Below are 72,089 nucleotides of genomic sequence, written 5' to 3'. Positions count from 1 at the left end.
ATGATATTGATGCTTGTAATCAGAAGTTTCCACAGAGAGATCAGAACAGGTCCTATTGATATTCTGCATTCAGATATATTCAACCACTTTTTTTACCCATATCTGCTGAGAAAGAAACCGAATTAATAATGAGGTGCTCTCTATGCTTTCCAGTAAGGAAAAAAAAAAAAAAAAACCCCAATTATTACACAAACTGAATGTGGGCACTTCAGAGGCTCAGATGGTTAAGGGTCTGACTCCTGATTTCTGCTCAGGTCATGATCTTATGGTCCTGAGATGGAGCCCCTCATAAGGCTTCACACTGGACATGGAGTGTCCTTAAGATTGTCTTTCTCCCTCTGCCAACCTCTGCCCCCTGTTCTCGGGCTCCCTCCATCAAAACAAACAAACAAATAAAATAAAAAAAAATACAAACAGCAACAAAAAACTCAATGGAAGTTCAGACCTTCACTGCAGAGCAACAAAAGTGCTTGTCATTTAGTTAAAAAAGAATCCTGGGGCGCCTGGGTGGCTCAGTGGGTTAAAGCCTCTGCCTTCGGCTCAGGTCATGATTCCAGGGTCTTGGGATCGAGCCCCGCATCGGGCTCTCTGCTCGGCGGGGAGCCTGCTTCCTCCTTTCTCTCTCTGCCTGCCTCTCTGCCTACTTGAAATCTCTGTCTGTCAAATAAATAAATAAAATCTTTAAAAAAAAAAGAATCCACATTTGCTGCTGGCAATTTTTTTCATTACCCCTCAGGAGCATGAGTCAGAGTTTCTGCAATCACCTCTCCTTTTTGTGAGTTATAATGTGGACAGTACATTTTGAAAGAGTGTATTGTTTTTATTATTCTTTGTCTACAGTAAAAATTTTACATACCATGTGATTAATACTTCTAGTAATTATTTATGTATGATTTTAGTGCACTATGCCTATGAAGGTCAATTTGATGGGCTATTTTAAGAAATATTAGTCATTTGACTAATATTTGACATTCTCATAAGATTTGAAAAATCTACTTGCTCTGATGTGTCTAGGGATAATTCAGTAGTTGGAGTGCATGCCACAGTAATTACAGTGATGGTAATGATAGCGACTAGGTTGTTGATATTGATTTCCCATTTCTTTTATTAAAGACACACACCTCTAGCAGGTAGGGAAGGGGAAATATTTTTAACACTTTTCAGGTGGGAAACACTGAGGTATAGGGGGTTGAAGTGCCACCGGCTGAGCCAGTGAGAGAGGACTGCGTGGGAGGCTAGGAAGGCATTAAAGCAGGTGTGCTGGGGTTTTAGAAAGCTAACAGGTGTAGCATGGAGAATGCAGTGGGGTAGGGATGGCAGTCTGGGGAACACTTGGGGAGATCCTGTGGTGGTCCAGCTGGAAGATGTCAGTGGCTTGGACAAGGATGGTGGTAGTAGAACAAATGACAAGACAAAAGAGGAACTATTAGGGGAAACAGGACTTGGTGACTGAGTGGAGGTAAGAGATGAGGGAGATAAAGGTGTTCAGGATGATGTCTCTTTCTGTCTGGGATAGTGGTAACATTTCCCAAGGGAAAGAATACGGAGGAATAGGTTTGGGAAATGGGGAGGAGGGGGGTGGAGGAAGGAAAGGTAACAAGTTCAGTTTTTTGCACACTGAGCCTCAGGTATGTGAAAGACATCCAAGTGCATGGATGCCCAGTAGGCCCTGGGGCTCAGGAAAGAGGGGTGAGTGGGAGGCAGTGATTTTGAAATCAAGGGCACAAAACTGTTCATTGAAGGCTTGGGTGTGAATGAAATGATCCTGGAGCCAGAACAAAGCTTAGCATAAAATTCCAGGATCATCAAGATTTAAAGTTGAATGCAAAGTACAGTTATAAATAGCAATTAAAGGGGCACCTGGGGGATCTCATTCAATTGAGCATCTGACTCTTGGTGTCAGCTCAGGTCTTGATTTCAGGGTTCTGAGTTCAAGCCTTGTACTGACTCCTCACTAGGAATGGAGCCTACCTAAAAAATAAAAAAGAAAAGAAATAGCAGCTAGAGTGGGAGTAGGAGAAGCAGGCATCCCATAAGTCAAGGCAAGAGCATATCTTGAGAATGAGGAAATGTGGACTTTATCAAGTTTTATCCAAGCTTAAGGGTATCTTCTCCTCTCAGAATATGGCAACAGATTTCTGAAGGCTACTGTCTCCTGTTTCGTAAGTACCATACCTGCCCAAAGACATTAGAAATACAGTTAAGATCTTGTCGACCAACTTCTCCAGGAAGCAGTCACCATTGCCTAAGGGTTTTCATGCATTTCTTATCTGTGAGCTGAAAGACGTAATCCAGTTTACCTTGTGACCCAGCTCACAGAAACATACATATATTTAACATACTGAAACAAAGGTTTCACAAGATTCTATTTAAACTGTAGACATGCCATCAGTTCAGTTATTTTCCACTCCGTCCACTTCACACCATTCCAGTCCTTTCCATTGAAAATAATGCTAGCTATGTCCGTCAATACTGATTTCATGGTCCAATGACAGGTCCTGACTTAGGGTCTGGAAAATACTGCCATCACCCATTTGATCCCCTCTCCTTCACCTTCCTCACTCCTGCCAGGGGCAGGGCAGCTGCCCATGACAGAGGTCAATGGAGGAGAAAATACACTTTACTGGATTCTGAACCACTTTCCAAAGCTTGTGCCAAAGCTTGTGTTTTCCATAGTGCACTAGATATTTTCTGCACTAAATTCTCTTGGCAGAGAATTTATTTGTCAGAATGTCATCTTTTACTTGGAAACAAACTTCACTCCAAAGTGTAAAATCATAATATGTAAGTTGCCCAAGGTTACCTGGCTAGGATGACAGCCTGGCAGGAAACCAAGGACTGTTTGGCTTTGGAGCTGAGCTTGGAGCCCTGTCAGCAGACACTACTCTGTATTTCTGTCCATCTTGGACGTGCATGAGCATGTCAGACCTCCGACATGGCGAATTTCTTAATTCATTTGGGAAGTTTTACCATATGAATTATTTGTTCTCACAGAGCAATTTTCATTTTCGTTTTCTTTTTTTTTTAAATATAAATTTTAGTTAACATACAATGCAATATGAGTTTCTGGCAGAATTCAGTGATTTATCACTTGCAACACCCAGAACTCATCACAGCAATTGCCCTCTGGATGTCTTTTTTGGAGAAGATATATCCATTTTTCTCTTCTGCCCATTTCTTAACTGGATTATTTGTTTTTGGGTGTTGAGTTTATAAGTACATTATGCATATAATATATAATACATATATATTCATTACATATATAATGAATATAAGTATATAAGTTCATTATAGATTTGGCTACTAACCCTTATCAGATATAATGTTTGCAAATATCATCCCCCATCTAGCCCATCTCCCACCAACCTCCCTCCACCCACCTTCAGTTTGTTCTTCTATGGTTAAGACTCTCCCATTGTTTTTTTTTCTTTCTTCTTTTTCCCTTTTCCCCCCTCCTATATGTTCATCTGTTTTCTCTCTTATATTCCGCATATGAGTGAGATTGTATGGTATTTCTTTTTCTCTCATTTAACTTAGCATATACATTGTAGCTCCATCCACATCATTGCAAGTGGCAAGATTTCATTCTTTCTTTGATGACTGAGTAATGTTCCATTGTATGTATATATGATATCTTCTTTTTCTGTTAATCAGATGATGGACATTTGGGCTCTGTCCACACTTTGATTATTGTTGATAATGCTGCTATAAACATTGGGGTGCATGTACCCTTTCAATACTGTATTTTTGTATCTTTTATGTAAATACCTAGTAGGCAACTGCTAGATCATAGGGTAGTTCTACTTTTAACTTTTTGGGGAACCTCTATACTATTTTCCCAACAACAGTGCATCCTCACTAACACCTGACAGATTTTAGCCATTCTGACAGGTGTGAAGTAGTAACTCACTGTGTGTTGATTTTTATTTCCTTGATGATTTTGATGTTGTTCATCTTTTCATGTGTCTGTTAGCCATCTTGTATGTCTTCTTTTTGTCTTTTTCCCATTTCTTGACTGGATTATTTGGTTTTGGTGGTTGAGTTTGATAAGTTCATTATAGATTTTGGATACTAACCCTTTATCAGATATACTGTTTGCAAATATCATATCCCATTCCATAGGATACCTTTTAGTTTTCTTGGTTTCCTTTGCTTTGCAGAAGCTTTTTATCTTGATGAAGTCCCAATAGTTCATTTTTGCTTTTGTTTTCTTTGTCTCTGGTGACATGTCTAGTAAGAAGTCACTACAGCAGAGCTCAAACAGCTTGCTGCACATGTTCTCTGGGATTTTGAAGTTTTCCCATCTCACATTCAGGTCTTTCTGTTTGAATTGATTTTTGTGTATCATCTAAGAAAGTGGTCCAGTTTCATTCTTTTGCATGTGGCTTCCCAGTTTTCCCACCACCATTTGTGGAAGAGACTTATTCCCATTGGATATTCTTTACTGTTTTGTCAAAGATTGGTTGACCAAATAATTATGGGTCCATTTCTGGCTTCTCTGTTCCATTCCATTGATCCATGTGTCTGTTTTTGGGCCAGTACCATACTGCCTTGATGACTACAGCTTTGTAATATAGCTCTTAATTCAGAATAGTGATACCTCCGGTTTTGTTTTTCTTTTTCAGGATTGCTTTGGTTATTCGGGGTCTTTTGTGGTTCCATACACATTTTAGGATTATTTGTTCTAGCTCTGTGAAAACTGTTGGTGGTATTTTGATAAGTATTGCATTAAATGTGTAGATTACTTTGGGTAGTATAGAGATTTGGACAAAGTTTTTTCTTCTGATCCATGAGCATAGAATGCTTTTCCATTTCCTTGTGCTCTCCTCAATTTCTTTCATAAGGGTCCTATAGTTTTCAGAGTACAGATCTATTACCTCTTCAGTTAGGTCTATTCCCAGACCTCTTTTATTGTTTTTGGTGCAGTTGAAAATGGGATTGATTTATTGATTTCTTTTGCTGCTTCTTCATTATTGGTGTAGAGAAATGCAACAGATTTCTGCACATTGATTTTATACCCTGTGACTATTGCTGCGTATTTGTTCTAGCAATAATTTTTTGGTGGATTCTTTTGGGTTTTCTACATAAAGTATCATGTTGTCTGCAAGTAGTGAAAATTTGACTTCTTCCTTGCTGATTCAAATGCATTTTATTTCCTTTTGTTGTCTGATTGCTAAGGTTAAGACATCCAGTACTATGTTAAATAGTAATTGTGAGAGTGGACATCCTTGTCTTGTTCCTGACTATAGGGAAAAGCTCTCAATTTTCCCCCCTTGTGAGTGATACTAGCTGTGGGTCTTTCATAGATGGCCTTTATGATGTTGAGGTGTGTTCCGTCAGTTCCTACTTTGTTGAGGGTTTTTGTCAAATACTTTTTCTGCATCTACTGACAAGATCATATGATTCTTATCCTTTCTTTTATTAATGTGGTGAATCACATTGATTTATTTACAGATATCGAACCACCCCCTGTAGCCCAGGAATAAATCTGTCCTGATTGTGGTGAATAATTCTCTTAATGTTCTGTGATGAATAATTCTCTTAATGTTCTCTTAATGTCCCTTCTCTTAATGTTCTAGTATTTTATTGAGAATTTTTGCATCCATGTTCGTCATGAGTATTAGCCTGCAATTCTCCTTTTTAGTAGGGTGTTTTCTGGTTTTGCAATCAAGGTAAGCCTGGCTTTCTAGAATGAATTTGGAAGTTTTCCTCCCATTTCTATTTTTTTTGGAACATTGTGAGAAGAATAGGCATTAACTCTTCTTTAAATGGCTGGTAGAATTCCCCCTGGGAAGTCATTTGGCTTTAGACTTTAGACTACTTTAGACTACTGGGAGATTTTTGATTACTGATTCAATTTCTTTGTTAGTTATGAGCCTCTTCAAATTTTCTATTTCTTCCTATTTCAGTTTGGTAGTTTGTACATTTCTAGGAATTCATTTCTTCCAGGCTGCCCAGTTTGTTGGCATATACTTTTTCATAGTATTCTCTTACAATTGTTTGTATTTCTGGGGTCTTGGTTGCGATCACTCCTCTTTCATTCATGATTTTATCTATTTGAGTCCTTTCTCTTTTCTTTCTGCTAAGTCTGGCTAGTGTTTTATCAATTATCTTAATTCTTTCAAAGAACAAACTCTGAGTTTTGCTAATCCTTTCTACAACCCTTTTTTGGTTTGTTTCTATAATATTTATTTCTCCTCTAATTTTAATTATTTTCCTTCTTCTGCTGGGCTAGGCTTTATTTGCTCTTCTTTTTCTAGCTTCTTTAGGTGTAGGTTAGGTTGTGTAGTAGAGACTTTTCTTGCTTCCTTAGGTAGACCATATTGTAATATACTTCCCTCTTAGGACGGCCTTTGTTGCAATCCAAAGGTTTTGGAATATTGTGTTTTCATTTTCATTTGTGTCCATGTATTTTTTTTTAAATTTCTTCCTTAATTTCCTAGTTAACCAATTCATTCTTTAGTAGGATGTTCTTTAACCTCCATTTACTTGAGGTCTTTCCAAATTTTTTCTTGTGGTTGACTTAAAGTTTCATAGTGTTGGGTCTGAACATGTACACAGTATGATCTTGATCTTCTTGTAACTGTTGAGGGCTGATTTGTGGCCCAGTATGTGACCTATGCTGGAGAATGTTCCATGTGCCCTCAAGCACATGTTCTGCTGCTTTAGGATGAAATATTCTGAATATCTTTTAAGTCCCTCCAGTCCAATGTGTCATTCAAAGCCATTGCTTCCTTGTTGATTTTCTGCTTAGCTGATTTGTCTGTTGCTGTAAGTAGGAAGTTAAAGTCCCCTACTATTATGGTATTATTATCAATGAGTTTCTTTACATTCATTATTAATTGATTTATGTATTTGGGTACTCCTGAGTTGGGGGCATAAATATTTATGATTATTATGTCTTCTTGATGGATAGACCCCTTAATGATGATATAATGTCCTTCCTCTCTTGTTATACTCTTTGTTTTAAACTCTAGTTTGTCTGATATAAGTATGGCTTCTCCAGCTTTCTTTCTTGAGAGATTGTTCTCCATTTCCTCACTTTCAGTCTGCAGGTGTTTTTGGTTGTAAAATGAATCTCTTGTAGGCAGCATATAGATTAATCATGAGTTTCTTTCTTTCTTTCTTTCTTTCTTTCTTTCTTTCTTTCTTTCATCCCTTCTGATACTCTATGTCTTTTTTTTGGAGCATTTTGTCCATTTACATTCAGAATGAGTGTTGAAAGATATGAATTTAGTGCCACCATGTTACCTGTAGAGTTGGTGTTTCTGGTGATGTTCTCTGGTCCTTTCTAGTCAGTTGCTTTTGGTCTTTTTTCTCCACTCAAAGAGTCCCCCTTAAAATTTCATGTAGAGCCAATTTAGTGCTTATGATCTCCCGTAGTTTTTGTTTGTCTGGGAAGCTCTTTATCTTTCTTTCTATTCTGAATGACAGTCTTGCTGGATAGAGTATTTGTGGCTGCATATTTTCCCCATTCAGCTCATTTAATATTTCCTGCCACTTTCTTCTGGACTGCCAAGTTCTGTGGACAGATCTTCTGTGAACCTGATCTGTCTCTCCTTTAAGTTAAGGATCACCCCCACCCCCTTTTTGCTTTCAGAATTCTTTCCTTGTCCATGTATTTTGTGAATTTGACTATGATATGATTTGGTGATGGTTGGTTTTTGTTGAGTTGTTGAAAATATATATGCAAAGTGTATATATATATACAGATATATATATAAATCAAAGTGTATATATGTGTATATATATATACACACATATACATATATATAAATTCAAAAATAATAAATAAAAAAAGAGTTGAAAAATTAAGAAAATATAGGAAAAATAATACTCAGAAGATGAAGAATAAAAGTAGAAAGGAAGCCAGATCCTATTTCCACTAGAGCTAAAACTTTGCAGCACTCTACGCTCAGTATAATTGGTGCCTGCAAAGAGTTTGTGCTGGTCTTCTGTAGAAGAGGCCTGCTGTGCTGATTCTCAGGTGGCTTTGCCCTAGTGGAAATGTGTCTTCAGTGTGCAGGGAGGTGGGGCTTGGTTAAGAGGCTCTGGCCTATGGGGCGCCTGGGTGGCTCAGCGGGTTAAAGCCTCTGCCTTCAGCTCAGGTCATGATCCCAGGGTCCTGGGATCGAGCCCCGCATCAGGCTCTCTGCTTAGCGCAGAACCTGCTTCCTCCTCTCTCTCTCTCTGCCTGCCTCTCTGCCTACTTGTAATCTCTATCTGTCAAATAAATAAATCTTAAAAAAAAAAAAAAAAAAAAGAGGCTCTGGCCTATATGAAAAGGCACAGTTTTGCTCCCTGAAGGCTTTTCAGCGCGGATGGGTGGGATGAGTATGGAGGCACCCTTCTCTGTAGTTCCAGAGCTGAAAGTTCATACCCCCCATTCTTCAGTGAGTCCTCACAGAAGAGTGATGAACTATCCCTGTTTTGTCCCTGGTTTCGTCTGAACACTCTGTTCTCCCTGCCTGTTTCCATTTCTTTTTTTAAAAAAAATATCTCAGGCAGGTGACCAAATTTCAAAACTCCAAATTTTAGGGACTTCTGTGGTGAGGACCCACACTGTTCCTCTGGGGAAAGGTCTTGCTGTGCTTTTGCCATTTCCCAGCTGGCCCTGGGAGCACAGTTCCTCATGACTGCACAGTGGTTTGCAGTTTGTGGCAAAACAGAGTAGAAATCTGGCACCAAGATGCACTGCTCTCAGCTGCCTTCCCCATGCCCATGCATGGAAGTGGAGCAGCGTGCTGGTACCACCTGTTCTTCTTACAACCCAGGGGATCCTCAGACCACATTGTCGTTCCTGGAACTCTGCCCTCTTTGTCACCTGAGCACCTTTAAATCAGGCATGTCACACCCCCTACCCCCATAGCAGACTTTTCAAAGTTCAGATTTTGCCCCTTGCTGCATATACTACTTTGTGGTAGCCTATGTAAGCAGGGCTTCCTACCTATGAGGCACCCACCGTATATCTCCCCCAAGGCAATTCTCCACATCTCCTACCTTCCAAAATGTGGTTGCCTTTATACTTGTAGACTTGTAGTTTTTATTCTCTCAGAGCTCTGACTGATTTCTTAGGTGTTCAGAATGATTTAATAAATATCTACCTGTGTTTGAGGATCAAAACAAGCTTATAGTCCTCCTATTTTCAGCCATGTTAACTCCTAAGACCCATTAGTTATATTTTTTGAGTGAAAATGGCAATCTATAAAAGAGTTCAATATGATTCCTCTTTTTGGAAAAAATATATAGTGAAGTAAGTCAAACAGAGAAAGTAAATTATGGTTTCACTTACTTGTGGAGCATAAGGAATAATGCGGAGAACATTAGGAGATGGAAAGTTGAATTACGGGAAATTGGGGGTGGAGATGAACCATGAGAGACTCTGGACTCTGAGAAACAAACTGAGGGTTTGACGGGGGTGTGTTGGGTGAGCCTGGTGGTGGGTATTAAGAAGGGCACATATTGAATGGAGCACTGGGTGTGGTACATAAATAATGAATCTTAGAACATTGAAAAAAAAGTAAAATTAAGATATCTAAAAAAACAAAAAAATAAAACAAAATAGAAGTATATATGTACATATATACTTGATAGTGGAAATTTCCACACCAATGTTTATCAACTGAGGCATTATTTTTTAAAAAGTCTTTATTTATTTAATAGAGAGTACAAGTGCCAGTGGAGGAGGGGCAGAGGAAGAGAGAGAGAGAGAATCCCAAGCAGAATCCACTCTGGGCCCAGCACAATGTAGGGCTTGATTTCATGACACTAAGACCATGACCTGAGCTGAAATCAGAGTCAGATGCTCAAGTATTGAGTCACCCAGGTGTCCTCAGCCTAGGCAGTATTGACATTATGGACAAGAGAACTGTTTGTTATGAGGGGCTACCCTGTGCATGCTAGGATGTCGAGTAGTATTCCTGGCCTCTCCCACCAACCCCCACACTAGCAGCACCTTTCCCCTGAGTCACGACAATCAAAAATGTCTCCAGCCATTGCCAGATGTCTGCTGGGGTAAAAAATCACTTCTTGTTGAGAAGCATTTCTCTCCCTAATATGTTTGCGGTGGTTAAACCTAGGAGAGGGTCCAGCAGGTGATTTTTATCCCCCTCCCCTTCACTTCTAGTTACTCTGCAATGAATATGTCTACATTTATCTCTTATACTGAAAAATAAGAGCAATTAAAATACCTACTACCATAGCAGTCTTGGGTAAAAGAACAAGAGGCATGTGCTTTTTTGCACAGTCTTTGAAAAAAAAAAAAAAGAAAAACACCAGTAGATAGAAGATTTATGAAAGATATTATGAAGGGAACCACAAAGAAAACAGGGAAAACCAGTTCTTCCAAGACAGGTTAGCAAAGATTCTTATCAAGATGTGAGGGCTGTAATGTGTGGGCCAGAAAGAATGTGATTTATGATTCAGGTTCACTCATCTGTGCAGATGGTGCCCTCTGTTTAATGTTCTCATCAGATTTACTCTGCTGGGCATACTTGCGCTCTGGGATGTACAAATAGTTTTTCTCTGTATCGATTTCCCAGGAGTTGGCTCAACGTGGGGCCTTGTAGGCTTGTAGGGGTCAGTATCCCTCTTCACGTCCCTCCTTCCCATGCACAAGATGTGACACTAGGCTTCACTCGCTTTGTAGTGGGTGTGTTTTCATTCACCCAATGTAGAATTCATGGGGTCCGGAAATAGGGTGACGACTTGATGCTTTCGTGAGGACACCCTACCTAATGTGGAAGAGGTAGAAGCAACACAGCTTTTGAAATGCTCAATACTCCTGCTATGCTTAGAATGACAAGAGATGTAAAAGCCACTCAGAATTACATTCCCTTTCCCAAAACCACTGGCGATTTCAGTTTGAAGGCATCAAGTAAGAAGCAAAGTATGATGGTACTTTCGTGTAAGAAAAACCAGGTGAGGCACAGGTGGGCTTTGAGTTGAAATAGTTGTGTCTAAAAGCCTTATCTTTCTGGTGTTAAGCACATGCTCTGGCCATTAATAGCAATAAACACATGGCACTGACTATGTGCCCGGCACCGTTCTAAGTGCCTTCTGTATTCCAACACTGTTCATGTCAAAACAGCCCTGAGGGAGCTGTCATCTGTATTTCATAGGTGAGGACACTAAGACACAGCAGGTGCTCAAGTAAATATTTTGTGACTGAAACAAGTAAGCCAAACTATCACCAATCACTTTGTTTTTTCTCTGCTCTTAATAACAACTCGTTCTTTCCCTCTCCTCAACTTCTTTCAAGTTAGTGTTATAAATTTGTTCTTCAAAACCAGCAGAGTTATGTGTACCAAAATTGAAGGGAACACTCTGGTTAATGCAATTATGGTCTAAATTAAATCATTAGATCAGAAATGGTTTGGACTTGTGGACACTCTCTAAAGACCACGACTCCAGAATCCATCTCTCCTACCAGGGGTGTCTGCCTGTGCCAAAATATAAATGAGGAAATACGGATGTTACCTATTTTCCTGCAAAAGCATCGAAGGATCATGAGTACACAATTAAAACAAGCATATATTAAGACCAAATACGATGATATTGCTGCTTCTGCAAGTCAAAAATGGTCACATACCAATAATTTTATGTGGTTCAACTTAGAGATTTTGTCATATATTAATGCAGTCACTAGAGTTGAACTTCCTAGGTGAATGGTGAAGGAGATGAGACTAGTTGCTGGAAATAACCTACGATGTGTTGTTTATGGTACACTTTAGTTCCTACAGTGAATTGTGGCAAATTTTCATACATTCTCCTGTACCTATTTGTTTCACTTCTTTCTTTTTTGTATCCTTGGTTATAGATTTAAAAATTCTGTAGGTGGGGCTATTCATTCAGACATATTCCAAGGGGTCTTTGAGCATTGCTCATTCAAATAGAATATTTAGTGTTATAATAGTAACATAGTGTTTCAGCAGATAAATGCATTCTAGTCTATTGATTATTCAAATATCTTTCTAAACCCACATACCCAGAAATAAATGTACTATTCTATCACAAAAGGTGGCATTTTCTTTCAGGCTAGCCCCCTACTAAACAAGCCTACTGTGTTGTTGAGAGGACATTTTCTGAGTACAAAACAAAAATGGCAATTTAGGTCAACACTCCAGAAGTTCTCATAAAGTATCAGTATGGCCACTTTAAGTAGCCCAAAGTGTGTAATATCAAGATTTGTTCTTGATTTATTCATTCTGAACTTGGATTATTGTGATTGAATTGTGGGTTGGGTTTAAATGTGACCAGATAACCACTAATTCAGTGGTATTTGTATGTTTTACATATCTCATCACTCTGAAAATAAACCAAATCCTAAAAAAAGGAGTATTTAAAAAATGAATGGTCTCCATGAAACATTTTTTACAGTGCTTTCACTTGCTAAATGCCCCCAAATAAATGTAGAAGTAGGCTTGTTTGAAAATAGTCAACCAAGAAGCCAAACACGCTCACCTGAGTAAATTCTTCATCCAATTTGGTAACACTTATTTTTAAATTTATTTTTTCAGTATTCCAAGATTTATTGTTCATGCACCACACCTAGTGCTACATGCCATACGTGCCCTCCAAACCTTTTTTTTTTTTAATATTTTATTTATTTATTTGACACAGAGAGAGAGAGATCACAAGTAGAGCAGCAGACAGAGAGAGAGGGGGAAGCAGGCTCCCTGTGGAGCAGAGAGCCTGATGCGGGACTCGATCCCAGGACCCTGAGACCATGACCCGAGCCGAAGGCAGCGGCTTAACCCACTGAGCCACCCAGGCGCCCCTTCCAAACCTTTTTGAATGCATACAACATCCTGGATCAGCCCCTGCTTTCCAGATGCCCACCTTCATCACGAGATACCCACATGCATGAACCAACACCCATTTGAGGTAGAATGAAACAAGCGCCTTGAGAATAGAGAAGAGGTAAGTAATTCTCACAGACACAGAAAATCAGAGTCAACTTCTTTCATCCCACATCCCTTATTGTTTGGTCACTCTTATGTTTGCACTCATGTGCCTTGTAACAGCAGGGGTGTGGCAAAGGGAAGTTCAGGTGTTAGTCCTCCATTTGCACATGTAATCCCCAGTCCTCCATAAATTTCAGGAGATAGGCTTTGTTTTCTTCTGATGACTCTTCTGGAGCCTGATCCTCATAGAGTCTACACAAGAGGCCTTCTTCTGTGAGCTCCTTGTACTCAGGCTGCTCACATCCCTTGGAGTCATGTTCAGAGCCAGAGAATGACGGTATGCACAGCCTGCCAGTCTGAGGGTCCCAGTTCACTAGTGTGGTGGATGCCTCTTCACCTGGCTCCTCTTCCGCATCCACATGCTTCTGCAACAGCTGGCCCAAGTCTCGCAGCTGAGGGGCATAGGAATACAGTGGTGTTGGGGAGCCCAGGTTTGTCAAAGCTGCCTGTTGCTCCAAGAATTGTCCTTGGAGGGATGCCTCCTCCTGCAGACTGAGCTCTTGATCTCCAGGCCCCACACAGATGTCAACAGTTCTTACAGCCTCTTCGTATCCAACGACAGCTTTATCTGTGGCCATTGTTCCACCCAGTGACCCTTGCTGGGTTAGGGACATACCCTTGGAGCTTTCCTCAAAGTCACAGAAAATGTGCATCCCATGTAAAGCATACTCTGAGTTCTTCACCTCCATTTCCTCCTGATGTGGCTCCTGGTCCTCAAGGGGCTCATTCAGGTCCCATACATCGTTGCTTTCCCCCCTTACACTTACATCCTTATGAGAAGTGTTAGAATCCTCCACAATATTGAGGGTGATAAAATTAAGCACAATTTTTTCAGCAGGTACAAAGAATCTTTTGTCAAATTCATTTCCATAAATCAAAATCTATAAAGAGAGAAGAGCATGGTTTTCACCTTTTCACTTGAGAGAGACATGAAAAACAGCTGTTAAGTAGAACTTACACTGTCATCACATAGTTCTAAAAACCTATTCTTACCAACTCATGGAAGTGACAGTTATTCTCGGGATAAACAGAAAGCCTCATTCACACGGAGGCAAGAGACCCGAGACACACACACTCACATAAAGGCTTATGGAAGTGACAGCGGTCCCTAGGGCGGTGGTAGGGGTATCCCGTCCAAGGATCAGGGTAGACTGCCCCCTCCTCTAACTGGCCCAGGGAATTCAGGGCGCTTATTTAATTTCTTGAGCCTCAGTTTTTAATTGTGTAAAATCAGAATTTCTGCCACGTGAGAAGTGGCAAGGGCTGAGGGAGAGAGTTTGGAAATCGCTTTGTTAATTACTGTTGACCATGTATTTGTCAACTAGCAGTGGTTTCCTGGACTCCCAGGCCTGGCTGGGATACACTCTGGACATGAAATGTGGATGGGCATGCAACCTGGGTGCAAAGAGGGAAGAAGGCTCCTTAGTAGGGATGGTTTCCCTCACTTCCCCCATAGTGGCGGGGAAGTAGGAGGAGGCGCCATTTCAACCTGTACCCTAAAGTGATTACCCCCATAGTTATCTAATCCCACTGTAATGGGGCCAAAAAGGGAAATCCATCTGCCTGTTTATGGCTGATAGAGAAGCTCTAAATCATGTCAGGAAAACTGGGTTGAGATTAAAATGGTGCTGGGGATATGGGGAAGGTGTCTTTTGTGATGCCCAGTCATGCCTTTTATTTGAATCCTCATTGTCCACCCCGTGATGTGAGTTCATTTAACATTAACATTCCTCAGCCTCATTCTTTTATAACATTTCAGTTTCAGAAAGTCACATATGCTTAATTCTCCTGTGAAAGTTTCTCCCAGGAATGTCTCCCTGTGCCATTAGGAACCTACCTCTAATGTCTAAAAGCAGGCAGAATAAGAGAAACATTTAAAACCGAACTAACAGGAATACCTTATGCATCATATATATGTGAATATATATTTTAATACTTTGCAAATAAATCACTCTTATTGTTAAAATATGCCCAGCCCTTCTAAACCCTCCAGAAGCGTATTTATTCCTTCTTAATATTTTCTTGCTCTCCTTGCTCTGAATGCTTGTCCTGGCCATTTTCTTCCTAAATGTACTCCCCATTCCATGACAGTCTCAAGCTCTACATCCCATTTTCCTCTTTCAGAGGCTTCCTTTCTTGCCCGGGCCAACTGGCACAGTCTTCTAGCTCCTTTTATTGCTTCTAGTCTTACTCCCTCCCGCAGTGTACTAGATCCACTATCTAACTGGATTTAAACACGATATTGACCTCGACACTGCCTATTCAAAACCCCATAGAGGTTTCTCCTAGCCAAGACAATATAAAACCCAAACTGCTTAGAATAACACCCGATTCTCCTGTTACCTGGCCCTCACACCTACTCTCTGGTCTTACTTCAGTAACTCTTCATCAGCAACCTGTGGTCCTACAATATCATGTGGTTTTCCAAACATCTACACACCTTGGCCCTTCTGGGTTTTCTGCCAGAAGTATGTGCTTTAACCCTTTCTTCCCTTTCCTAATCATGGCCAGATGTAAAACTTCTACTGGTCATCTATGCAGGGTTTCCATGCTCTCCCTGTAACTCTCTGTATGTCTACAGTCCTAACTGTCTGCTTTCATCGTAGCCTTTATGTATCATTTTGAAATTCCCATCCCCAACTTAACTTGGACCTCGGGAAGGGCATGGATCTGACTTAAATTTATTTGTGTACCTCAACACCTAGTCTAATCTGCTCATGACATGTGAAATTTTTGTCAAAACTGAGGAATCTCTTTGCTACTAGAGACTAGTAACAAAAGTGTTTTCTTATTCATCCACCCTTTAAACCCGCGCTTCCTGTAAAAGGGAGCTGTGTCTGCTCTAGAGCTTCCTTTTGTACTGGCCTGGAAGGGAGGGTTTATAATCATTCCTGCCACACTGAGCACTCACCAAATTTGCGGGGTGTTTCTCTTTGCCAACATGGATATATCTGTACATGGAGTAGCCCATCACAGAAAAAAGAAACACAGTAACAGATATGGGCAAAACATACCAGAAGATGATTTTAACCTTCACTGCTGATGTTTGGTCTGTTAAAAAAAAAAAAAGGCAGAAATACAGCGTTGTGATTCAGTGTGGTGGTAGGAAAACACTGGTAATGTCAGGTGACTTTGGGTTGATAACTTACAATTAGGAGCTCAATTTTTCATTTATAAATTGAGAAGCTTGAAGGAAAAGTGATAAGGGGTCTCAGAATTCTTACTCTCTGATAAGAGATGGTCTTCAGGACTCATCTGGGCTTGTCGCAAACCTTACAGTGTGGATGCATCACCAACTTGATCAGCAGATATTCCAACATTTTTGTCTTGCTGTGAGATTCATGCAGGTTCTTATATTTGAAGCTAAGTGTGTCTATTATTCCAGCAACTTAATACACTTTAAACCAAGCAACAGAAGCCTCTTGATAAGATCCTATTAAGCTGCCCTCGCTTTTCCATACCGTCATTTAACTCAACCATTTCCAAATATTCAGCAGAAGTTGGGAATGTGTGGCATCACCCTCTGCGCGGCTAACAGAACCATCTGTGAGTGGGTTGGCTACACTTTCTGGGTAGGTCTGGAGCTTGGGGTGTGTGTAGGAAGTGGCTGAGCTGGTGTTGCTGAGAATGGCAGTGACTCCCCTCCAGGTCCTGTTGTGCTGTGGGTTCATGACAAGTAAAAGTCCATAGAAGAATGAAAAGACTTGGTGAACAGCTTTTAAGAAAGCAGTGCTGGCCCTCCATTCATGAGACTATACGGTGGTGAATAGGACTCATGTGACTGATTTATATTTGTTGGGCTCCTCTAGGATACCGGAAGTTGTAATAGTTAATTACCTGTGCCGATTGGCTAGGCCATGGTACCCAGATATTGGGCGAAACATGATTCTAGATATTCCTGAAAGGCATTTTTCGATGAGATTATCATTTAAATGAATGGACTTGAGTAACACACATTACTCTTTATAATATGGGTGGCCTTGTCTAATCAGTTGTTAGCTTTAGTAGAAAAAATGGTGACCACCTCGAGAAAGAGATTTCTGCCAGCAGATAACCTTCAGAAAAGAAGTGTAGCATCAACTCTTCCTCAGAATCCAGCCTGCCGGACTGCCCAATAGATTTTGAGCTCACCAGCCTCCACAGTCATGTGAGACATCTGCTTAAAATAAATCTGTCTCTCTCCGTATGTAATATGTGGTTCTGTTCTCTGGAGAACCCTGACTAATACAGCAGTAGAAAAAGAGGTTTAGCGCATGTGGCAAAAGTTCTAGTATATTTCTTATATACTGATGAATTCAGTGAGAGTGTCATGGGAGCTCTTTCATCTGTACAGTTGCTTGGATAATCTTGATGCCTAGGCCTGAGGCAAAGGAATAATGTCACTCTCCAGATAGCCGTCTAGTGAGAGAGGGGAAACAGAAGTGTCATGGACAATGAGGGAGATCAAGAAGAGCCAGTGAGGGGCACCTGGGTGGCTCAGCGGGTTAAAGCCTCTGCCTTCAGCTCAGGTCATGATCCCAGGGTCTCGGGATCAAGCCCCGCATCGGACTCTCTGCTTGGCTGGGAGACTGCTTCCTCCTCTCTCTCTCTCTCTCTCTGCCTACTTATGATCTCTATCTGTCGAATAAATAAATCTTAAAAAAAAAAAAAAAAAAGAAGAGCCAGTGAGAGAAGTGTAGGTGTCGGGCTCCAAGGACAGCCTCTTCCACCCCAAACTGCTCCCAAGGAGCACGTCTGTCATCAGCTTCTGCAGGGAAAGGTGGCAACAGCACATGCAGGTGGTGCAGGTGGCCGGCATCACCTACTACACATAAGGCCACGATGCAGCCTAGTCCTCTGAATGCACACTCTGGTCTCTGGACTGAACTTGCCCTACTTAAAACATGCCATGACAACAATGACCGGTGGCACTCAGCATACAGCAGAACATGTTTGCACCAATAAACCTAATAAACTGTAGTTGTATTTTAGTACCAGGGGACAATGGAGAGCAGAAGTATTTCTCAAAGATGGCCCCGAAAGAAGTGGTCCAGCTGGGCTATCAAGGAAAAGGTCAGAATCCGAAAAGATATGTCCTTATTTTGTCACCTCTCCTAGACTAGTGAGAAAGTTGGCTGCATCTCTTACCGGGAAGTATTTAATGGAATCCGTATTTGAGTTGCTTTCAGTCTGCCAACTGCTTAAATATTTTCACTGGAAATTCACTCCTACCACTTGGCCACTGATCAAACTGTTAGTAAACAGAGCACTTTTTCCAAATACAGAAACGATTTCTTCAGTCTGCTTTGTTTTGCCTTTTGCTTGCTCTGCATTTCAGTTTTATTTGACATCTGGCAGAAAATCCTTCATTTTAGGGGAAGGTATGAAAGGACAGAGATTCAAAAATATAGCTTCTCACTTTTGAACATCACAAAATCCCCTTTGGATTCCTTAGGACAGTTTCATCTTGTGCTCTATGCAGCATGAGGGAAGAGGAAAGCAGGGCTCCTGTCAGCATGGTCATCCCATAGCTGGTTATGGAACCAGGCTAGGGGATGCGGGGTGCCATTTTTCCTGGGCCAGAGGGTTTGGAAGAGGGAGATGGCAGAATAATGGATGAGGGGCCATTCGAGGAAGGTCAACTTTTGGGTTAATTTTCCATGTTCAGGTTTTGAGTGGAAAGTCCCCTGACCCTTGGGGAAGCACAAATACACAAATGCCAAGCTCCTAACCCTATTTCTCCTAACAGGAATGAGACTCTTCAGCCAAGCTCAGAAAACATGAGAAGAAGGCAAAAGGAAGGAGAGAGAAGCAAAGTAAATGAGGGAGTAAGTGTGGATTTGCTGATCCCAGACGCTCGTGCAGCCTGTGAGTGATACCTGAATGCAACTTGCAGAGCTGTAATTTATACTCCTGAGGGTGAGCAAAGCCTGCTGTCTGCAAGTGTTGTTAGAATAGTGTTTTGTTTCTAGCCCTAACATTTGATGTTCTTGAAGACCACAGAACTTCTCTTGATGACAGGGACTACATTTAAGAAATAAAAAGAGGTGTGTAAAATTCTGATTGCTTTTTTTCCCGTAGAAGAAGCTTGTTGGCAGCAGATATCAGGACCGGTGCTGAGAGTTCCTCGGGAAGATGCAAACAGGCTCTAATGCTGGCAAAGTTCAAGGACAGAGCCCCAGGATGCTCAATGCATTTATGGTGATGATTGTTTCTGCCTTTGTCTCAACCTGTTCCTGGTAAACATGGATTAACCCAAACCTTGTGTTTAACTGCCACACTTCTCCTAGTTTCCTCAGAGTTCCCTCCTCAGACCAGCTGAGACTTTTTAAGCTCACCTTTCAAAGTACGGACACACAGCTTCTCAGAAGGCCGAGCAAGGCGAGGAGGCCCTGGGACGAAGGACTCCACGTGGATGCAGTACAGAGTGTCTGGCTCCAGCCAGCCTAGCACCAGCGTGTGGTTGGTCACACACTGGGACCACTAGGGCAGGGGATGGCAAACAGCAGTTAGAGCCACGGAATTCCAGTACCACCCAGATAGACAGCTCTAGAAGGAGACAGAACACTGAGATACCACTAAATCCTTCTTTATTGTGGCAAGCCGGGCTTTTAAAAATTTTTTTTTAATTTAAATTCAATTTAGTTAACATATACTGTCATGCATTTTAAGAAATTTAAGTAGAATTATGAACATTTTCCCATATTAATAAATGGAGGTCTAAGTTAAGATTTTTAAATTTTTTTTCTAGCAACAGCTTTAAAATACCCTTTTCCTTTAGCTCAGCAGAGCATGGTCAGGAATTGGGACCATTCTGGGAACAATTCTAAATAAGAACGTAAGGATGGATTTCTTGCTCATCTTGCCCTGTGTCCTTGCTGACATTTTTTCCCTCTTGGAGAGTGATTGACAGATGTCATGCGAGTCAGAGCTCTACATCAGAGTGAGGTGGACAATTGTTCCACACCCAATAGCAACATCAGACCCCACTGAAGGAGAGGGTCTGTAAGGGAAAGCCGAAGGACGTTGTTGAGATGTCTTATGTATCAGCTTCCACTATGTCTTGCCCAGCATGTCTTTGAATATCACACCTTCCCAGATTCCCTGCCCCTAGGCTGCTCGTCCCAGCACTAGTTGCAGGAAGCGCACAGATTCGAGGCCCCTCTTCCATCCCAGGCTCACCGTTCTATTAGATTGAGTATTATATACGGACACATTATACTTCAGATTAGAGTATATCTGTTGCATGGAAAGAGAATTGTCTTCTGGATTTCTCTTCCACTTCTCCGGAGCCGTCAGAACAATGGAAATGGATCTCTCATCTGTCGTCAAAGCGATCCCTGGTGGGCCAATTTGTGCTAAAGGGGAGGGGAGAGGGAGTTACCATATTCAGATGTAGAAATCACCATGGATAAAAGTACAATATAATCCTACTGGAATCAAAGTCTAAAGCTGCCCTCTTAGTTGAGATGACTCAGATTGTTCTCAGGTGAGTCCGAGTTATGCCACATCTTGAAACAATCATTTCTGATTGTTTCTGATCTGTATCTGATCTGTATCATTTCTGATATAATATGAAAACAGAAAATTTAAGTCTTGTATTTACTTGGTGCCTAATCTCCTGGATAAACAGGTGGTAAATACAACTAAAAGTGTTTACAACACTCTTGTGACTTGAAAAGTTGGTGATAAATAACATTACCATGATTTGCTGTGTGGTAGAAATCAGCCATGGAGGAATGAAACAGTGTTAAATAACTTAGAATGGTCTAGAACAGAGGTTCGCAAGCTTTTGCTATAAAGGTTCAGACAGGAAGTACTTAGGCTTTACAGGCCATATGATCTCTGTTGTAGCTCTTATTTATGTAAATGTAAAAAGCATTCTTAGCTCTCGGCCTGTGGACAGATGGAAAGGAGGCCGAGCTGCATTCGGTCTGAGGACATAGTTTGCTGAAGTGTGATCTAGAAGGGCACCATTGAAGAGGTTCTGGCTCCAGTGAGAAGCTCTTGTAAACTTCATTATGGCAGCTCTGAGTGGGTCCTCTATGGCTGATTCAGCCACCGAACAAAGGACGGAAAAATGAAAAAAGCAAACATCATGAAGGTATTGCCTGAATTCTGAGTTATACCTAGAAATATGTCATCACATTACCATGTTCAGAACAAGAAGACACTTAGTTTGGCAATGAGCAAAAGCAGTCATTGTAAAGACGAAGCTCTGAGATGCAGTGAGGTGGGGCACCGTGGGCTGCTCACCCAGCAGCTGAGGGACAGAGCGCAGAACAGTGTGCCCAGGGCCCTGGCCTCCTAGGAAGGCTGCCAGGCTGATACTGTATGCTCGATGGACAGAAGAACTTGTTATTATCGGAGTTTACAGTGTGTTACTTACTTTCTAAGAATGGATAGAATCGTCCAGTTTCTGCCCATTTGGAACAATTCGTTTCCCAAATGGCCTTAACTTTGGCATAATATTGATGTTCGTAATCAGAAGTTTCCACAGAGAGATCACAGGAGGTCCTACTGATATTTCTGCATTCGGATTTATTCAACCACTTCTTTTGCCCATATCTGCTGAGAAAGAAATTGAATTAATAATGAGGTGCCCTCTGTGATTTCCAATAGGAAAAAAACAGTTATTACACAAAACTCAATGGAAGTTCAGGGTCGCCTGGGTGGCTCAGTGGGTTAAAGCCTCTGCCTTCAGCTCAGGTCATGATCCCAGGGTCCTGGGATCAAGCCCCACATCGGGCTCTGTGCTCAGCAGGGAGGCTGCTTCCCTTCCTCTCTCTCTGCCTGCCTCTCTGCCTGCCTCTCTGCCTACTTGTAATCTCTGTCTGTCAAATAAATAAATAAAAATTTAAAAAAAAGAAAACAAAAACAAAAACAAAACTCAGTGGAAGTTCAGACCTTCACTGCAGAACAACAAAAGTACCTGTCACTGAGATAAAAAAGAATCCACATTTGCTGCTGGCAATTTTTTTCATTACCTCTCAGGAGCATGAGTCAGAGTTTCTGCAATCACCTCTCTTTTCTGAGAATTATAAGGTGGATAGTACATTTTGAAAGCCTGTATTTTTTTATCCTTGGTCTACAGTAAATATTTTACACATCATATGATCAATTCTTCTAGTAATTATCTATGTACGATTTTAGTGCAAATGCCAAATGAAGGTCAATTTGATGGGCTATTATTTTTTAAAGATTTTTATTTATTTATTTGACAGACAGATCAGAAGTAGACAGAGAGGGGGGCAGAGAGAGGAAGAAGCAGGATCCTCTCCCCACCCCCCGAGCAGAGAGCCCAATGCAGGGCCTGATCCCAGGACCCTGAGATCATGACCTGAGCTGAAGGCAGAGGCTTTAACCCACTGAGCCACCCAGGCGCCCCGATGGGCTATTTTAAAGAAATATTAGCCATTTTTTTCTTGGAAGAAAAAATACCTTGACATTCTCATAAATTTAATATCTCCTTTCTATGAAAGGTCTAGAGAAAATTGGTTAGGGTTGAGTGCATGCCAACCGTGGCATGAAGTGATAGTGATGATATTGACTCGGTTGTTGATATTGATTTCTTCTTTCCTTTATTAAAAACACACACCCCTAGCAGTTAGAGAAGGGAAAATATTTTTAACACTTTTCAGGTGGGAAACACTGAGGTATAGGGGGTTGAAGTGCCACCGGCTGAGCCAGTGAGAGAGGACTGCGTGGGAGGCTAGGAAGGCATTAAAGCAGGTGTGCTGGGGTTTTAGAAAGCTAACAGGTGTAGCATGGAGAATGCAGTGGGGTAGGGATGGCAGTCTGGGGAACACTTGGGGAGATCCTGTGGTGGTCCAGCTGGAAGATGTCAGTGGCTTGGACAAGGATGGTGGTAGTAGAACAAATGACAAGACAAAAGAGGAACTATTAGGGGAAACAGGACTTGGTGACTGAGTGGAGGTAAGAGATGAGGGAGATAAAGGTGTTCAGGATGATGTCTCTTTCTGTCTGGGATAGTGGTAACATTTCCCAAGGGAAAGAATACGGAGGAATAGGTTTGGGAAATGGGGAGGAGGGGGGTGGAGGAAGGAAAGGTAACAAGTTTAGTTTTTTGCACACTGAGCTTCAGGTATGTGAAAGACATCCAGGTGCATGGATGCCCAGTAGGTCCTGGGGCTCAGGAAAGAGGGGTGAGTGGGAGGCAGTGATTTTGAAATCAAGGGCACAAAACTGTTCATTGAAGGCTTAGGTATGAATGAAATGATCCTAGAGCCAGAACAAAGCTTAGCATAAAATTCCAGGCTCATCAAGATTGAAAGGTTGGATACAAAGTATAGTTATAAATAGCAATTAAAGGGGCACCTGGGGGATCTCATTCAATTGAGCATCTGACTCTTGGTGTCAGCTCAGGTTTGACTTCAGGGTTCTGAGTTCAAGCCTTGTACTGACTCCTCACTAGGAATGGAGCCTACCTAAAAAATAAAAAAGAAAAGAAATAGCAGCTGGGGGGGGGGGAGTAGGAGAAGCAGGCATCCCGTAAGTCAAGGCAAGAGCATATCTTGAGAATGAGGAAATGTGGACTTTATCAAGTTTTATCCAAGCTTAAGGGTATCTTCTCCTCTCAGAATATGGCAACAGATTTCTGAAGGCTACTGTCTCCTGTTTCGTAAGTACCATACCTGCCCAAAGACATTAGAAATACAGTTAAGATCTTGTCGACCAACTTCTCCAGGAAGCAGTCACCATTGCCTAAGGGTTTTCATGCATTTCTTATCTGTGAGCTGAAAGACGTAATCCAGTTTACCTTGTGACCCAGCTCACAGAAACATACATATATTTAACATACTGAAACAAAGGTTTCACAAGATTCTATTTAAACTGTAGACATGCCATCAGTTCAGTTATTTTCCACTCCGTCCACTTCACACCATTCCAGTCCTTTCCATTGAAAATAATGCTAGCTATGTCCGTCAATACTGATTTCATGGTCCAATGACAGGTCCTGACTTAGGGTCTGGAAAATACTGCCATCACCCATTTGATCCCCTCTCCTTCACCTTCCTCACTCCTGCCAGGGGCAGGGCAGTTGCCCATGACAGAGGTCGATGGAGGAGAAAATACACTTTACTGGATTCTGAACCACTTTCCATAGCTTGTGCCAAAGCTTGTGTTTTCCATAGTGCACTAGATATTTTCTGCACTAAATTCTCTTGGCAGGTAGAATTTAAACTATTGTCAGAATGTCATCTTTTACTTGGAAACAAACTTCACTCCAAAGTGTAAAATCATAATATGTAAGTTGCCCAAGGTTACCTGGCTAGGATGACAGCCTGGCAGGAAACCAACGACTGTTTGGCCTTGGAGCTGAGCTTGGAGCCCTGTCAGTGACAGACACTACTCTGTATTTCTGTCCGTCTTGGACGTGCACGAGCATGTCAGACTTCCGACATGGCGAATTTCTTTCTTTATTTTGGAAATTTGTACCATCTAAGTTATTTTCTCTCACAGAGCAGTGATTACTCTATTTTTTTTTTTTCCTTTTCAGAATCAAACACATAAAGGACATTGCGAACTCTTTGCTTCACTTAATGGAAAAAAAGGCCAGGGCACAGTCAACAGGCACTTCCTCTTTGCAGAGTGATGTCTCCTTTCCTAAAACACCAGCTTCCAGAGAAACTCTTAAAAAATGAAAATGAGGATCCAGATAAATGAGGTCATTGTGAATAGCTGTTGAAGTATTTCCCTGTCTTAGTGGTCTGAATATTTTCTTCATAGAGAAAAATGACTTTGTTCTTTTTGTTGTGGCTAATAGGGTACTTTTTTTTTTAATTCAGAAAATCAGAAATGTGTAATCAACAGAGAAACAAGTCACTCTAAAACCCATTAGCCTAAAACATTTGGCATGATTCTGGACATCTCGTTATGCTTCTCTATTCACACAGGAAAGACTAGTTGGCTGCATATACAGACAATAACTAGATTATATCATACATATGGTTTTAATCAGGGTTGCAAATTTAGTCTGATTTGAAGTTTACTTAAGATTTATTTATTTTTTATTTTTTTTTTATTTTTTTCCATTTTATTTATTTTTTCAGCGTAACAGTATTCATTCTTTTTGCACAACACCCAGTGCTCCATGCAAAACGTGCCCTCCCCATTATCCACCACCTGTTCCCCCAACCTCCCACCCCTGACCCTTCAAAACCCTCAGGTTGTTTTTCAGAGTCCATAGTCTCTTATGGTTCGCCTCCCCTCCCCAATGTCCATAGCCCGCTCCCCCTCTCCCAATCCCACCTCCCCCCAAGATTTATTTATTTATTTTTTGAGTACAAATTGGGAGAGAGAGAATCCCAAGCAGACTCCACGCTGAGCTCAGAACTCACCCCCAGGCTTAATCCCAGGACCCTGAGATCATGACCGAGGCCAAAATCAAGAGTGGGATACCTAACCAACTCAGCCACCTACATGCCCTCTGATTTGAGCTTTAACAGAAAAAGAAATCGAAGTGAGATTAAAGGAATTGTTTTAGTTCAAGTATTTCATCCTCACAAGAGATAGTAGTTTCTAAAAGATCTTTTGAAGTAAGAAAATGGTTCATGAAAAATATCGAAAGTTTGGTTATCAAGGTGATGAAATATTTTCGTTTTAGATCACATTTAATGGCTTCTTGCTATGAAACTCAGTACACTTAGAGATATTCCCCACCTTCTAATTTGTTATATCATTGCTTAGCTTTCAAACATTTACAAGAAATTTTGATAACCCCATTCCCCATCAATACTTAGTCTCAGTTCTTCACTGAGATAGTCTCAGTGCATGTACCAGTCTTTTCACAATGACAATTAATCTTGTCGATACTAAGTCCTTCCTTCAGGGTCATCTTTACCTCTGCCAGCTGGATATCATCTTTAGTTAGTGGTTTTCTCCCCCCTCAAGAAGATCTCACGGGAGTGCTCTCCTGACATCTCATTTGCTTGAAAATATGTCTGTCGAAATTTGTAAGAATCTTAGATCACACCTATTTTTTCCCTCAGAGGAGTATCACTGTCTTCTGTTGAGTGTTGGCAGACAGAAATAATCCCTCTCCCCTTGCCTCCCTTGAGCACCCTGCTCTTGTTTATGACTGTCATGAAGTACTTCCTCTCCCTAAAGTTCAATAACCTCACCAGGATAAGTCTTCCTATTGTTTTTATTACATTTTCCTAGATTGAGCATGTACTCATTATGCACAACTCCAGACATTCTCACTTGTTCAATTACTATCAGTTTTCATCTCTATATAGCATTTTTATTTTCCAACTCTTCCCTAAGCTCTGCTGCCTCGTTTAAAAATTCTTCCCCTTGTCTTAGAATCTTTTCTTTAACTTCTTGCTTGCTTTCTTTTTCTCCTCCTTCCCTCCCCCTTTCCTCCTTCCTTCCTTTCTTCTTTCTTTCCTCCCTCCCTCCCTCCTTCTCTCCCTTCAGATTTACCATTAGAGATTATGTTGTATATAGACTCAAACTATGAACAGTTATTTCCTGAAATTTTCTCCTGGTTCCATGAGAAAGCTTTTTAGGAACTTTTCACTTGTGTGTGTGTGTGTATGTTTGTCTTTCTCCCTTCCGGTAAGAATGGAGAGGTGCTAGGCCAGATTCTTTGGGAAAATGGGTATAGGACTGAGGGTATGTCACACACTTGCTCTCCAAATCATATTATATTCCCTTTTCTGGAGAGCCCGCCCACCCTCACATTTGGGAACTGCTGGAGGCTGATGTGCCATAAGACACATTAGTAAGGTTGTAGTCCCCTTGCGTGCCTCCCAGCCATCTTCACCTTCCCTCCCTCCTGCACCCACCTCACCGGGGCTACTGGGCCTCTACAGTGAAAGTGTCACTTGAGCACAACTTCTCTTTTAGCTCCTCCTTCTCTGACATTCTGTGGCTCCAAACTGGGGCTCATGGGGACATTTCCTCAATTTCTAGTGGCAGAAATCCTTAGGTTGTTAGGTATACCTTTGAATACTATGACATTTATTCTTGTAGGATTATTTTCTACTGTTGGAGTTTAAGAAGGTATAGATTCACTTTCAGTTTCTGCAGTTGTTTTCCTTCAGACTTCACAGTATTTCGCTTGTACGCTCCGTGGCTTGTGGCTTGAGGTTTGGCCATTTCCTCGGTTTTCTTGAACATGGGCATCATCTATACGTTTTGCATTCTTTCTTGCTTGCAATGAATTTTAAAAAATTTTGTTATTTCGGTGACCATAAAATACATCATTAGTTATTGATGCAGTGTTCCAAGATTCATTGTTGATGTATAATGAGTTTTGAGGGACAGGTGAAATGTGGAAATGTCCATTCACTAACCTCAATAGGAAGAGCTAATGGCACAGAAGTCTGCACTCAGTTTCCCTTAAACAGGTCTGTAATTCCAATTAAGTTTAGACTTTTCAGAAACAATGGATTTCCTTGTTTTCTCAGCCACAGAATAACATTTTGACCAACTTCTCCCCCACTTAACATAACTTTCCCTCACCTAAGCCCCCAATGCTTCTGTCTTCACCAAGAAATGGTTTTCTAATTTAATCTGACAGAACAGTCCAAGAAAATTTAGCAGGGAATACTGAAAATTTTTCTTTTTTCCACTTAGTACAATAGATAGTTTATCTTTGCACAGTTACTAGGTGTCTGAATCTTAGGTTTATAAACCAGCCCAAAGCCAAAGAACCAACTTACATGAAATACTGCACAGTGTAAGTAACTTCAGTTCCTTGTAGGCCCTCTGGTGGGCTCCACTGTAGGATATTCCTCATATTTATGGATAAGAAGGTGATATTTGTAGGCTTGGGTAAACCACCAGGGATGCAGGGAACTGAAAAGGGAGTAGAGAAGAAACAAGTTCTTAATGGAGAAAAGGAAAACATAACCCCTGTGGTAGATGGTCTTCAGACATGGCCTCAACTAGCCACACCTTCCAGTACTTATGTCCTATTTCCTCCTAAATCAGAGCTGACCTGATGACTTCAACCAATGGAATGTGGCAGAACTAACTGTGGGACTAAGTCTTTAGAAGGTCTGGCAGTTTCTACTTTTGCCCTTTTGGAAGTCCTGAGCTGCCATGTAAAAAGCTGGGCCACTCTGCTGGAGGCCACGCAGAAAGGGAAATGTTCAGCTGTCCTAGCTGAGCCCAGCCTTCCAACCAGGAGGCCAGAATGAAGGCACCGTGGACACTCCAGCCCCATCTGCCATAGACTGAAGCTGCAAGAGAGACTCCAAATGAGACCAGAGGAAGAACCATCCAGCTGAGCCCCAGTTAACCCTCAGATTTGTGAGAGATAATAAAGTGATTGTTTTAAACCATGTGTGGGTAGTTGGTTAATGCACCAGCCTAAAAAAAAAAAGAAAAAAGAAAAAAATGCACCAGCCTATAACAGAAACAATCCCCTTACTAGATACAGAAATAAAATTTAGGATAAATGGCCCCAAAATGCTCAAGTTTTGGAGACTGGCATTAGGTTAGCTTTGCTAAAGTACATAATAAAGCAATAATTAGAAAAGAAACCACTGAAAGATGAAACATATTTAATTAAATGCTGATATGGTCATATAATTGTGCTCTAAGAAAACTGTATCCTAGAGAATTAATTTGTAGAAATCTTCTGTTGAGAAATGATAAAGAATTGAGACACTACCAACAAATGAGAAAAAGACAAAAGGAAAGTGGAGGACAGTTTCTTACAAAAGAAAACAAAGATGATCCTTGAATTAAAATAAATTTTAAAAATCATTGGTAACATGTAAGAACCAAAATGTTAACTTCAAATATTGGAGAGACCACAAAGCCCTGGGTTATAAACAATCAGATTTTATGAAGGACACATCTCATCATAAATACACGTATTTTAGTCAATGAACTTGGAAAATAACAAACTTTGATACTGCAAACCAAACTTAGGAAATGAAATTTAGCTAAGTCACTGAAGACTGGTCTAATTTTAGCTACAGTCCCATAATTCTTGGGTAAATTGGCTGCAGCTAATGTCGGAGAAAGAAGTTAGTTTTATCCTTGGGGTAATTTCTGACTAAGATTAGCTCTATATGATGTATTGTAATTTCACAAACCAAATGAAAAGAGAGAAAAAAAGTTCTTTGCTTTAGAATTAAACTTTGTAACTGCAACCCTAAAATTCTAAGCCAAAAGCTCTTTCACATGCAGCAGAGTAACCAAAATATAGGTTGCTGAGTGTGTTTTTAGGTGTGCGTGCATATGCTATATTTGTAATGGCTCCTACTTCCAACTTGATAATTTTTTTTTAAATACCTCAGTTTCATTTTTAAGAAGAAAGTTAAATAAGGAGAAGCAATATCAGCTGATCACTGTATGGGTATATGTCTGGTAGGGGCGGAGAGATCTCAAAAGGACACAACTTGCCCAATGTCTGTCTCGATTTTTATCCTTCTCTCTGGAACCATTGTGTATCAAGGGTATTAGTCTTTTTTTTCTGGAGATCATATGCCATGAATAATTATCAGTGATTTAATACTGCTCTGTGCTATCAATAAGTTCTGATTTTTTAAAAAATTTTATTTATTTGACAGAAATCACAAGTAGGCAGAGAGGCAGGTAGAGAGAGAAGGGGAAGCAGGCTCCCTGCCGAGCAGAGAGCCCGATGTGGGGCTCGATCCCAGGACCCTGGGATCACGACTTGCGCTGAAGGTGGAGACTTTAACCCACTGAGCCACCCAGGTGCCCCAAGTTCTGATTTTTAATAAGAGCTTTGAAGATGGGGGCGCCTGGGTGACTCAGTGGATTAAGCCGTTGCCTTCGGCTCAGGTCATGATCTCAGGGTCCTGGGATCGAGCCCTGCATCGGGCTCTCTGCTCCGCAGGGAGCCTGCTTCCTCCTCTCTCTCTGCCTGCCTCTCTGCCTACTTGTGATTTCTGTCAAATAAATAAAATTTTTTAAAAAATCAGAACTTATTGATAGCACAGAGCAGTATTAAATCACTGATAATTATTCATGGCATATGATCTCTCTCTCTGTCAAATAAATAAATAAAATCTTAAAAAAAAAAAAAGAGCTTTGAGGATGAAACTGAGAATATGGGGCAGGGTCAGTACCATGAAGAGTCCTGTTTTCCAACTCTTCAAAAGTGAGCAACACTTTTAACATAAAAAGTTCCAAGGGTCCTTCATATCTAAAATGTGTAGTCTCCATGTTCATATGACATGTGCATGTGAAGAATGGTTAGCATCTTGTAAGGATGAAAATTAAAATAGACTGTGTATTATAATATCACAGATAGAAAATATTACCAAAATATATTAGCTCCATAGAACTAACTGATCAGAAACTGGAACATTCTAGTGTGTGGCAACTTAAGTTTGGAAATCTAAAACACAAGTTATGTTAGATATTAGAGTCCAGACATATGTTCCAATGTTTAATCTATATAAATCTTTATCTTCAACAACTCTCATTTCTGCTCATTTTTTAAAAAGATTTTATTTATTTATTTATTTGAGAGACAGAAAGCACGAGAGTGTGCTCAGTGGGGGGGAAGGGAGGGGAGAGGGAGGGAAGAGGGGAAAGAATTTCAAGCTGACTCTGCACTGAGGGTAGACATGATGGGGGGGGGGGGGTCCTGTCTCTAGAGGCTGAGATCATGACCTGGGCTGAAACCAAGAGTAGGTTGCTTAACCAGCTAAGCCACCCAGGTTCCCCTTCTGCTTATCTTTTAATGTAAGTAAACTGACAGAATTCTCAAGATGCCTAAAACATACCCAAAACAGTTTTAAGAAATAACCTGTAATTTAAAAAAAAAGTGTTGTTCAAGTTAATGTAATTTAATTTTCTTGGTCATTTTTAAGAGGAAATAAAGCAGTTTTGCTATTCTGAAATGAACCATTCTCTGGAATGTGTTGTCAATCATTAATCTTCATTGGTTCAACCAACATCGTGATTCATGTTTTATAATTGTTTAAATGATCCTCTAGAAATGCTATGTCACTCACAGGAGTGAATGGACCGAATGCCACTGAATTGTTCACTTTAAAGTGCTTAATTTTGCCTCATTGAATTATTATTATTTAAAAAAATCAAGTCTATTTGGTCTGATTTAAAAAATGCTGTGCCAATTATCAAAACAGGTTAAAGAAATTAATAGTGTGACAATAAACTAAAACAATAAACAATTTTTTTCTCATGTCATTCCATTTTCTAAAAAGAAGATATATTTCATTAGAAATGTTGTGAAATGCATATGCACCTCCTCCAAAAGTCTATGTTATGGGTAAATCCTATGTATCACCACAATTTTGGTAGCCAGCCTCCAAGATGGCCCTCAATAATCTCTTCCTCCTGGCATTCACAGCCTGTATATCCTCTCACACATTGTATCTGGATTGATCTCTATGTTTTAATAGTTTGATTTTATCTTTATAAAAAAATTAAAAACCCAGTGAGAAGACTGGGAACTTATTAGCCTTTTAATAGCAAGTGAGGATTGCAGAGACAACTTTCTGGATATATTATTTTAAAAAGACAAATGCTTAGTTAAGCTCATTGTAAATCCACTGACAAGGATTCAGAGTAGTAAAACCTTTAATAGAATTCCATTTAAAAATGGATATTATGGTTTGGTACACTATTTCTGAGGAAAGAATATTCCAGCTTTTACCCTGCAGAGCCTTCATTTCGATTGACATTGTTTATTTGAATACATAGGCAGACAAAATATCAATTTGGAGTCATTCCCTTGTATCATATTCCTTGTCAAAGTATTATCAAGGAACTGCTCTACCATGAAAAAGAGGTTACGTTCTGGTATCAGCCCATCTCTGTCACCCCAGCACACAAAATAGAGCTTGTTATGACATGGTCTGCTAGGTTCTGAACCATTTCTCATCAGAGCAAAATTAGGCTATATAATTACCTTTCTTCACATCTTGTCTCTATGCCTGTATTTCCAGAAATGTATATTCATCATTTTGAGGGGGTTCATAGTAATTTATTTACTTGTATCATTTATAATATTTGTTAATTATGGAATTTTAATAATTTTTCTTTGATCAATGGAAACAGAGGTTCCTTGGTACAGTGAGGTTTGACCTTTCTGCAAAGAAGAGTTATATGGACTATCTGCTCCCTTCAGTTAGTTTTGGTTTCAGTAGGATATCTTTTGGCAATATTAAAAATTATGTTGATTGTGAGATCCATTCATGACAGGCTAAGAGATTTTGTTTTAATAGTAGATACAGTATGTGAATAAAATTAATTTGCGGGGTGCCTGGGTGGCTCAGTGGGTTAAAGCCTCTGCCTTTGGCTCAGGTCAGGATTCCAGGGTCTTGGGATTGAGTCCCGTATCTGGCTCTCTGCTCAGCAGGGAGCCTGCTTCCTTCCCCTCTTTCTGCCTTTCTGCCTCCTGGTGATCTCTGTCTGTCAAATAAATAAATAAAATCTTTAAAAAAAGAGTTAATTTGCATAAGACTTTAAACATTATGAAAACCTTTACATGTTATCATATTTAGTTGAAGTGAGGCAAATGGCTAGCATATATTGAAAACTGTAGCTAACATTTATTGAATCCTTACCATGTAGCTGACATGATTCTATGCACTTTATACAACTAAATCCTACAATTCCCATAACAGTCCTATGGACGGTATCCCCATTATCATCTCCATTACACAGAAGAGGAAACGGAAGCACGAAGAAGTTGCACAAGTTCACAGATTTGTTAAGTGGAGGAGGAGTTGGGTTCAGAACCCACACTCTTAACCTCTTCACTCACTGGCTACCCTTGCAAACTAATCCGTATCAAAATTTAAACAAAGACAAGACTGATGTAAAAACACCTATTATCCTAGCTATTCACATATAAAATCATTTAAGTACTAATAAATATTAGATATTGATGCCATTGATTTATTTCTTTAGATCCCACCACACCCTGTAGTAGGAGACCATATTCCTTTCCCTGTCAGAGTATTTTCTTTTATTTTGGCCCATATCTGATCCTGAAGAATGCAAGTAGGAACTCTAGTTCCGCTTTGGCACAATCTTCAGACAATGTATGGTGACTAGAAAAGCAGGGATTCTTAGAGGAGTGTGTTTGAGTCTATTCTGGTGTCTTTTTAGTTGTTGAGTACAGGCCCTCTGTCAGTCTGGAACCATAGCAAAATGTAAAGTTGTAGAAATAACATATTTTGCCTTAGCCTTGGGCTTTAGCTCTTTGTCTCCTATACAGAACACACTACAGTCAATTCCATTCATATTGATGAGAAACATCAACTAATATTTGTTAGGTGCTATTATGAGTTGAATTGTGCCCTCCCCAAAAAGATATATTGAAGTTTTAATCCCTAATCCCCAAAATGTTTCCTTATTTAGAAAAAGGGTTGTTGCAAACATAAGTAGTTAAGATGAACTCATACTGGACTAAAGAGGACTTCTTGACCCAATATGACTCATCTCCTTTTTTTTTTTTTTTCCCATTTTATTTATTTTTTCAGCGTAACAGTATTCATTCTTTTTGCACAACACCCAGTGCTCCATGCAAAACGTGCCCTCCCCATTACCCACCACCTGTTCCCCCAACCTCCCACCCCTGACCCTTCAAAACCCTCAGGTTGTTTTTCAGAGTCCATAGTCTCTTATGGTTTGCCTCCCCTCCCCAATGTCCATAGCCCGCTCCCCCTCTCCCAATCCCACCTCCCCCCAGCAACCCCCAGTTTGTTTTGTGAGATTAAGAGTCATTTATGGTTTGTCTCCCTCCCAATCCCATCTTGTTTCATTTATTCTTCTCCTATCCCCCTACCCCCCCATGTTGCTTCTCCATGTCCTCATATCTCTCAATAGTTACCCTGAATGTTAATGGGCTAAATGCCCCAATCAAAAGACACAGGGTATCAGAATGGATAAAAAAGACTCATCTCCTTTTAAGATGGCCAGATGAAGATACAGTGACACAGGGAAAATGCTATTTGAAAATGGGGGACTGGATTCCCTACAAGCCAAGGAATGCCTGGGACTCCCAGAAGCTGGAAGAAGCAAGGAGGGAACCATCTCTAGAGACTTCAGAGGGAGCACAGTCCTGCCAACACCTTGATTTTGTACTTCTAACCTCCAGAACTATAAGAAAATAAATTTCTGTTGTTTTAAGCCACTCATCCTGTGGTACATGGTGAAGGCAGCCGCAGGAAATGAATGTAGGTGCTACTATGTAGATATCTAATGGGGAATACAGCTGGGTTCCTGCCCTTCTGTAGTTCCCACACTAGAAGGAAGAGGGACACAGTTAACAAGTAAAACAAACAAACAAACAAACAAACAGGTACTTATAAATTTGGTGATTAGGCTATGAATAGGAATAAGGTTGGAGGAATGCGTCACAGAACTTACTCAGATAGGGTCTTGGGAGTCAGCTTGGGGTGGGAGGCAGGGTTCCAGGCAAAGACTCCTGAGACAGAAAAATATTTCATCCAAAAAGACAGTTCCTTGGAACTGTTAAAAGACCAGTGTGTTTGGGGGCGGGGTGGGGGGAAGAGTGAGGAAGAGGAGAGTGGCCAAGAAGAATTTGAAGACGCACATAGAACTGGAGTTCCCATCACTGTAAGCCCTGGGAAGGAATCTGGATTCCGTCTGAAATTCAGTGGGAAAGTATTGAAGCCCTTTATACAGGGGACACCACGAGCCTATCTATATTTCAAAGAGATTAATTCATTACTGAAGGGAAAAAGATTGGGTGTGGGCAGAAATAGAACCGGAGAGACCAGCAAGACCATTATTATAGTAGTCCTGGTGAGGAAGGCTGGGCTTGGGCCCCGATGCTGGCTGTGGATGTGAAGATGGGTGGGCAGCTCACAGCTCTGTTTTCAAAGTAGAAACAACAGGGCCTCCTAAGGAGGCAGACCTCCAAGAGTCTCAGCCACAGAATTCCTACGTTATGAAAGCTAACAGATGAGGATTTATCAAGGAATACTTGTCCTTTTATGTTTTGATGATGCAAAGGAGTAATAAAAAATAGAATCAGCACTTTCTTTTTTAGGAAAAGAAATAGCACACTTAAACAAAGACAGTTGTTGATAACTAGGATTTTTCTCGTGGTTTTTAAATGTTTGTAAAGTTTTTAGGCACTATGTTTCAAATTTGGGAAGACATAAAGGAAGACATTCCTGAGTAAACATTTAAATTGAGATAAGTCATTTTTCTAACCTGCCAGTACTGATAAGATAATTTATTCAGCACTGAAGTGAAAATGTGTCACACCCACATCGATGTCAGGAGTCATTTGCCAACTTATGAGTAACAGAAGCATTTTTGTTCCCATAGATTTATGGCCTGTAAGTACAGCTCTGATTCTCCGATAATCCGTCCATTTCATGTCCTAAATCATAGAGCTGTTGGATTGGCACACAGAGTTTTACTTCTGGGAGTGCTGTAGGATTACGACTTTAGTTTGGAGCATGAGATTCTTCATGATCTGGTCTGAACTTTCCTTTTGCAATTCTGCCAATTGCACCATGTTCACCAGCCACACCAAATTACCCGTAGTACCCTAACTTGTTCCCACTGTTCTGTGCTTTTATGATTTTGGTGCCCTCCTCCTAGAGCATCTTTTGGAACTGAAAGAACCCTCATTCCTCCATGTGAATTTAATGAATATTGGCTTGGACTATTTTAATGATGTGATGTTACTATGATGGTATATCAGTTATGCTTGGTCGCTGGTAAAGGATGGGGGGAGCATTCTTGATGACAGTCATCTGAGTAAGAGGCTGGTCTTTGAAGAAAAAATGGAACTCAGCAGACCTCAAAAAGGAGTGGGACCTCTGGGCTCATTTTGAGCTTCCCTAACCAGATATGGGTTTTGAGCAATGGAGGGCTACTTAATGGTGCCCCTTGAGTTATGATTGTTTAAGATGGCCTCTGGCTTATCAAAGCCATGAAAGGTCAGCAAGGAGGTGTCTACTTAATGAACTTCCAAGTATTGATTGGTTAGCTCTATCCGTAAGCCACATCATTCAGAATTGTGCCCACTCTCCGTGTTTATTTTCCTTTTGTAATATCTTGGCCTTTGGGGAAGTTTTTCCAGCCCAGCCTCATATATGTTATACACCATAAGGAGAAAGTCCTGTCTCTTCTCTTGGGTCCTTCTATTGGGAATAAAATAGATAAATGACATGGGTAAATTGAAATGGGTAAATCTATGACAACTTCATTGGTGAAATATTATAAAATGTGGTTACTATATTTGTTCCAAGAGTTACGTTGTATAAATACAAATCTCTAGGTGTAGTGAAATGGTAGGGAGCATTTTCCTAGTGGCCTCAAAGCTAATACTACCTCCTCTAAGAATGCTGCAGTTTTAATTATATGCCTGACCCTCAAAGATATTTCCATTTCATTATACTGTGGGGAAAGCTCATGTATAAATTAGTACTTAACATACACCCATAAAAAGTGGTGAGGTTTTCAGAGTGAACTCATGAAAGGACAGGGTAATCAGTCTTGTGGTTTCACAAACCTCTGTCTTTGGGGCTGAGGCAATTTGATTTTCCTATTATGGACTGTATGTTCATCCACCAGTGAGGAGAACAACCAGGCTATAAGAGGCTCAACAGTCAAATGTGTCCACCTCTGGTGACTTCCCCTTTGGGGCCATTCAAGTTTCTCAAGCTCATGACCAACTAGGGAAACGGCATAGAGGAAACCCTGCCCAGCTTTACCCAGAGAAGGTCTCCAGCCCCCAGCCCCTTCTGTCCTTCTGAAGCTAGAGCAGAGTTAAGGCATCACCAGGCTCTGAGCCATTTGAGATTGGACTTCACGTCTTACAGTCTTTGTATCCCCAGCACCTGACAAATACATGCTTTTGAACTGAACTAACCAGGGGCTGATGGGCCTCACATAAATCGTGGAGACAGGGAAGGACCCAGATTCACTTGAGGATTGAATGAGGGTGCAAACCACCTGAACTGCCAAATCTTGGTAACTTGAAACTGCCTTGGTCAACTTACATTGTACACAGGGGATTGACACAGTCCAAAGACACTCAACAGATGCTTTTTAATGAAGGAACAGTAGCCCACGCATGGCAAGTGGCTCCAGCATATTGCAAGTGTCTTTTGAAATAGGGAAAATACCTTTATATGCTTGTATCAGTTCTTTATTGTGGGGAATGAGGTTAAAACAGTTCACAAAAAGCAACAGAGGGTAATGAACCAATTCCAGAAACCAGGAGCTGTACAGAACTTATCCTAACCACCTAATGAGAGCCAAACTGTATTGCTACCTTTAGATGGATTGTCTTCGGTCTTGTTTTAACTTCATCATGCTGAAAGGAAAAGCAGACTTTCTTTTGTTTCAAGTTGTAAACCAGTTCTCTTGAAAAATATTAACCCCTCTTTCTCCTCTTCTCTCTAATTATATATCAAGGGCCCTTAAAAAACAAGCATCTAAAAACAGCTCCGAAAATGTGATTCAGGAACAATTTACCTAAGAAAAGATACACAGCTGTGTTCTATAAAGGAGAAAGCATGGATTGACGTTAACATTAGTTCCTGTAAACACGACGGTCTTCCCTGAACCACCATCTCCACATTTTTTCTCTAATCTCTCTTGGCCCACTCACTGTTGTATGTATGTGCTGCTTCCATGTTCTCTCTAATAATATTGGACCTCACACAGGCCTGCCACCTGCCCTTTCTCACTGGCTTTTAGTCATTGTTTACGTGAGTGGGTCAGAGAGAAGCTCTAAGAACCAGAGTTCCAGAGCCACCCTGGAGCCCACTCTCTGCTTTACCACTTACCAGCCATGTGCCCTCAAGTCAGCCACTTAACTTCTGCACCTCAATTTTCTCTTTGTAAAATAAAAAAATACTATGTGCTTCATAGAATTGATGGGATGATTCAATAAGGTTCTTTACATAGGCCTCCTGGAACAGTGCCCGGGATAAAGAAAGGGCTCAGTCATTATTTGCGTAGTGTTGTCCTCCCTAGTTACTATTCTTACTTTACAGCTGAACTGACAGAGCTCCAGAGAAGCTGTATGACTTGACCATGGTTGGACTCAGCCATTTGGAGAATACTTGACTGAGACCAAGGGTTCTGACTATGACAGACTTCCTATAGTAGGATGCTCACCTACCACCTATAGGAAATGCTCCTAAAAACACTGACGTGGGAAGAAGGGATGATTGTATGATCATTATACATTTTGCCTGTGATGGATGATTGCTTCCAAGGTGAGAAAGAAAAAACTCAACGAGGAAATCCCAAGTATTTCTTCTTCATTGAAGCTTTTCCTGGTGGAACTGTATACAATCACGTCATTCATACATAGTCACTGAACGCCTACTGTGTGCTAGAAATAGAAACTGATAAGCACTAGGGGACAGCAGAGCCCAGAAACACACAGAAGGCCCTGCTCTCATGGAGCCAGCAGGCATTGTCTGAATCTGGGACACAATCCCAGTATATGCTTTCCCTGCCAGGAATATGAACATTTATGTGGATGAGTGATGCATGAGTCATACAGAAAAAGCAGTGCTATTTCTTTAGAGTCACACCTCAGTAAATAAATTTATGTGCTTAAACATGTTTTTGGCTGTTGCTGTTGGTACCTAGTAGCAAGCAAGAACTTAAAGTCGAGACTACTTTTTAAAAGAAATATATTGGAGTTTACGTATCAAGGAGAGAGTACATCTTCCATTTAGTTCCCAGGGGAGGGTTTATAACTCTTTCTATGGTGCTGCTCAGCTCATGGCATTTGCGTTTTGCGGCATGCTTCCTTTCAGCTATAATCATTTCCAGAGGTACCTTCTAAACATGCAAGAAATTCCATCTCATTTTTAAAAAAATAGTCGCACTTTGTTTTTGCCCAATTATAGACTAATTTCCCAGCTTGATTACCCAAGGTTGTTGGAAATGGCTTGGAATGCTTTTGAAAATTAAATCATACCTTCAAGATGAAGGTTTGGCATTTAAAGGGCTATTCTGACCCACACGTGCGGTCTCTACTTGGAACTCTGAAAAAAGGAGTTTAAGAAATACATTGTGGTGAGATTTCTGTGCATCACCTTCCAGAAGGCCTATTTTGAAGACGCCATTATTAACTTGTGTATGTCAGTCCCACTGTCAGAAAACCAGTTGTACTATCTTATGTCATCTCTTATATAAATGTCTTCCTTTCCCTTTTAGAAATTAGCCCTTTGAGGACAGAAACTTGACGTTCTCTACATTTTGTGATCTCTAAATTATCTTGATTTGTACATCATAGTAACTGTGAAGAAGTAGATTTGAATGTGGGTTGGAGCCTCTACTATTTGATAACTTGTCTTAGAAAAGAAAAGATGAAAGTAAGAAGAAAGTTAAGGGCAACCCATTTGGGACCACTCAGGTACTGAAAAGAATAGCTGTTGGGAATTCCAACTTCAATCAACAGGTATTAATTAAATATCATCTATTTTTCAAATCATTTTCACAACTAGTACTTCTTTTTATCCTCACAGAAGCAAAGCCATTCTTTTATTCATAACTCTATCACTTAAAATTTTCAGAGGGAACGTCAACAACACAAAAATGTGAGAAAATAATTAATAGAAAAAGTAAGAGTTTTAAAAATAATTACGTAGTGGATAGTAACTTGGAAGTAATAATTTAGTGGCCATTTTGATGTAATTAATAGTATTTGCTTCTTGTTCATTTTCAACTGGGATTTTGAGGTAAATGAGGTTGTTGGTGTGATCGCCGTTGTAATCTGAGACTTTCCAATCGAACAAGACCAAGATGGAATTGTATACTGTCAGAAAGGTAAAATTTTTTCAATAGGCTAACTCTCCTCTGTAGTAACAAGTAATTGCTTTCAGGTTTTTGAGGGTGACCAGGACTACAATGAGACCTCTTTGGGGCTGAACTGTGGCTTGATGGAATTATGTAACTATATCCAATAAAATGAACAGAAGTCCCACATGCTGCCTGGGCCACACTGAAGATCAGCTATTTAAGGTTCTTAACTGCCACGGAGATGTAGAAAAGTCCAGGTCATGAGAAAAGCAAAGCAACAGTGAAGAAGTCACCCACGTAGAGGAGTCAAGGGCGCTGCTGCACTGACAGCTTTGGAACTTCTCCAGGGACAACTGAGAGAATGGATCCATTAAGACAGGCCCTTTGCTGGTGCTCACTAACACCAACAGAGCCTCCAAAGGGGTGTTGATTAAGGAAGTGGGAAATAGCACCTAGGACACCAGCCTTATCTTGCAAAACCACAGCTGTAACAATCGTGCCTTTTGATAACCGTGTGTGGTTTGCTTCGGTATTGCAAAGAGCCGCGGACTGCCGTGACTCGAGGCTGCCAATGACCATGAAGTCAGGCTGTCCTAGAGCTACTAAGCTCCTTACTCCTGTCCCCATTTTGTTTGGTGATTTGTAGTTTTATAAGAAAGAACCGTAGGTGTGAAAAGGAATATTAACTACCTGGTAATTTATAGAGAGAATGCGCTCAGAGCGGGACTTGGCTTCACAGCTGTACCTTGGAGACTGCAGTTTCATTTTAGCGCACTGTACCAAGGTAAGTATCACAATAAGTGAGTACGATGAGATTTTTGGTTTCCCAGTGAGTACACAAGTTACGTCTACACTCTACTGTTGTCCCCTAAATACACAGTAGCGTTATGGCTAAGAAAACGATGTACATAACGTTATTGAAAGACACGTTATTGTTAAAACTATTAACCATCCTCTGAACAGCCATCAAGTTCACAATCACTGATCACAGATCACTGATCACCATAACAAATATAATACTGATAAAAAGTTTGAAATAGTGTCAGAATTACCCAACTGTGATGCGGAGACACAAAGTGAGCAAATGCTATTGAGGACAGTGGTGCCCACAGACCCACCTGTTTGATGCAGGCTCGCCCCGAATCTTCAATTTGTGAAAAACGCCCTACAGACAAAGTGCAACAAAACGAAGTTTGCCTGTATTTTCCTGCTAATATTTGAAATGAAAAGGAGCTGCATTTATATTAAGTTATCATTGTTTTATGAAATATGGATAACAGCCTACCTGTAACTATTTATTAAATTTATGTTTTTTCCTAAAAGCATCACGAATATTTATTCATAGCAAGACATTTACTTCCATACCTCATTGCTTGTATAATGCATCTTTCCTCCTCAAATAGGGAGAATGTGATATATGTAACATTTTATATGTATCTAATATACATATATATGTATATACATATATATATACATATGCAAAGGGTCCTTTAAACTGAGATTCATAAGAGCTACTGGTATGTGTGTATACACATATCTACACACACACATATATATATGCATATACACACATACCAGTAGCTCTTATGAATCTTAGTTTAAAAGACTCTTTGTACAGGAAGCCCTGCCTGCCTTCTATATTTGATTGGTTACCTTTTCCTGTGCTTTCTAAAGAAGTGTGGTTTTCTCGATTCTGGCATTTATACTTTAACGTAATTACCTGTCTGTGACTAAAACTCCATGAAGAAAGACACCTTGTTTTCTTATTCCCTTCAATGCCTACAACTCTTCTTGATAGATATGAATGAATGACATTGAATGAATGAGAAGTGCTAACAAATCACACTGTGTCGAGGTGTATGTTAACTTCTGAAAACTCAAAACGGATGCCTGGAGTATTAAGGTAATTCTTCTTCCTTAAATCTGATCACCTCCAATACCTTATTCCCCAAAGTTATTTGCTCCGGAGCTGCATGTGATATTCTATTTTACAATTAGAAATTATGAGCTAACTTTTAAAATAACAAAGCAGAGCATTTAGTAGATAATTTAGTGGACTTTTTGCAATACCTATATTTAAATCTAAAATGGAGGAGGAGGGCGCTCTTGGAATTAGGTGGATAGTTAGCCTTCAGTGTGAAAATGCAAGAGCGAGGATTTTGCAGTGGAAGCGCCCCTCAGAGAAGCCAAGGCAGGCGGGGAGGTCTGAGGAGAGTGAGCCCCTCTGCTGAAGAAATTTAAACTGTGCTGTCTTTATGATACAATACTGATGGCTCTCCGCTTCCTTGTTTTAATTGAGGTAGAACTGACCTAGAGCATTGCATTAGTTTCAGGTTTACCAAATAGTAATTCCATATTTGAATATATTACCAAATGGTGGATCTCTCTTATGTTCATGTTATAGAAAGTACAACTGAAGATCATATCTCTGCCCTCAACTTTCTCAAGGAGAGACTTTGAGTCATGACACTTCTACGTCCTTTGGCAGTGGACATAGACTATAAACATGCTGAGCCACCAGGTGAGGCTGAAGGTAACTTTTCCGCACTTCAGAAGCCAGGCTCATGGATCCTGCCCTATGAGCCTGTGAGGTGTTATGAATTCAACTGTGCCTCCCGAAAGAAGTATGTTGAAATCCTAACCAACTATGGGAGAAGATGCAGGAGAGTAAGCTCTTAGCTCATTACATGGTATGACATTGTAATAATTGGAAGTCTGCTGTGACAGGACATCCTGCCTTGGTAGGCAGTGAGTGTCCCGTGATGACAGGTGCTCAAATAGCAGACAGATAATGATCTGGAAGTAATGCTTTGGAGCAGATTCATACGAGAAACACTTGGATGGGACTTTAATAACATCCTGTCAACCCCAGGTTCTTATATCCAAAGGAATTCTGAAAACTGGAGGATGTATTTAATGTTAATTTCTCCAGCCAGCAATTTTTTCCCTAAAGTTTTCTTGTTCTCCAATTTTATAAGCAATTGACATTCCTTGGAATTGATTATAATGATTTAATTCATTTTTCTGGTATCAGCTTTTGTGTTAAATAATCATAAACAGGGACTAAGAAAAATCAGAATGATTTCAGAATATCACACTCATAGCAAAAGTGTTAATGTTAATAAGATGGATAAAATGATTTTACTCATCAAAATACATGCTACATATGCTACATTAAACTGCAGTGGATTCTAAGATGCCTTTTTTCCCCCGATCATCATGGAGATAAGTGTCAATGATACCTGGTAAAACTGTACAAAGAAGAAAAAGATGCAAATAGAAAATCATTTTAAAAAACATCATATGTGTAATAAAATGTGCTTTTAAGCAAAACCTTGAAAATTTACTGAGTAGTATTTTGTGAAAAGCACTAACAAAGGCAACACACAGATATGCAGTTTTATTTATTTAAAATATTAGAGGGGCACCTGGGTGGCTCAGTCGGCTTGGTGTCTAACCTTGATTTTGGCTCAGGTCATGATCTCAGGGTCGTGGAATCAGGTGCCATGTTTGAGCACCGGGTTCAGCACAGAGTCAGCTTGTCCCTCTCTCTCTTCTCCTCCCCTCCTGCCCCCTGCTCCCATGCTCTCTCTCTAAAATGAATTTAAAAATCTTAAATAAAATATTATAAAAATAGTTACCATTTTATATTGAAATGCTTATCCTAACATATTCATTTTATAACACGAATAATTCCATCTGCCTATTCCTTTGTCCAAAGTTTATGCTTAAATGGGAAATATGTGTCCCCACCCATGGCTCTAACAGTCAGAGCTGTAGCAAAAGGTATACTCAGAGAACTGTCGATCCCTCCTCAACCCTACCACGTTGTTCCTACACCATGCCACCTCCCAGAGGTAATGGATATCCTCAGCTGTTCTGCCTTTCCTGGATTTGTTCTGCAGGAAGCTCAACACATAGTTATAGGCAGTAGGTACATTCTGAAGAGAGAGGCTGGTGATCTTATATAACACGCTTGGATCTGGGATACTCAATGCCCTCTAGACAGGCTGGGGAAGTACCCCTAGCTGAGAGATGTGGAAGCCATGCAAATGTACAAGGAATGACCTTATGTCTGCTCCAAGTAATAGTAATTACACAATGAAAAATCCCTGCAGACGTCACCTTAACCAAGCGATCAAGGTTAACATCACCACGAACAAGACATATGGATATCATGAACCCTTTGTTACGATGCACTGAGAAAGACAATATTGTAAGGGCCTATTTAGCCAGAGCGACTCCATCTTGGTTAAAAGCCATTTTGTTGTTTGTGCAGTAAAACTTAAACTGACCCCCCCACCCCGAGAAACTTACTTAGAAGCAAGTCTGGGAAACCAGTAAAATATGGTCGGCTAGTTCCTAATAACAGAGCCCAGAATACAAGGATGAGTCAGGCCAGATAGAGACATCCAATCAGTAAAAAGCACACATATTGTCTCCCTAACCACCAAAGAATGTAAACCCCACCTTTTGGGTGCCAAACTTGAGTGCCAATTCTGACCAGAGTAATAGGTTAGTTCAAACAGCTACTAAATGGTAAATTGTAATTCATTTGGCCACCTGCCTGTGGCCTAACATGACTATGCAATGTTACAATCTCATTGGCCACTTATGTGTGGCCAGGCTTTTGCTCTATAAAAGTTAGTCTGTGAAGATGGAGAGGGGTCGCTCTCTTTGGAGATGACCCTGGCTGGTCAGTCTGACTCTAATGCTTAGCATAGAATAGAGCTTTGCATAACTTTCACCTTGTCTCAGTCTCATTCCCCTGGCCGATCAGTCTAACTTCTAATAAGTATCATAAAATAAAGCTTGAAATAACTTTCACTTTGTCTCAGTCTCGTTTCATTTAATAATGGACCTAACAAATATAATTTGCTCAAAAAGAATAACCTCACTCTCATCGTGAAGAAACACCAAATGAACCCAAATTGAGGGGCATTCCAAGAAGAGATGACAGCCCAAAGTGTCAAGGACATGAAAGCAAAAACGGGCTGAAGAACTGTCATAGACTGGAGGAGACGAAGGAGGCATCACAGCTGACTGTGAAGCGGGATCCTGGAAGAGAATAAGAGCCTAAGTGGAAAAATGGCTGAAATCTGGCAAGGTCTAGAGTTTGGTGAACATATTATACCAGTGCTAATGGCCTGGTTCTGAATATCGTACAATGGTTAGGTAAGATGTTGAACTTGGGAGAAACCAGCTAAGGGATTTACGGAAAGTCTACTGTTCCTGAAACTTTTCTGTAAGTTTCAAATTATTTCAAAATTAAAAGTGAAAAAAATAATGAGGGGAGCTTAATTAGCTCACTGGAACCATCTGTGTGTGTACAAGTAACTACTTGGTGAAATAGAATATCCAAACACTGCTGTGCTGATATCAGAGACATTTGAACAAATGCCTTCACTATGTTAGTTACAGTAAATTAGTTCTGATAAGCATACATATAGTAGGAATAGTTAGGCTGTATTCTAAAACCTCCAAAAACTAAAGCAAGGCTCATTTGTTCCTAGACATAATACACCATATTCTTTTCTTTCTTTGGGGATTTTGGGCAGATCTCCTTGAGGGAGGCACATGGGAGGTGAGATGCCAAGTCTGAGCAGGAGTCACAGTTAGCTGGGGGTAGAGCGGGTAGGAACACTTTAGTGGCGGGAACTCCAGGTATGAAGTCTCGGAGATGGAAAATGGTTTGGTTTGCTCTACGAACTGGAAAAAGGACCGTGCAGGAAGTAAGTGGTGTGAGGTAAGCCTGCGCGACAGGGAGGAGTGGTCCACAAGAAACCTTGCAGGCGACAGCAGAATTATTCTACGGCAATGGATACTTCTGAAAAGCTTGAGGAGAAGAGATACATGATCTTAGGAACTCATCTTCTCCCACTTTCTCTTATTGGCTTCAGATGCTTGCTTATACAATGCTGACCATAGCTCCTTATCTTCACTGAAGAATAAACATGGGAATGGGCCAAAAAGGCAGGGTTTGATATGCAATAGGGATAAACTCGCTGGTGAAACTTCTGTCCCTGAAGAATGTAGAGAATGACAGTGAATGTGGGTGTCATGCCTATCTTGAGGGAACATCACAGAGGCAGGATACAAAGTCAGATGTTCTGAATTCCATTAAAAGCTTACCTGAAATTAAATATCAATGGTTTCCTAGAATGTTGATGCTACATTGAGTTTTTTTCTTCCTCTTTGAATGTTTGGTTTATATTGCCTTGATCCAAATACTGAGTTGGGTGACTGAATATTTGTGTGAAAACATTCAAAGAATTAAAGTGGATTGAGCCGCTGCCTTCGGCTCCGGTCATGATCTCGGGGTCCTGGGATCAAGCCCCGCATCGGGCTCTCTGCTCCGCGAGGAGCCTGCTTCCTCCTCTCTCTCTGCCTGCCTCTCTGCCTACTTGTGATCTCTGTCTGTCAAATAAATAAATAAAATCTTTTAAAAAAAAAAAAGTATTCTCCTGCCCAAGAGTGGTAATGTCATTTAACCCTTAGAAAACCCACATTGTTTAGCAGATACTGTGGCTGACCTATTAGGATAGAAATCACTCGTATGATATTCCAGGTAGCTTCTAACCTGGTGCTTCCAGCAGTCCTTAGGCTGCCTGAAGACCCAGAAGAAAACAGCATTGCTTAAAGAAGAGCTAAGAAAGTACCTAGATCTTGTGGGTCAGGAAAGAGTTTCTTCTGTTTTTCTTCCCCCTAATTTTGCTCTGATGGCTAAGAATATTACTACTTTCTAACGTCAGCCCCTAACCCAATTATGGAGCAAGTTTTTTATTTCTCTCTCTAAATATAGAAACAAGCAAATTCATATGTTAGTTGAAGGCACGATATTTGCATAAGTCAGGAGTAGTCTCTTCCCACTCAGCGTATGTTGGAAAGAACTAAAAAATCATAATATATCATGAAAATATTTATAAATACAAAATTAAAAACTATAATTTTTAATAAATGTAGGATTTAGAAGAGAAACATTTTGGGGGGTATAATATCTATGGTTCAACAATCTCTTCAACATCTATATGCACACTTTGTAACCTTTGTGATTGTATTGAATTTATTATTACCATGTTTTTATTTTTTATTTAAAAGATTTTTTATTATGTTCAATTAGCCAGCATATAGTACAACATTAGTTTTTGAGGTAGCATTCAACGATTCATTAGTTGCGTAAAACACCCAGTGCTCATCACCATACGTGCCCTCCTTAATAACCATCACTCTGTTACCCCATCCCCACGCCCCTCCCTTCTGTAACCGTCAGTTTGGTTCCTGGAGTCCATAGTCTTTCACTGTCTCCCTCCCTGATTCCTTCCTATCGAAGCATAGTTGACACACCATGTTACATTACTTTCAGGTGTATGACATAGGGATCCACAAGTATAGTTATGCTCTGCTCACATGTATACCTACTATTACCATACAACACTATTATAAAGCCGATGACTATAGTCCCTGTGCTGTACCTTTTATCCCCAGGACTCACTCATTCCACATCTGGAGGCTACCTCTCCCACTCCCCTTCACACATTTAGCCCATTTCCCAACCCCCACCCCCTTCCCTCCAGGAATCATCAGGTTGGTCTCACTATTTATGGGCCTGTTTCTGCTTTTTGTTTATTCATTTGTTTTGTTTTTTAGACGCCACACATAAGTGAAATCATATGGTATTTGTCTTTTTCTGCCTGACTTATTTCACTTAGCGTAATACTCTCTAGGTTCACCCATGTTGTTGCAAATGGCAAGATCGCATTCTTTTCTACCAGTGTGTCATATTCCCATATGTGGTATGTTTGTGTATCACATCTTCATCCATTCATCTTCAGACACTGGGGCTACTTCCAAAATAACTGCATCAAATTTAAAACCTTTTTCTTTGACTACTAAGAACACTGCACTTTCGAGGGCAACTTTCCTTCTGCGTTCACTGTTGTTCAGCTCTGGGTGAAAAGTCATTAAACATTAAAGCCTGAACCGCGTTCCTACAAAGTACAGTATTCTGGGAAGCTTTGCTGGTTTTAATTTAAAAACAACAACAACAACAACAACAAGATTCCGATTTCTTACTTTAGAAGAAGCCTTTTTCTTATATAACAGAAGAAAAAAAGAAATCAGGTTAATGAATCATCCTGGCTTACTGGATTCCAGTTGGTAGAATTTAAGCTGAACAACACAGCAAAGCAAATTTCAGTTACCTGATGTCATAAATCAGTTAAAAATTTACTTTTAATATAAGAGTTAAAAGTAAAAATCAAAGAGCACATATCTATCTGTACACGGTCCTAACTGCAAAGGAAAAACAATGCCGTGCTCAAGAGAGGCGATCTTACACTGGAAACGCCGCCTCTTTCTAGACCCTGTTCTTTCCGAGCAGAGCGTTCCCGGGACTCGGCATTTTCAAGCAGGCGGAACCGTCACCGCCAGCCTCGGGGTTGGTCCCTGTTGAAGCGCGGCGGGTCGGTGGCGCTGCGCACGGTCACCGCCAACAACCGCAAGTTCCGAGCTGCGGGTTCCCCTTAGAGCGACGGCGGTCACACTCCCTCCGCCTCACTGCAGCCCCGCGACGGGCGGAATGAAACTCTCAGTCCCGAAGACTTGCCGCCGCAGCAGGCGCGCGGGGGGCGGCGGGGAGTTTCTCCCCGGGGCTCGGAGCGCAGACCTCCGCACCTCCCGCTCCGCGCGCGCGCGAACGCGAAACCCGCGAGCGGAAGGACCCCGGCGGCGCTGGGCAGGCGGCGGGCCGGGCCCGCTCCCGTCCGCGTCCCGCACCCGGCGGCCCGGCCGCCATCCACCTACCTGCGCGGCCCGAAGGCGCGGCCGCGAGCAGTAGCAGTAGCGGCGGCAGCAGCAGCCGCAGGTCCTGGCGGCGGGGCGCCTGGACCCCTCCGGCCGCCGCTCCCGCCGGGGGTCGGGGGGCCCACATGGGCGGCGGAGCCGGGTCACATCTCGGCAGGAGGCCCGCAGCGGCCCCCCACCCCCTCGAGCCCGGACTTCCTCGGCGCCCCCGACCCTCGGCTGGGGCGGCGCGCGGCGCTCACTCCGCGGCCCGGAGCCCAGGGAGGCGGTACCCCGGCTGCGCCCCACCCGCGTCCTGCGCCCGCCCCGCTGGATGCCAGCGCGAGGGGAGGGACCCCGCGATTTCTGCTCCCCAGCCGCGAAGTTCCGAGGGTCTGAGCGAGCGTCCACCGTCCCCACCTGTGAGGTCACGGGTGCAGGTAAAAGCCTCGCTCCCGGGGAAGAGAGAGTGAGGTGAGCACGCAGGCAAGTGAGTCTGGTACTCGGCCTGAGAGTTGCTCCTCCGCACTTCAGAATGTCAGAGTTCGGCGCCTGAGGAAGGAGATGGCTCTTTCTTTCTCAACGTAGCGGCAGGCACTCTGCCGTGCCTTGTTTGATTTCACGCAGTCCTCTCCACCCGCAACAGGTACTGTGCCACTTACAGAAGACAAAAGGAAACGCATAAAGGCGAGGTGTCTGCTTGAATGAAGTCCCCCGAGCTTGTGCGCAGAGGCCTGCGGACTTCCACACGGGCCCGCTTCTAGGTTCCAGGCTCTTCAAAACGCGACGGCGGGGGTGCAAGGGAAATAATGTGTTGAAATCATTAAAACGGGATAAAGAAAACCTGAGAGCCAGTCTCAGCCCTGGTCCTTGAGAGGGAGTTCTAAAGGCTGGGCACCGCCTTAAAATAGACCCCTGGTGTGTTCCCTCTTTTCCTCACAGATAACCCAAGGGTACAAAATTAAACCCCTGAATTTAGCTCAACTACCTTCATCTTACTAAAAAAGAATCTAAAGGAATTGAAAAAGAAAGAAGTCTTTCTGCTGGGAGGGAGTGAGAGGACGGGCAGGGTTTTCAAGAGTCCCCTAAGTATGCTGCTTCCTTCTCCACAGAAGGACTTGGAAACAGAGAGTAAGTCCCGCTCGGGTTGTTCTGTTGGCTGGGCTCGGTGTTGGGACGCCACAGTTGGGACTCTACAATCATTTGTCAGCCGGCTCCTTTAGGTTCCATCCATAGGGTGCGCTGGATGAACGCTGCAGCTGGAGGAGAAGCCAGGGGACTGGGCTTCCCCTTTGCTGTTTTCCTTAGCCATGCCCCACAGTGTCCCCTCACCTTGGCAGGTGTAGCTGGTTCCATTCTTCCAGAATCAGCTTCACTGCGCCCCCTCAGAGACACCAGCAGTGGGCTGGCCGGGTCCATTCGCGGAGGTCAGAGTTCCAGCTTCCTGGGTTTCTCTGCCAGGATAGAACCCCCACATTTTCCCTTTGTTCCTTCAGCCCTGGGGGAGGAGGGGTTGCTTCTGGTAGTTACTTCCACTATTTTCCTGGCTGGGATCTTACTGGTTCAGTAAGCGGTAGGAAGAACTGAACATTTTAGGAAGGACTCTATTGTAGATCAGCAGCATTGTGGTGAGTTACTGTTGTTTCTACTGACTGTCAATTTTATTAGTAGGGTTTCATCCTTATCATTTTAAATCTAGTGGGTTAAATGTGACATATATTTGCCACAAAAGCATTTGGGGCCAATTATTTTTGGTATCTAAACTTTAGGACTTATTTGCATTTCTCTTCAAATAGGAATCATTCCTGGCCCCAAAGGAGCTAAAGCAGACATGTCCATAGCCATCCTCCCTCCCTTACCCTGTACCCTTCTTAGCTTGGGGAGTAACAGTTTTGTTCCTTCTGTGCACACATCTTCCCTCTGTCCTCCCCAAGTTCCCCTTTGCACTTGTCAGACAGCATGTCAGAATTTCACCATCTCATACCTGTAACAAATTCACCTCTCTGTCCTCAGCAGATCCCTGTGGTTCTTGTAGGATGAGTGGGACCTAAAACATTGCTAAGTGTTCAGTTGATGTTTTTCAAGCATTAAATTCAAGAGTGTATTCATGACTTCTTTTGTTTTTACCTGTGACCTGGAACTCACCTTAGGGAGTTTCCTTTGTACCTTTAAATTCTGCCACCTTCCCCACCCTGTGAACTTCAGGAAGAGGCAGTCTGGGTCGCTCCCAGTCTAAACTTTCCCAGTCAAAATAAACCCTAGTATATCCTTCTGAAGATTTTTGAAATGACTCAGCACATTCAAACTGATGTTTTCTTCTGTCGTAAAGATTACAACCATTCTTTCGTTTCTTTTTTCCTGATTGGTGCTTTATTTTTCTATTAAGTTTTTAATTTTGGGGTGCTTGGGTGGCTCTGTTGCTTAGGCGTCTGCCTTCTGTTCATGATCCCAGGGTCCTGGGATTGACCTGGCATTGGGCGTTCTGCTCAGCGAGGAGCCTGCTTCTCCCTCTCCCTCTGCTGCTCCCCCTGCTTGTGCTCTCTGTGTCAAATAAATAAATAAAATCTTTTTAAAAAGTCTTTAATTTTAATTCCAGTATAGGAAATACACAGTGTTATATTAGTTTCAGGTGTACAATACAGTGAGTCAACATTAGGCATTGTTCAGTGCTCCTCAGGATAAGTGCACTCATAATCCGCCTAACCTCCTTCACCCATCCCCACCCACCTCCTCTCTGCTAACCCACCAGTTTGTTCTCTATAGTTAAGAGTCTGTTCCGTGGTTTGTCCCTCTTCTTCCTTTGCTCATTTGTTTTATTTCTTAAGTTCCACATATAAGTGAAATCATGTGGTACTTGTCTTTCTCTGACTGACTTATTTTGCTTAGCATTATACCTTCTGGATCTGTCCATGTTGTTGCAAATGGCAAGATTCATTCTTTTTGAGAGTAATTCTTTTGAGAGCTGAGTAATATTCCACTGTATGTATATACCACATCTTCTTTACCTATTCATCTATCTGTGGACACTTGGGCTGCTTCTATAATTTGGTTATTGTAAATATTGCTGCTATAAACACAGGGGTGCATGGATCCCTGTTAATTAGTGTTTTTGTATTATTTGGCAAATACTGGAAGTAACTACCAGTAGGCATGATTATGCTATTGCAGGGTAGTTCTACTTAACATTTTAAGGAACCTCCATACTGTTTTCCACAGTGGCTGCCCCAGTTTGCTTTCCCACGGACAGTGCACGAGGGTTCCTTTTTCTCTACCTCCTCCTCAATACTTGTTGTTTCTTGTGGTTTTAGTCTTAGCCATTCCGACAGCTACAGGTGCTCTCTCACTGTAATTCTGATAGGCACTTCCTTGATGACAGATCTGTTGGCCATCTGTATGTCTTCTCTGGAGAAATGTCTAGATGACAATCCTTCTTGCCACGATTTACCACCTGCTGAAATTTTAATTTTGTGGGATCTGATGTATGGGTTTTTGAGCTTTTTGATCAGCAAGGCTGTAAACCAATACCTCCCACCCTCAACCCCAGCACTAATACTGCTAACAAAAAATACAAAGATTTTCCCATTCCAGTTGAACTCCTAACAGTTTCCAGGAATGATACGTCTTGATGATCATCACCATCATGTGAGGTTACTGAATTCTTGATTGGAGCTAGGTATTATGCTAAGAATTTTACATTTACCACCTTTTCAGGCCCTTACAACAGTTCTGTGAGTTAGTCACATTCTCCCGAATGACAAAATGAGGAAACATGCCAGGTCATGTTGTCACTTAATAAGCGACAGAACTGGGATCCAAAGCCCGGTTAATCTAATTCCAAAGTCTGTGTTCATAATGACTTCCTTATAGGCCTCTGCACTTAAGAAAAAATAAAGGAAATACATCAACGGGGTGAACTGCAAAATAACACACATATAAAGATGTATACCTACTAATTTACAAAAATGCAACATTGGTGTGATTTCCATACTTTAAACTACATTGTGAATGGGAGCTGATGCTCATTCCTGGACACACAGGTGTAGTCAGGGGCAGGTTCAGAATATACTAAGCTTCCAAAAGTAAACCTGAAGATTAGAGGGCAGATGATAGCTGGGGAAAAAGAGGGAAAGGAAAAAGAGTCCTGGAGGTAATAAATGTCCAGTTTTAGGAGATTTCCGAAATCCTTTTAGTCTACCCTGCCATTCGTTGTGGATATTTGCGACTGCTAACAGTGTTTACATTATGCTGTCCGCTCAAATCTAAATAATATCAAAATAGTTAAAATCTTATGGAATCCTATCTCATCAGACCTTCTTCCAGTTCTTCCAGAAATGTTTTTGAGAAGTGGTCCCTGCATTTAAATTTTTTTTAACTATTAGGTATAATATACATACAGAAAAAATGCACCAAGACAGATGTTACAGCTCAAGGAGTTATCACTAGGGGAATGCACTGACAGGCATCACCCAGTCAAGAAACAGAACAATGTTAACCCTACAGAGACTGTCCTCTTTCCCCTTCCCTTCTCCCTAAAATCAGTCATTCGGTGTTTATTCTGTTGTATCTGGCTTCTCTTACTCAACATTAAGCTAAGAATCTTCTGTGCTACTGCCTATAGATTTAGTGCAATTCTGTAAAGTTATCAACTATGTGACTATGCTATAATTTATTTATACATTCTATTTTGATGACATTTAGATTATTTCCAGTTTACAGTTACGAGCAATGGTGCTTCTTGGAACATTCTAGTTCATGTCTCTTGCCTAGGTGCACATATTTCTGCCAGGTACATACCCAGAAGTGTAATTACTGGGTCATAGGACAGACATATTTCTGCTTAAGTAAATAATGCCAAACCTGTTTTCCAAAGTGGTTATAACAATTTACATTTCCATCAGCTGCAATGACACTGAGAACTTTTTCATAAGTTTTTTAGCCATTTGGATATACCCTTGTGTCAAGGATCTGTTCCCATTTCTTGCCTATTTTTTCTATTAGGTTATCTTTTTATTTTATTTTTGTTTGAGGAAATTTGTTACATATGCTGAATATGAAACCCTTGGTAGTTATATATGTTGCCAATATTTCTATCTTTATTGTAGCTTGCCTTTCTGCTCTCTCAATAGAGTAAGGAGTTTCTAGGTATAATATAGTGTAACTTACCAATTATTTCTCTTATGGTTATTGTTTTTTTGTGTCCTGTTTAAAAAATGTTATCCCACCCTAGGATCATGAAGGTATTCTTCTAAGTGCTCTTCTGAAAACTTTACTGCTTTATTTTTCACATGTAAAATTATGATCTGCCTTAAACTGATTTTTATGTAATTTAAATTTGGAGTTCAAACGTTATTTTTATGTAAGTCTGACGGACTCAGTACTGTTCATTAAAAAAATTATCTTTTCCCTAAAACTCTGTCTTCTTCATAAACTAAATGTCATTCTTTAATGGGTCTGTTTATGGACTATGCTCTGTTCTGTTGGTCTCTTTGTCTATTATTTTGCCAGATCTCACACTATTTTAATTCCTTTCTTTTCGCTGGTAGACCAAGCCCCTCTACTTTGTTTTTATTTGAGTAAATAATTTTGTCCTTTGTATTTCCATATAAATTTTAGAATCACATGTGATTCCACAAAACAACTGGCTGACTTTTTTTTAAGCTTATTTTTTATTAAGTCATAACATACACAAAACAAGTTACCTAAAGCGCACTAGTCTTAACCTTTTTCATATATACACAACTATGTTACCAACCTAAGATCAAAATATAGGGTATTTCTAGCACTCAAGAAGATTCCCTCATGCTTCTTCTCATATATCTTGAACACAGGAACTCACTGTTTCGAGTTTTTTTTTTTTAAAGATTTTATTTATTTAGTTGACAGAGAGATAGAGAGTGAGCACAAGCGGCAGGCAGAGAGAAATGGGGAAGCAGACTCCCTGCTGAGCAGAGAGACCAGTGCAGAGACTGAGCCATCCAGGCACTTTCTAGAAATCTATTGACGATTGATGTGTGGGTCTGTTTCTGGATCTCATTCTTTTCATTGGCCCATTTGTTTATTTTTGCACCAATACCACAGATTAAAGAAAATAAACTTAAAAAATTTTTATTTGTGTACTTTTGTACAGAAAAATTGCAAAGGCAGTGCAGAGAATTTATGCATACTCAGTTCAATTAGTATGGTAAATTTCCTAAACTAGTCAAGTTAACATTGGCACATTATTGTTAAATAAACTTTAGGCTTAATTCAGATTTCTCTAATTTTTCTATTTCTGTTCTAGGATTCAGTCCAGGGTACCACATTGCCTGTTGTTCCCATGTCTTCTCAGTCTCCTCTGGTCTGTGACATTTTCTCGAATTTTCTGTATTTTTTTTTATAACATTTATAGTCTTAAGAAGTATTGGCCAGGTATCCTGTAGAGAAAAAAAAATCCATGGATAAATTAAAAATATTAATATGAGAGTTTAGCAGGGCTTCTAAGCATGGATTCAATCTCCAAAGCACAACCGCGTGTCTACACACCAATAGTAAACTATTAGAAAATGAAATAAAAGAATCGTTTGTAGTAGCATGAAAGACACATAGGACATACAAAAACTCTATGGGAAAATGTATGAAATACCAGCAAGTGGCATCAAAAAATATTTTTTTAAATGGGGAAATATGGATTGTGGTTATGGATTGAGAAGTCAGTATTTGTTAAAAATAGGTAACAAATATAATAGAATTCCAGTGATGGGGTGCCTGGATGGTTCAGCCTGTTAAGGATCTGCCTTCAGCTTGGGTCATGATCCCAGGGTCCTGGGATGGAGCCCTGCATCAGACTCTTTACTCAGTGAGGAGACTGCTTCAGCCTCTGCCTGCTGCTGCCCCTGCTTATGCTGTCTCTCTGTGTCAAATAAGTAAATAAAATCATTTTATAAAAGGAGAGAGAAAGGAAAAATATTTTAGAAAGAAAACCTACAATTCCAGTGAAAATTTTAGCAGATTTTTGCGAAAGGTGATTATAAAATTCTTGACAAGGTGATTATAAAATTATGTGTAATTTCTAAGGTCCAGAGATAGTTAAGACACCTTTTAGGGGCATCTGGGTGGCTCAGTGGGTTAAACCTCTGCCTTTGGCTCAGGTCATGATCTCAGGGTCCTGGGATTGAGCCCCACATTGGGCTCTCTGCTCAGCAGGAACCTGCTTCCCCCTCCACCCCCGCCTGCTTCTCTGCCTACTTGTGATCTCTCTCTCTCTGTCAAATAAATAAATAAAATCTTAAAAAAAAAAAGACACTTTTAAAAAGTTCAGATGGGGGGATGCCTAGGTGGTCAGTTGGTTAAGTGTCTGACTCTTGATTTTAGATCAGGCCACGATCTTAGGGTCATGGGATTGAGCCCAGCATCAGGTTCTGTGCTCAGCATGGAGTCTGCTTGTCCCTTTCCCTCTGCTCCTCACCACCGCCCCCCACCCTGCAGACTTATGTGCTCTCTCTCTCTCTGAAATAAATAAATAAATAATATTTAAAAAAATAAAAAATAATAAAAAGTTCAGATGGGAGCAGATGGGAGGACTTTCCCTTCCACATTTCAAGAGTTATTATAAAGGTACAGTAGGACCATGTAGTAGAATAAAGAGATCAGTGAAATGGTATATAGCATCCAATGTTTACAGACATTCGATAAATGAAAAAGAGGGTATTTTAGATGAATGGGGAAAGAGTGAGATTTTCCGTGAATGCTTCTGGGAAAACTGGGTGTTTACCGTTTGCCACATCACGTACAAAAATAATTTGAGGCGGATTAAGGGGATGTTTTGGGTTAAATGATGTCTTCTTCCCAGTTCTCAGAAAAGTGAAGTTCAGGTGAGATCACACTGGAGTAGGCTGGGCCTTTAATCCGATATAACTGTGTCTTTATAAAAAGAATTTTGGATGCAAAAATGCACACAAGGAGAATGCCATGTGAACATAAAGGCACAAATTGGGGTCATGCATCTTCAAGCCAAGAAACAGCAACAGTTACTGGTAAGTCACCGGAAGCTTAAGGGAGAGGCCCGGAACAGATTCCCCCTCACAGGTCTCAGAAGGAACAAACCCTGCCAATACTTGGATTTTAGATTTTTAGCCCCCAGAACTGTGAGACTACTGCTGATATTGTTTAAGCCACCTTTTTTTATGGTTCCCCTAGCAAACCAATCCAAGACCTCATTTTGAAGGCAATGCCAGGAAAATTTTAGAAGACAATGTTGTAGAATATCTGTATGAACTTTGAGTAGGAAAGCATTTCTTAAGCATAAAAAGCACTAACCATAAATAAAATAGATTGATATCTGACTGCATGTAAATTAAGAATTTCTGCTCATCAAAAGACAGCAAAAGAGAGTTAAGAGACAAGCTGCAAATTAGAAGACTGTACGTTCACCATATATTACATATATTATGCAGACACACACACATATATTTCTGGATACTAGGCAATTTTCATTTAATTTCAAAGAATATTTTTAATTAAGGGATTCGTGGTGTTGTTTTGAGCATTTCTATTTTGAGTTTTGGAATTACTGTGGAAAATGAACAGTACTCTAGCAGAAACAATGGCTTCTGGAAGGGTTTATAAACGGCCACAGAAGTTGCATTAGTACCATAAAGAATGGTGGTGATAAAGAAGACGAAAATCCTTACAAATTTTGAATGACCTTGGCATTCATGATCACCAGAAAGTTCTCAATGCAACAACTGTTAGGTATAATAAGTCAGCTGGTGGTTGTACCTGCTGGGGATGCTAATCAGCCAGAGTGTGTGAAAAGAAACTGAAGATTCTTCTTTTCTGGTATGGAAAGACAAAGCACAACATTAATAATTTGTGTTGGTCCAAATTCAGAGATAGTCTGGTTTTACTTCTGCTGGGTAATTTAAAGAATTTAGATCTGAAGACTTCTGAAAATGCCAGGTCGGCACATAGGGCATTGCAGAGTTGTTGTTGTTGTTGTTGTTTTTTAAAGATTTTATTTATTTATTTGACAGAGAGAGATCACAAGTAGGCAGAGAGGCAGGCAGAGAGAGTGAGAGGGAAGCAGGCTCCCTGCCAAGCAGAGAGCCCGATGCGGGACTCGATCCCAGGACCCTGAGATCATGACCTGAGCCGAAGGCAGCGACTTAAACCACTGAGCCATCCAGGCTCCCCCATTGCAGAGTTTTTATTTCAAAAGGAATGGCCACGATAATAGTGAAGAAGAACGAAATTGGTCAGCTGAGACCAAGACAGCAAATCTTACTATAAAGCTATAAGTTGATACATAGAATTAATTAAAATGAACTGCTGTTTACCAAAAAACAGTTAAGAGAGTGAAAGAGTACAGAGAAGAAGATGTTCGCAATATACCTGCACATGGAAAGAATGCAGAAAATATGAATAACTCCTAAAAATCAATGAGAAAAAGAAAACCCAGTATAAAAAGGGGCAAAAGTTCTAACAGGTAGTTTAGCAAAAGGAGCTATCCAAGTGGAGAACAGGTCTTCCCACATCAGCCATCAGGGAAATGCAAACTCAAACCACCATGAGCTATTTACTAATCCACTCCCAGTATGATGATAAAACGATACCAAGTATTGGAGAGGAGTTTGAGCGACTGGAACTGTCACATGTTGCCGGTGAGAGTGTTAGACTGGGAAAGCTGCCTTGGAAAACGGTTTAACAAAACTGCTTCTGAACAGGGCCCAATTCAGGGAGAGATGACCAGTGTAGTCCATCACTCAGGGCCCCAAATTCAGTAGGGCTCTGTGCATGGCTTAATGCCCGGCTGGCCACATCTTGACATTCTTAATGGTTTTCCCTTTAAACATGTTTTTTGTAAGTGCAGCCTTGTTCAGAGCGTGGAGCAGGGGCCTGAGCAGGGAGCCAGGAGCGACTTGTGTGCCTGCCACTGTTCTCTGCTGTCCCGTGCACATACAGCACACGCTATGCCCGCAGCACCAAGTTCTGTGCACGCTCCTGCGTCAGAGGTCAGTGAGGCTCAGAAGAGTATGAGGTGTGTGGGGGCCACCGACATCCCTGAGCAGCGTCGGTTCCACTCAAACCAGAACTTGCATTGAATGGAGAAAGAAAGCAGTGCTGTTTTAGGAAACCTGAAAGCCCAAAGAATCCTATCCTATCATTTCTTTCTTACATTACTTCACTGCCTTAGCCAAACACTTACGCTAAATGAGTTAAATGAGAACACGGAAGGAAAGGAAAAGAGAGGACAACCTACGTTCTTTCTTCCCTTTTAGTCCTTCTTTCTCATTGGTAAGCTGAGGGTAGGAAGCATTGGTATAATGTGCATGTCACAAGAAACAAAATAAAAGTATTTGATTTAGCTCAATGTTTTTCACTGTTTTTTTAAGAAAGGAATCTATGGGGAGCCTGGGGGGCTTGGTGGGTTGAGTGCCGACTCCTGACTTTGGCTCGGGCTGCGATCTCGGGATGGAGCCCAACCTGTCCACCTCGGGCCCCTCTCAGCAGGGAGGTGGCTTGAGATCATTTCCCTCTGTCCCCCACCCTCTCAAATGAGTGAGTAAATAAGCCTTAAAAAAAAAAAAAAGAGGAATGGAATCCATATGCATGTATAAGCTATGAAATACAAATTGTGTAATTGAAGTGTTGCCCTTACATTTGCATTTAAAACTGCCACTGCCCGGTGCCTGGTGGCTCATTGGTTGAGCGACTTGAGTCTCGGTTTCTGCTCACGTCATGATCTTGGGGTGGTGGTATTGAGCCCTGCGTGGGGCTCCACACTCAGCTGGGAATCTCTGCTTGAGATTCTCTTTCTTCATCTGCCCCTTCCACCTCTCAAATAATAAATAAATAAGTCTTTAAAAAAACAAAAAACTATCAACACACAATCTAAAGATGAATGGGAAAATACATGTTAATATCTAAATGTTCTAATCTTTCTTTAAAGTGACATTGAATAGCAAATAAAAGAACACTATGACAAGTTGAGAGAGATTGTGGAAAAAAGGAAAGGGTTTTGTATTTTAGTATGTCAGTGTCACTTTTCCCTTACTTTTTTTTTAAAGATTTTATTTATTTATTTGACAGACAGAGATCTCAAGTAGGAAGAGAGGCAGGCAGAGCGAGAGGAGGAAGCACTGAGCAGAGAGCCCAATGCGGGTCTCGATCCCAGGACCCTGGGATCATGACCTGAGCCAAAGGCAGAGGATTTAATCCACTGAGCCACCCAGGCGCCCCTCCCTTATTTTTTAAGCAAGAGGACTTGCATTTTCATTTTGCACTGCAAATTAGTAGCTGGCCGTTTACGAACCAGTAATTTTGATCCTGGAGACATACTCAACGAAGGTGAATACTTATTTTTGCCAAAAGACATGTACAAAATGCTAATAACAGATTTATTTGTAATAACCCCAATCAAGAAATAACCTGAAAATTTGTCAACAGTGCAACATATCCACTGTGTATGTGTATATTTATACTAGAATACTAGACAGCAATGAAAGCAGATTATTGCTACGTATAGCAGCATGAATGACTCTGACAGTATGATGTTGAACAAAAGAACCCAGACATAAAAAGAATAGATACTCTCTGATTTCATTTATAAGTTCAAAGTACAGACTGAACTAAATACATTCATAATGACAGAGTGAGAATAATGATTACCTTTTAGGGGTTGTGGGAAGGAGGGCAAAAGAGAGTCTGAGGAGCTGGGAATGTTTTACGTGTTAATCTGGGTGGTAGTTAAATTTATACATATGTAACAGATGTAAAAATTAAGCCAGCTGTACCCTTAAAGATATGCGTATATCACACCTCAAAAAAGAGGGAAAAGAAACAAGTTATCTTTCCCAAAGTTGCGTCTTTACTATATACCATGATGAATATGGAACTTTTCATTGTGTGTGTGTGTGTGTGAGAGAGAGAGAGAGAGAGAGAGAGAGTGAGAGGAGGGGGCACAGAGAGAGAGAAAGGTAGTGCCCTTCGCTACCACTGGGTGGCCTGTGTTGTTATGTTCCTTTTGAGTGTACTCCGGCAGGGAGGGGACTGAGGGAAGCAGGTGTCTATCTACATTTCTAACCTTTTGCCTTTTCATTGAAATAAATTGTTGGCAAATAGTGGCATTTTGTTGTTTTAGGGCACTGTTTTACTTTAGATCTGAATTCCTAATTCAAAGCTTGACCGTAATTAACTTTTGTACTCTTCTATCTAAAGTATGAAAGTCGAGCTTAGGCTCATAGCTTAGGCTTTTATGTATAAGTATGTTTATTTTGACACTGATGACCTCATTTTTAATTTTCTCTAGAATCCTGATTTCATATGGCAGTCATTTTTATTACTTGCTTTTTTCTATGTTTAGAATAGAAAAGTTCTGATGCACACATTATCTGACCCTTCCGTTTAGTTTGCTGCTCAAATGTGCCCAGAGAGACCTTGTATAGTCACCATCACAAGTAGCATTTTGTCAGATTCCATGTTTTTACCTTGTTCATTTTTCTTTTTCTATTTTTTAGCATGTATCATGACTCCACATGTCTGTACGTGTATATGTATAGTTTACATACATTACTGTCTGTTTTCCCCAGTAAGAATATAACCTCCTAGAAGGTAAGAATTTATTCTTTTGCTCACTGCTTGGCACCTAGTGGGCGCACAAACCTTATTCTCAAAACTAAGAACAAATGTAATTTTGGAATTTTACATTTTCTCAAGTGTCAAACATGAACGGTTATTTAATTTTTGATGGCATTTAAAACTTGGCAACTCTGGAGAGAGAGATGAATGAATATTCTGGAAGAAAAAAACCCAGAAATATGGAAGGATAAATATTACTGGCAGAACCTGGTTGGTCTGCCTTCAGAATCTCCCTGAAGTGTCCCAGGGTTCCCAGGTTGGAAGGACAAAGCAGAAGCCAGCATCTAGAGCAAAGAGTGAGCACGATCTTCACGGTCTGTGTGGCACCGCATGTCAGAAATGCACCCAGCTCGCCACTGGGTGTCACTCTTCTCTCATGCTCCGGAGTCTGGGTGCCCTAACCGGTCTCTCCGTGTATGAATATGCAGTGTCCTAGTTCACAACCGTGACAGAGGGCACAGACTCACCTCTACAGGCCTTCTCAATATGAGAAGGCTGTTCCTTCATAAAATTGATTTTCAGTTCTGAGTTGCACAGAAAGGTTTAGAGGACAGGAGTGATCTCAAGTGCCGCACTCAGCCTCAGGCTCAGCCCTGAAACAAGGCTCAGGAGAAGACACAGTTGCCGGGAGGAAGAGAGCTGCCATTTTATCTTGCAGTCAAGAGTGATGGAGTCTTCTACAGGCCCAGTCTTGGAAGCAGGACTGGACGTCCTTTGGGTTTCACAGCTAGGTGAGATTACCTTCAAAGATAACACTAAAATCTAACACTAAAATCCTTCCATGAAAACAAAACAAAACAGGAAATGACAAGCATGGTAGAATGACCAGTTTATGTCGAAACATGATGGTTGCTCTCCCGTTGAAAGAACTTCTTCACAGCACAAGGTTACAGCTTGACTCAGAAGTGTATCTTCACCCAGTCCCATTAAGATTTCAACCTTACCTGTTTGCCTCCCATACTTACCCACACTTGTAAATGTAATAAAGTAGGCAAGTTGCTACAGTCTGCTTACCCAGTCCTCTCCTGCCCCTTTAAGCCTGTACTCACATTTATCATTCATATCAAGGTATAGATGTAGGAATTTGCTACACTCTCATTTTCCTTTATAAGTCATTCATCCAGTTTTCAACAACTATTTATTGAGTATCACATTTAAGTACTGAGCACTCTTTTTTCAAGAGCTGGGGACACAGCAGGACCTAACAGATAAAGTCCGTGTTAACAGTGGAGCCCACATTCTAGTCAAATAGAAATTAAAATCTTAAACAAAAGGGAAATGGCTCAGATTGCTTCTGGAGACATCAACCAGTAAGCAGAGGTGCACTGGCCTTCCCACCACCGAGATGGTGTTTGAGCTCAGTGAGTAAACAAGGCTCTGGAGACAGTCACCTCCTCCCAGTGTGGGCCACTCCAACAGCCTGTAGGAGGGCACAGACTCACCTGTCCAGGCCTTTTCAACATGGGATCACTTACTAGTCCTACGTGACATTGATTTTTAGTGCTGAGCAATGCAGAAAGGCTTGCCTTGTGTACATTTTTGTTCTCGTCCATCAGTTCGGAAATAGCCAAAGGGATCTTTCTTAAGGCAAATCTTATCTTGTAGCTTTCTTGCTCCAAATCCTGCAGTGATTCATCATGGCTGTGCAGTAACAACAACAATCTCCACCATGCTGTGACTTGGCCCCTGCCTGTTCCTCCAGCGTCATGAGGCACCTTCCCTCCCCTGTTTCATTTCCACTCTCTGGAGCATTGACCCTCACTCTCAGTTCCCCTCCGTCCCAGACACTTTTCTGTATCAGAGGTTCTGTCGATGCTATTTCCTTTGGGGGGGGGGCTCTTTTGTGATCATTCCTCCCCCTCACACATGCACTCACCTTTCAGTGTTGGCTTGAAGTCCAGGCATCTCTCCAGTGAGCTCTTTCTCCCTGATTCATCAGGTTTCCCCTGTTCCATCATCCTGATAACAGTGATGCCCACGGCTCCTCTCAGATGCCTGAGCCCGTGCACTGCCTTTCCTGTCATTCCACCTCAGTTCCACAGCCGCTGAACTCTTGGACAGTAGACCCCTACAATGTGTCAGGATATCAGTTCTGTGCTTCCTGCCCTCAGTGAGGTCCTCATTGCCAGGAAGCCAGTGGGCACTCTATCACCAAAATCCCATATTAGATTCTACTTGCTAGGGCCCTTTCTGTAGCCAAGTCACTGGCTGGTCCCCTGGAAACAGCTCTGAAATGGAGATTTACGGCCAGTCATTTGTTGGTGCGTGCTCCAAGGATGGACGTGGGTGATGGGCTGAGGGAAGGAGTATTGGCAGACTGAGGTTGAGCCGTGGTCATAACAGAACCTTCAACGAGTCGCATAAGGGGCTCTGGGGCCAGGGTGAGAGGGCAGGCTTCAGAGTTGTCTCAGTTGGAACAAGGGACTGCTGGACCTCATAACCATGCATGCCTCAGTGCCTGGGCACCAGCTGCTCCAGGAAAGGGGAGCATAAACTTGGGTGAGGCAGCAACCTTCAGCCAAGGGCAGTTCCCTGGAAAATACATACCTGTATCAGCCAACACTTCTAACAGCTGGAAAAGGATTATGTCCTTTTGAATCAAAGATCTGGTTGGTATTGTTCCGTATCCGTTATGCAACCCAGACAGGCTGTTCCCACATGGGGCTTTGAGAAATTACTGATGGGCTCTTTTATTTTTATAAAACATGAATCTGCTGCTACCCTGAACTGATCCTACTTTGCTGCTATCTCTGCTTTCAGATTTCATCTTTGTTGACGCATTATCTCTGCCTTTTATTCTTTGGAAACTAGAGTACACGTTCCCTGGCAGAAAAGGAAAACTTGCCTAGAATGCTTTCCACCAGACACAGTGCTGGGAACTTTATGTAGGTCCTCTTTTCAAATACTAAACTTTATTTGTATTTTCTTTCAAAATTTGTTGAACCCTTGAATTACCTTTCTGTTTCACCATTTTATTTCTGAGATTTTCATGAAGTCCTTCTAAAATTTCACTTTTTAAAAAAGATTTTATTTATTTATTTGATAAACAGAGATCACAAGTAGGCATCAAAACAGGCAGAGAGAGAAGGGGAAGCAGGCTCCCTGCCGAGCAGAGAGCCCCATGTGGGGCTAGATCCCAGGACCCTGAGATCATGACCTTAGCTGAAGGCAGAGGCTTTAACCCACTGAGTCACCCAGGTGTCCCTAAAATTTCACTTTTAAATGAAGACTTCTAGGGGTAGGGTATATATGAAAAATTGACAAAAAGTGAAGAAGATATTTTATCAGTATACTTAACTATACTATGAGTTACTTTATTATCTTCTAAATTGCTAAAACTGATGCAGCCTTACTATTTAACATGAACTTTGCCAAACAAAACCTTTTAAGAACTGCCTTATACAGTAATGTATATATTTTATCTGTAGATTCTGCAATCATTGCAAACAAGAGAGGATTTTTAAATGAATTATTCCACAGCTCTCCACAAATAATGCTAAAACCTATACCTTGCATTCTGTAATTCTTAATGAGACATTTATTTCTAGCCCTCCATGGTCCCAACTATGTAGTGAAAACTGAAATGCATATCACCTGGGTCACCATAATATTCTTTCGTCTACTGACTTCATAGCTTTAAAAACCTTCATCATCGTATTTTGATCTTCGAGTCTGTTCACTATTTTCAGCTATATTCAATCTAGTGGGATTCCCGCAGGCTGAGAAGTAGCCTGTTTAACTAGGGTCTAGTGTGGGTTCTAGAATGAGCCTTGGGTTCTCGTATGTGAAAAGGAGCTTGTGGTTCTATCAGATACTACTGTGAGATACACTGATAAAATCTGTGTAGAAGAGCTTTGAAAGCAGTGAGATGTTTTTAAAATGAAAGCATTATTACCGAAAAGAAAAGATGGAGAAAGAAAGGTCAAACACATGAACTGGCGGTGTGCCGTGTTCCAGGAACTTTCTACAGGCGACTTCGCAACTATGCTATGAGCCCCATCTTAAGGATGCGGACGCTGAGGCAGCGAGAGTAAAATAACCTCTTAAGGTCACTGACCAGTAGGTATCTGAGCCATGATTAACACTTCTTCTGGATTCTTCTGGATTTTGTTTATTTCACCAAAGCCGGCTTTTAAGGAATCGTGTATAATCTGTGGAGACAAGGTTTACTTTTGTGAGGTTCCCTACTTTTTCTCCTTCCCATCTCTTTCCCAGTCATCTTTGGTAGTGGCCCTTGAGATCTTAGGGAGTCAGTGGATTGTGATTTTTTTTTTAATGTGTCAAGGCTTTTTATTTTTTTTTTAAGATTTTATTTATTTATTTGACAGAGAAAGAGAGAGATCACTAGTAGGCAGAAAGGCAGAGAATGGTGTGGGGGTGGGGGAAGCAGGCTCCCTGCTGAGCAGAAAGCCTGATGCCGGGCTCGATCCCAGGACCCCAAGATCACGACCTGAGGTGAAGGCAGAGGCTTAACCTACTGAGCCACCCAGGTGCCCCTAGTAGATTATGATTTAAAATCTCCTGCCTTTGGCATTGCAACTTATCTTGTTTCTCATATTTGTCTTTAGATCAAGAAATCTGAACCTGAACGTGCATGTTATCCCTGCTAGTTACGTGTATCTTTCTATATCTAATTTCAGTCTTTAGAGGGAAGAAACTGGTTTTAGGATGTATCTCGCAGGTCAGTTCCAGAAGGTCAGGAGGTGCAAATGAGCTGAGCTGTTGATTCAGTTGAAGTAATTTTGATGAGCACATGCTTGCATGTAGGTCTATAATGTGGTTCATCTCCATAAAATCCCGGGCTTTATGGGTTTGAAAGCATTAACTCATGTCTTAGGAACATCCCACATAGATTATTATAATTCTTGGTATGTTGCCTGACCATCTGCTTACCTACAGGAATTACAATCAGATGGAATGGCCCTGCTCAAATCTAGGCTCAGAAAAGAATTATGAGAATACCTGAGTCTTTTAGTTTTATTGAAGCAGCACTATTTTTCTTTTTTTACCCTGGCCAGCATAATAAAAAAAGTGTGCTAATTTGTGATTTTTCTTGCTTCACATTGATTAGAGTAGAAAAATAAAGTTATCTTCTCTCCTCTTAGTTTTTTATGAGAATGTATCAGTGATCTCATACAGCATGCCTATAAATTAGTGATATTTAAATGCTTGCCGCCTTGTATTCTATAAAGTTGTCCACCTAATTTCCATTTGCAGATTTAGCCAAATCACAGGGAAAGATATACAATAGCTCTGTAGGGGCACCTAGTGATCATTTTAGTGGAAAAAAGGAAAAATGTGACAAAGAATGATTACATTCTCCTATTTTCCTTTACCTCTGATAATAAAATGTTAATTTTTTATGCACATTGCTAGCTGAATGGTAGCTGACAGGAAACAACCAGCACAATCTAGCAAAGAGTTTGTAGGACCTAAACAGTGTCATGATCATGAAGACCATAATGAGATTTCTGTGAAAATCATAATGATCAAATACTCATTTCTTAGTTGCAGGCAAACAGTATAAAAATACTACATTTCAACTCCCCCCATCCCATTGCTTTCTTCATAAGATTTCATATAGATCGTGTGACTCTATCCAGGTGTAAAATCCAGATGGAATCCATTTAGTATGAGAACTACATTTTTTTCTATTATTCTATTATTTTTTTCCCACTATTGGAAAGACCTATCAGAATATAAGTACACATAAAAGTGTCATGATTTAATGACTATATGGATTCAGTATCTCCTATTTCATGGCCATAGATCGTACACTTAACCTATGTGACCACTGAAAGAACCAGGCAAAAGAGTGGAAACCCACGATCACTCTGGGAAAGCAATCAGACCTCAAAAATATCCCACTCTTCTTCTCTCGTTCCCTCCTGCCCTCTCTCACTTCCTCCTCCTTTCCTAATTTCCACAAATATTTTATTGGTACTTTCTAAGTGCTGGCGCTGTATTACTCTTGAGGACACAGAGATGAACAAGCAGACACAGTACTTTTTCTTAGGAAGATCACACTCTAGTAGGTGAGGCAGATGTTAAACCCATCACTTCACCACAACCCGTAGCATTACAATTACGGTAAATGCTATGTCTGGAAATTCCTGGATGTTCTGGAGGAAAATGTGGTAGTAGTATTTTACTTCTTTTTATTAATATTTTCTTTTAATTTTTCTTTTATCACTGACATGTGCCAATAGATTCGTTTCAGGTGTACAACATAATGATTTGATATATGTATATATTGCAAAATTATCACTACTATAGCATTTTCAGAAGTGAGATTATTTTCTTTGTCACTTTGCTGTTAAGAAGAAACATTCTGGAATTCAACAGGCCATTTCTCCTCACTTTCTTTTCTATTCTTCTCTCTACTTCTTGACCATTCCCAACAATTGTTTGTTGGTGTTTTGAGCTAATGTAATTTCATGAAAAAATAGTCATAGTTCTAACACCTTTGCGTAGCCCAAACACCATTACCTACTTCTGAAAATGACTATTTAAAAATCACTTTTTATATTTTTACTCTATTTTTCTTAGACATGCCCCTAATTTTGTCCTAGTTGAGTATGTGTATTTTTTCAAATATTGCTAGCTTCCATCTAAAGACAGAGGTCTGTTTTTTACTAAGGCTCAAAGAACGTCAAAGTATTTTGTCTTTAAAACAATGCTGATAGATAACTACAGTGGCTGTGGTGGGAACTGGAAGGGAGGGGAGTTAATGGTGTTTGGACAGAGCACATAAAAGTAGGAAATGGGTTGGAGCAAACCATAGGGCCCAGAGTTGTGTGTGTGTGATTCTGGCTCTCTAAAGTTTGGCTTTGAAGTATAGCTATGGAATTTATTATCAGTTGTTTCATCTCCCTCTTAGTTTATTTATAGAAGTTTTCCTGAAATGTGTCTGTGAATACTTGTTCTGTGAGATGTTACCAAATGTTAACGAGGGAAAAGACAAACAAACAAACAAACAAACAAAAAACCTGCCCATGATCAAATAAATTTTTTTACTGCCAGACTCCTCAGAAATTTTAAAATTCAAGGCACATTGTGAGAGAGGAATCATAGACAGTATATATTCAAATTTATTTGATGATGAACCTCATTTTTACAGAACATCTCATAAGAATAGTATTGCTTGGGAAGAAATTTGGGAAATATAGGCTTCGATTACTTTCTGAATAAATTTATTCTCTTGAGGGTACCAGTGGATGGCAAGGAAAATCTTTCATAATGTATAGAAGAGTAGAGAATAAAATAAGTTTGGGCTTAAAGTGTTGTTATAGATAATTTACAAAATGGCTGATTCACAGGGATAAAGTCATTGAGGATTGAGAGTTACTATGATTTAACTTCCTAAAAGAATGATGAAGATGGACATTAGTGTAATTTTTTAGAAAGATTTATTTATTGGGGTGCCTGGATGGCTCAGTCGATTCAGAGTCTGCTCTCTGCACAGATCATGATCCCAGAGTCCTGGGATTGAACCCCGTATCAGGCTCCTTGATCAGCAGGGAGTTTGTTCCTCCTTCCCCCTGTGCCCTTGTCTCCCCTGCTTGTGCTCTCTCTCTCTCTGTCAAATAAAAAAATAAAATCTTTAAGAAAATATTTATCTGTTTTAGAGAGAGCCTGTGCGCCTGCGTGAGCGAGGGCAGGGAGGAGCAGAGGGCGAAGGAGAGAGAAACTCAAGCTGACCCCATGCTGATGGTGGAGCCTGATGCAAGGGCCCTGAGATCACCACGTGAGCACAAACCAAGTGTCAGTCAAGCAACCAACTGCGTGACCCAGGCGCCCCACTGGTGTAATTTTTATATATACTGTGAAATTTGGCAATAGCAAATTGTTCCTAAGTACTTTAGGATCAATTATGTAAAGTTAGAATCATTTTCATTTCATTTCTTTCTTTCAACCCACCAGAGTTGACTTTTAAAAATTCTAGATTCACTTATTTAAGTAGCACCGGTTTGCAGTATTTCCATTCTTCTTTATTGGAAATGAATTTCCTGGTGAGGATGTGGCTTCGCTGGAGATGAACAAAAAGCAAACAACTGAATGCTGCGTGATTTCACTCTGTAAAAACATATCGACCAGTTTGAATTGGCCTGTGAAGATCTCTTTCCATTTATTTCAATACCAGTCTTCCTAGTTACTCCTGCATTCAATGGAAATTTACCATGTCTCTTTGGATTCTAAATTCCAAATTCCACTTCCTAATTTATTTGATAGATAAAATACTACATTTGATAGATAAAAACTACATTTGCTCTTTTGCTCTCTGGCATCTGAAAAAAAAAAAGTTTGCCTTCTTTCTTGAAACTAGATTCTTAAATCTGTCTGTCTTTATCATCCTTGAATTCATTGGCCATATAGTAAGAAACTTAACAGATAAAGTACTTTAAAACATATTTCAGCTAGTTGGAACTGTCCTTATTTGGGGTTAAAAAGAGGATCCCAGCTTACACTCCAGTGCGAAAGTGGGAGTTTCTGAAGCAATAGATTTGAGGAATGGGTTTTGATTTAGACATCAAATTCAAAATTCTGCCAGTGTGTTCAAATAGAAATCTTGTCTCAAAAGTTAAAATGCTTTAAGATCTTTGCTCAGAAAGTGTACCAGGTTAATAAATTGTTATAAGGTATTTGCACATAATGAGACATTGTCTAACATCAAATAATGATGCAAGAGGAGTGGAGATTAAGATCACTTCTGCCCTAGGACGTCCTCCTATCAGCCCAGCTCCTGGGACACTCCTCATTGTCAGATTGGATTTCATAGTTTGAAAGAGGGATTTCTTTCTTTTTTTTTTTTTTTAGAAAATAATGATCTATCATCATGACATAATTATGATTATAACATCTTGATTTTTAAGATGTAAAGGAAACCAGACATTTATTCAACAATTAGAAGGCATCCTCTTGGTATTGGGATGAGCAGGAGGCTGATTGAGCACATGGTTTGGGACTGTTGCTTGGTAGGGCTAAGGTTCACACAAAGTGAGAGCTCAGCTAGTTGGATATGATCATTCATTAATTCAGTTATTCATTCAGTATAGATTGAGCATCTACATATGCCATCTACTGTACAGAAATACACTTGCAAGATCAGATCCCTGGACAATCTGACATTCAAACCGACATTGAAATTGCAATCCAGTGCTAGGAAGACGAGACATTGCCTCATGAATGACTTAGAATGGATAGAGGGTTTTATCATAAGGTCCCAAACCTGTTTTAGTTCTCCCCTGAGGCTGAAACTTCTAGGTATTTAAAGAGCTGGTGCTTTGTGGTCTGGGTAGAGGTTTTAATTCAACTGGGATTGTAGTTGCAGTAGTTCATGGGCGATTGAGGATAATGCTAAAAATTTCCTACAGTTAAAGAAACATTATACCTTAGGAAGAGCTCTCATAGGAATTAATTAATTTAACCACTATAACTCTGTAAAGTAGAAGGTTGTGACCTGTCAATATCACATATGCAGTAAAGATCAAGAGAGTCTGACTACATGACTGTTCTCACTTCTTTCTCAAGCTTGCCTTCCCAGGGCTTAGAGATGGGGTTAGCAAACTCTAGCCTATGGACTACATCTAGACTTTGGACCAATACAACTGTTTGTGAATAGCCCAAGCACTAAGAATAACAATTAAAAGACTGTAAAAATAAAGAAGAATTGGGCACCTGGGTGGCTCAGTTAGCTAAGTGTCTGACTGTTGATCTCAGCTCAGGTCGTGGTCTCAGGGTCTTGGGATAGAGCCCTGTGTCAGGCGCCATGCTCAGAGGGCAGTCTGCTTGAGATTCTCCCTCTTCCTCTGTGCAACGCCTTCCAGCTCTCTCTCAAATAAATAAATAAATCTTAAAAAAAAAAAAGTATGCAACAGAGACAGTATGTGGCCTGAAAAACCAAAACTGTTCACTTTCTGGCTGTCTCAGTCCACTCAGGCTGCCACAACAGTATACCACAGACTGGGTGGCTTATAAACAAGAGAGATTCATTTCTCACAGTTCTGGAGGCTGGAAGCCCGAGATCATGGTGCTAGCACAGTCAGGTGAGGGTTCTTTTCTCAGTCACGGATGTCTCCTGTGTCCTCATAAGACGGCAGTGGTAATTTAGCTCTCAGACTTGTTATAAGGGCACTAACTTCATGCATGAGGTTCCATGAATCCTCCCAAAGGTCCCATCTGCTAATAACATGACCTGGGCATTATAATTTCAACATATAAATTTTGGAGAGGACACAAATATTCAGACCATGTAGCCGCTGACTCTTTATTTAAAAGGCTTGCCAGCTTTTGGCTTATGGGTCTTCATGCTCTCTAGGGACTATTAGTATAATTCACTCCGAAAAAACAGTTGGAAAAATTAATATAATTTAAAAACTTGTCAAAATTCTTGTAACGTATTCTTAAAACCAAAGCAGTTTGGGTTTACTCAAGAGTATGAAGAGTAGCAGCTTAAAAATGGGTTATACCTGGCCCTGGACCAGTAATGTGTCAGAATAAGCTTGCAAGAGCTGATTGTGCACGTCAGTTCTCGGCTCCAAATCAACTTGGTAGCTTGAAATGGCCATGATGGAAGTAATTCCACCATAGAAATGCAACATCTACACTTTAGGGCCTTTTCTCCCTAGAAGGCTGGTTTTGAGGCATTTACTAGTACACCACTAAATATATGTATGCCATTTGATGACATACATATATATATATGCTATATATATGCATATATATGTTGTTTGATGTCTGAAGTCATTTATAACCCAAGCTGATGTACTTAGTCTAGTAGTAAAGAGATCTGAGGGTTTTAATTTCATAGAAGCTATTTTTTGATATGATTCTGATAAATTTTCATAAAACCCAAAGCCAAGGGCATATATAGATAGAAATCATCTTTATAAGGGAAATAATACAATTAACTATATTATTGGGTTGTGAGAATTAAGTATGTTAATACTGGTAAATATTCAGTTAGCTTTCAGAAATAAAACATTTAAAGCACTGCCAACACAAGCT

At 40.7% G+C, this 72,089-nt stretch overlaps 1 protein-coding gene across 1 annotated transcript; it reads right to left on the bottom strand.

Annotated features, from left to right (window-relative positions):
- Positions 1-12,555: 12,555 nt before the first annotated feature.
- IL20RA (interleukin 20 receptor subunit alpha) lies at positions 12,556-48,621 on the bottom strand. Its single transcript, XM_046004355.1, has 8 exons — positions 48,489-48,621; positions 27,638-27,773; positions 21,334-21,512; positions 20,127-20,302; positions 19,283-19,427; positions 15,877-16,016; positions 12,788-13,846; positions 12,556-12,581 (listed from the first exon to the last, which is right to left on the bottom strand). Exons 1-7 carry the CDS (start codon positions 48,613-48,615, stop codon positions 13,055-13,057), a joined length of 1,695 nt encoding a protein of 564 aa, XP_045860311.1. The 5' UTR covers positions 48,616-48,621; the 3' UTR covers positions 12,556-12,581; positions 12,788-13,054.
- Positions 48,622-72,089: the final 23,468 nt, after the last annotated feature.

The sequence above is a fragment of the Meles meles genome, chromosome 5 (genome assembly GCF_922984935.1).
Source record: "Meles meles chromosome 5, mMelMel3.1 paternal haplotype, whole genome shotgun sequence".
Lineage (NCBI taxonomy): Eukaryota > Metazoa > Chordata > Mammalia > Carnivora > Mustelidae > Meles > Meles meles.
Note: the sequence above shows the minus strand (reverse complement) of the source record. Positions and strands in the feature narration are given on the sequence as shown.

Coding starts and splice junctions, on each gene's coding strand:
- IL20RA (XM_046004355.1), bottom strand. CDS start 48,615: ATGTGGGCCCCCCGACCCCCGGCGGGAGCGGCGGCCGGAGGGGTCCAG. Junction 20,303..21,333: donor ATTCTATCCATTCTTAGAAA/GTAAGTAACACA, acceptor CCTCCCCTTTAG/CACAAATTGGCCCACCAGGG. Junction 16,017..19,282: donor GTGTGTCCGTACTTTGAAAG/GTGAGCTTAAAA, acceptor TTTTTTTAACAG/ACCAAACATCAGCAGTGAAG.